At 42.5% G+C, this 58,933-nt stretch overlaps 7 protein-coding genes across 10 annotated transcripts in view; 3 read left to right on the top strand and 4 right to left on the bottom strand.

Annotated features, from left to right (window-relative positions):
* Window positions 1–1,266: 1,266 nt before the first annotated feature.
* Window positions 1,267–2,730, top strand: LOC146648448 (alpha-2-HS-glycoprotein-like). Its single transcript, XM_085389408.1, has 6 exons — window positions 1,267–1,406; window positions 1,497–1,578; window positions 1,695–1,849; window positions 1,943–2,038; window positions 2,170–2,241; window positions 2,365–2,730. Exons 1-6 carry the CDS (start codon window positions 1,320–1,322, stop codon window positions 2,728–2,730), a joined length of 858 nt encoding a protein of 285 aa, XP_085245534.1. The 5' UTR covers window positions 1,267–1,319.
* Window positions 2,731–3,216: 486 nt separating this feature from the next.
* On the bottom strand, window positions 3,217–8,732 carry LOC146648447 (uncharacterized). Its single transcript, XM_085389035.1, has 6 exons — window positions 7,298–8,732; window positions 6,967–7,134; window positions 6,765–6,886; window positions 6,523–6,688; window positions 6,088–6,203; window positions 3,217–6,016 (listed from the first exon to the last, which is right to left on the bottom strand). The coding sequence occupies exons 1-6, from the start codon at window positions 7,569–7,571 to the stop codon at window positions 3,683–3,685; spliced, it is 3,180 nt and encodes a 1,059-aa protein (XP_085245161.1). The 5' UTR covers window positions 7,572–8,732; the 3' UTR covers window positions 3,217–3,682.
* A 152-nt stretch (window positions 8,733–8,884) lies between these two features.
* Window positions 8,885–14,780, bottom strand: LOC146648446 (profilin-2-like). 2 transcript variants are annotated; one of them, XM_085389033.1, is made up of 3 exons: window positions 14,410–14,773; window positions 12,991–13,183; window positions 8,885–10,694 (listed from the first exon to the last, which is right to left on the bottom strand). In XM_085389033.1, the coding sequence occupies exons 1-3, from the start codon at window positions 14,536–14,538 to the stop codon at window positions 10,597–10,599; spliced, it is 420 nt and encodes a 139-aa protein (XP_085245159.1). In that variant the 5' UTR covers window positions 14,539–14,773; the 3' UTR covers window positions 8,885–10,596. The 2 variants fall into 2 exon arrangements, with proteins under 2 accessions (XP_085245159.1, XP_085245160.1); XM_085389034.1 differs by lacking the exon at window positions 8,885–10,694 and adding an exon at window positions 10,701–11,019 and having other exon boundaries at window positions 14,410–14,780.
* A 3,172-nt stretch (window positions 14,781–17,952) lies between these two features.
* LOC146648445 (TSC22 domain family protein 2-like) lies at window positions 17,953–40,282 on the top strand. 3 transcript variants are annotated; one of them, XM_085388699.1, is made up of 4 exons: window positions 17,953–20,504; window positions 31,819–31,893; window positions 39,059–39,110; window positions 39,264–40,282. In XM_085388699.1, the coding sequence occupies exons 1-4, from the start codon at window positions 18,646–18,648 to the stop codon at window positions 39,621–39,623; spliced, it is 2,346 nt and encodes a 781-aa protein (XP_085244825.1). In that variant the 5' UTR covers window positions 17,953–18,645; the 3' UTR covers window positions 39,624–40,282. The 3 variants fall into 3 exon arrangements, with proteins under 3 accessions (XP_085244825.1, XP_085244827.1, XP_085244826.1); XM_085388700.1 differs by lacking the exon at window positions 31,819–31,893 and having other exon boundaries at window positions 17,954–20,504; XM_085388701.1 differs by lacking the exons at window positions 31,819–31,893; window positions 39,059–39,110; window positions 39,264–40,282 and adding an exon at window positions 38,761–39,049.
* Window positions 40,283–43,315: 3,033 nt separating this feature from the next.
* LOC146648444 (UAP56-interacting factor-like) lies at window positions 43,316–48,522 on the bottom strand. The gene is made up of 9 exons (XM_085389311.1): window positions 48,303–48,522; window positions 47,999–48,136; window positions 47,722–47,885; window positions 45,281–45,429; window positions 45,069–45,141; window positions 44,899–44,954; window positions 44,660–44,734; window positions 43,971–44,097; window positions 43,316–43,883 (listed from the first exon to the last, which is right to left on the bottom strand). The coding sequence occupies exons 1-9, from the start codon at window positions 48,373–48,375 to the stop codon at window positions 43,782–43,784; spliced, it is 957 nt and encodes a 318-aa protein (XP_085245437.1). The 5' UTR covers window positions 48,376–48,522; the 3' UTR covers window positions 43,316–43,781.
* Window positions 48,523–48,550: 28 nt separating this feature from the next.
* On the top strand, window positions 48,551–53,665 carry cpdp (CPD photolyase). Its single transcript, XM_085389310.1, has 10 exons — window positions 48,551–48,758; window positions 48,939–49,255; window positions 49,369–49,517; window positions 49,830–50,012; window positions 50,247–50,405; window positions 51,009–51,207; window positions 52,354–52,506; window positions 52,649–52,770; window positions 52,855–53,014; window positions 53,106–53,665. The coding sequence occupies exons 1-10, from the start codon at window positions 48,736–48,738 to the stop codon at window positions 53,252–53,254; spliced, it is 1,614 nt and encodes a 537-aa protein (XP_085245436.1). The 5' UTR covers window positions 48,551–48,735; the 3' UTR covers window positions 53,255–53,665.
* A 3,609-nt stretch (window positions 53,666–57,274) lies between these two features.
* Window positions 57,275–58,933, bottom strand: part of LOC146648442 (neuromedin-U receptor 1-like) — a 4,293-nt gene continuing 2,634 nt past the window's right edge. The window contains exons 2-3 of the mRNA XM_085389268.1: window positions 58,521–58,754; window positions 57,275–58,286 (exon numbers count right to left, since the gene is read on the bottom strand). Of these exons, the coding sequence (XP_085245394.1) occupies window positions 57,961–58,286; window positions 58,521–58,754 (560 nt within the window). The 3' untranslated portion in view covers window positions 57,275–57,960. The remainder of the gene's footprint in view (window positions 58,287–58,520; window positions 58,755–58,933) is intronic.

The following is a 58,933-nucleotide window of genomic DNA, read 5'->3' as shown; positions in this document are numbered from 1 at the left end:
CCGTAATGAGGCATTCACAAGAGTCCAAACAGTAAGGTTGTGATGTTGGTCAGTATCCTCCGGACCCTCATTTAGTTTCCTTTAATTTATATGGAAAACCTGGAAGTTGTGGGGCAGCCACCTTGAAAGGTTTGAAGCTTGATGAGGATCAAGTGAAATAGTGGGTTTATACTCACTTTTGCTCAGTGTTACTGTTTGCCCTCTATTTCCAGAGTGTACAACCCATCCTGAACAGAAATATACATGTTTTTTCCTCTTAAAGGCAGAGAATCAAACAGATATGCACACCGTATCGTTTCCTATAGACAGGTTGAATAATGAGCAGAGATGACCACACCTTCAGGATGTCCGACTGTGCTGAAAGCACATCTGTTTGAGGCCAGAGTTCATGGCTCCCAGCTACCGCTCACTGTAAACTTCAACCTATTAAACAGTAACTTTCCACTTAATAGAATTTACTGGATTCTTAGAGTCACCCTTTTCCAAATCAAAAATCATTTAGATGCCAAAGGAAGCTTTCATACTGAAAACACATGCACTGCTCCTCAATTTCCACAGCTAATGATATAACAGCTCGTTAGACTGAATATATTCACTTTTCTTTATTGTTTATACTGAGCACTGCTGTTAACAGAGGACGACTCATTTTAATCACTGCAACATTTAAATGTTTGTAACAAATTGTGGCTCAGGCCATTGTACAAGTCTACATGAATTAAATGAGTAAATTAATTAGCTTTAAATGATGAACTGGGACAGAGTACACAGACAAGTGACACAAAACTGAAACAAACGAGTCCGATCATGAGAAAAACTTCCCTCATGAATCCTGTAACAGAAAATATGACTGAACAGAAGGTTTTGCTTCTGTCCTGCAGATGTCTTCCTGCGACACCGCTGAGGCTGGCCTTAAGACTTTTATTGCACATGTTGTGACATAAAAAAAAGAGGGACACGAGTCCTTTAATGGGAGTAAGATGTAAGGTGACATGCACAGCATAAGAGCCTAACATAACTTAGTCTTTGTAAAAGTCATGCAGAGTTTGAAAAAGGAGTTGCAGCAGAATCCAGGTAATGTTTATGTACTTAGTGCTGGTCTTAAACATGAAACAGGACTTTTTTTTTTTAATGGGGAGACGAGGGAAATTAAATTTAGCTTTAATTTTGGAGACGGGAGGTCCACTTTGCTTTTATGAGTATATACAGCAGAATTTAGTCAATTACCATCTTATGCACTACATTTTTTAAAAGTAATGTAACAATTGTGCAGTGATTTGTATATATTTTTGCTTTTTTAGCCAGACGGAGATGAATACGACATGGAAGTTGACCTGCTGGAGACAGACTGTCACGTGTTGGACCCGCTGCCTCTTGCCAACTGCACAGTCAGGCCCAAAGTACAGACGGTGAGACGCAGAAGCTCTCAGGCTTCGACTCCTGTAATTCAGTCGATATTAGTTCTGATCAACCTACTTTGATTCTTCGTTCTCTTCCAGGCGGTAGAAGGAGACTGTGATGTGGTGCTGAAGAAGGTTGGCGGTGTTCTGAAGGTCATTGCATTCAAGTGCAAATCAGAGGGTAAAGATCACAGATGCTGCTCTCATCCAAATGATTACAAAGAACAAACCACAGCAGTGTCCATACATACTGCATGTGTCAATAACCTGTATGTGACTTTCCTGCTCGACTTGTAGTATCCACAGAGGATTTGTGTTTGGGCTGTCCCAGCCTCCTTCCCCTCAATAACACCGATGCGCTGGACTTTGTTCATGCCTCTCTGACAACCTTCAACAACATGACTGTGAACACGACACATGTTCTTCTCGAGGTTGGAAGGTTGTCATCACAGGTCAGACAGTCAGGATACTTTTTACCAGATGTAACACAGCTGCATGCTTTAACCTGCAGCTGTCAGTTCATCAGTGCTGTTTAATACTCTCAGGTTGTGTCTGGTGGGCCCATCTTCATAACAGAATATGTGGTTGTTGAGGGAAACTGCACCGAGGATCCCTGCGTGCCTCTCAACGATGCCATGGCTGTGAGTACACAGTAGTAAAAGCACTCAGTTTGTTTTCAGGCCTGTTCAGCTGATCTGAGATGGAGAAATGTTCAATCAGGTCACCAGATGTTGAAAATGAACAAAACTGAGAGCTGTGCCTCTCTCTCCAGGCTCGTGGGATTTGTACAGCCAAAGGTACAATCGCCCAGCACAGTGTGGACTGCAAGATGTTCTCCACTCTGGTAAAATACTGCATCTGACTTCTAATATGTTCTGATTCATGAAGACAAAACAACATTCACCATCTAACGTTCACACAGAAAACATTAAGAACTGTTTTTCTCTCACTGATGTCATTTTTTTAGATTCCCATTGTAGATGCCAACAGCACTGCAGCTGCAGACCCCGTCCTACCACCAGTGGTTCATGTGCACACACACGGCCTGTCACACAAGCACGGCCACAGCCACCACAAACTGACTGCTCTCCACAACCCCCATCAAAACGTCCTGTTATCTGCAGAGTCAGCTGAAGTTGTACCTGTCGTCCCTGCTGCTGCTGCTCCAGCTGCAGATTATGATTCAGCTGGAGAATCTTTGACGAGTAAGGAGCCTCCTCTTTTCTTCAGGAAGAGAGATGTATCTGCTGCCATCATGGTTGATGCTCCTGCTGTTCAAACAGGACCAGTTTCTCTCGTGCCAGTCTGCCCAGGAAGAGTCAGGTTCTTCTAAGTGTTCAAGTCCCACAGACTCTATACTTGCTTTCATTTGTAGCAGAGCACCTTTGATATGTGAGCCATGTCCAGTAGTGGCAGTAGGAATAATTTGCTTTAAACTGTCGAATCAGACAATCATCTGTGTAAAACTGAATGTAATGCTGATCATTAAATCTTCAGTAAATGTGTTTATAAATCAAAACAATCGACTATGTCAGTACATTTACAGGCCTAGTGAGCACACTTATATGTACCATGATGCATTCAGTCATCCCTGCAAAGTCTATCAGAACAAGTGCAGAAGTTTACAGTGCATTCAATCCTGCTGTGAACCCGCTGACACTTCTCATACAGTCATGGAAGAAGAACACACACACACACACACACACACACGCTTTTTAAAGATTTCATTACACAGTATATTTTACTGACAAACATTGTGTGCTAAAACAAATGAGAGCAGTGGAACACTTGATTTTCAAGTTCACCACACAAGCACTCATCCACCCACCCCCAGGCAACTGTTTATGAATGGGCAAATTCCATTTATTGCATTTACAAGAACGGATCAATGCATATCATGCTAAAGCACAAACAAGCTGGACAAACAGGTTCAAAAAAGGCTGTGTACCTTCCAAGTGTAAGAAGCGGATATTATGGCCCCACTGGGTAAACTGATAGCAAAAGCAGCCAAACAGAGGTCGTCCGTCATGACCTACGTCACAGCAGATATGAATTCTATGCCCTTCTGCCCAACACACACTCCAGAAAAAAAAAAAGTTCAAAGCACACGTTTTGGGTAGTTGCACCATTTATTCACATTGCTAGAAATTGCTGCTTTCATGCTTCCAACTTCAATGCTTCTTCTGAAGGAGTTCAAGAGACATTCGTACGAGTCCAAACAACAAGGGTAAGGAGTTCAACACCTGCCTCAGCTACACACTACCACCAGCTTAGTGATCAGCTTCTCAGCCCCATCCTTGAAACATCTTTTGAGCATTATGGGGTGGAAACCTGTTGCTGGAGCCTAAAGGAGTCGAGAAGTCTTTAAAGGATTCGTGGAATTTTAGCTTTAACTGTGCTGCACCTAAAGGTGGCTTGTAGAGGGGAAATATAAGTGGAGGGCCATCCGTAGTAGGAGAAAGGAATGGCAGACCGGAATTGTTAATGTCATCATTATCCTCATTTTCATTATCATAATCATCACCATGGTTAGCATTACCAGGCGAGGGAGTGGGAATACCTTCCTCAAGCCACTTGGAGAGTTGTTCATTTCCCTGCAGGGGCTTAAAATTCAGTGGAGTCTTAAGTTTACCATTCTGCTTTTTTGCAAGATTTTGGGTCATAAAATTTAAATCAACAGTCGGATCTCTGTAAAGCTCAGAGGAATCCACGAAGCTGTTGGGCTCCCTGCCTGGTGGTTCACGCTGTAGCAGCACATAATTCCCAGAATAGAAATTTAGAGTCTGCTCATGTTTGGAGTTTGAGTCACTTATGAATGGTTTTAAATTGTTCGGGAACACAGAGTTGTTATAAGTGGATACAGGAGCGTGCTGAAGCCTATCGAAAGGAACCATAAAATTATCAAGTTCCTCTCCAGGTGATTTATTGTGTTGCTGCTGTGAATTTGGGTTGTTAGACATAAAATTAGGCCACGTTGGACGGTTCAAGTTCCCAGTCAATAGTTGACCGTTTACCTGCACTGGGGACTTAATGTTATTCAGCTGATATTGCCCTGCTGGGTCATAACCTGAAGGCAGAGGTTCTGAGGATTGGCTGTGTAGATACGGCCAGTGGGCATGCAGTGAATTAGGTGCGGGGTTCACGCGGTTCAGTGGTTCATGATTTGCAGTCCAACTTGGATCATTTCCTCGTGGTGTAGTAGGGTTGCCATCTGGTGGCTGTAAATATAATTGCTCCACATTTTGATCTGGAAAGGGGTGCAGTGAGAGGGGCACAGAGGTGTAAGATGAGGCAGATTGTGCTGCTTCAGTCGGCTGTTGAGGAAGTCTTGCAGAACCCACGCCAAACTCAAAATATGAAGCTGTAGGTGGAAATGAAAGATCTGGAAACAAGTGAGGCACATCTGCACAACTGCCAACTCTAGCTGGAGTAATATGGAGAAGCTGATAAAAAGTCATTTGTGTACAGCAGTTAGACAAGGAGCACACAGGTTGCATATATGCAGAGCTGAGCTGAGGATCTTGCGGGGCTGTATAACTATTGATAGTTAGTGGAATTGCAGATTCAGGATGTTTTTGGTCACTGGGTTTAGCAGCACCCTGTGGCTGCAAATAGGTAGCAGAGGGTAATGTCACAGGCTGTAGCAGCTGGAGCTGCTGTGGGTAATAGAGCTGGTTAAGTAGGTGATGCATCTGACCCTGTGGATATCTGAGAAGAGGTGGTGTGCTTTGGACTGGATTTTCCTCATTTGTTCCAGCTGGTGTCTCAGATATTTGACAAAGTTTGTACACTTGTCCCAAAAGACTTTCAGCTGCTGATGCCAAAGCAGCATTTGGATTTCTGGCAGGCTGATTTTCAGGGCACAAGTACATTTGCTGGTGTACCTGACGCTGAGGGGCTTCAGGCTGTGGTGGCTGAGGAACAGTGGACGGGTTTGTAGCAGGCTGTGCTTTGGGCTTTGGTTGGGGGTAGAAGTGATAGAGGTGGGAAAGTTGGTTCTGTGCTTTGGGTTCTGCTTCCTCTGGTTTTTCAGGTAATTTGTGATATGGTGGATGATCTTCAGATGCTGAAGGCTGTGAGTAAAAAGAAAATGAATATGGGGGTTTTTTGTCTTGACTCTCGGGTTGGCTTGCAGGAGGTTCCTGAAGGAGACTAGGCCGTGGGTTGATTGGGCTGGGAAGCAAATGTTCTTCAAACTGACCTGCTGGTGGTTTAGTTATTAGTGACAGTGTAGGGGCAGGTGGCTGAGAATAAAAAGGGGGAAAATGTTGCCATCTTTTCCCTGCATCAGTTTGGACAACTGGAGATGAAGCAGGTCTAGGATTCACTGCGGGTGCAGCAGGTGTATTGACCAGACTTGCAGAGTAAAAGAAAGTGGGGTGGAAAGGACGATCCGTATCTTCTGGCCACTGATTCAGCATATCTGAGTTCTGAGGAAGAACCGCTTGATGAGGATCATGAGGAAAAGTCGACGCATACACACCTTTGCTTGGCGTTTCATTCTGCCAATCGGGATCCTTTGCTGGGTTTTCTGTGAATTCAGGCTGAGCTGGTAATTGTGACGGACAGGAAATTGTTGTTTCTCCATCTCCAGCAACTTCCAGAGTATACAACCCATCCTGAACAGAAATACAAGTTATCTTTCTTCCTAAGAAAGAGAGAAAAATCAAAACAAACATGCACAACATACCTTTTTCTCTAGGCAGGGCGCATAATGAGCAGAGATGACCACACCTTCAGGATGTTCGACTGTGCTGAAGCCACATCTGTTTGAGGCCACGGTTAGTGGCTCCCATTTACCGTTCACTGCAAAATAAATGGCAGGCAGGAACTCACCTTAGGTTTCCTACTCCTAAAGTCATCTTTTGGCAAACTAAGCTATCATTTAGAAAATATAGAAAGCCACATAGAAAGCTAAAAAGTTTAGACAAAAAACAAAACACACACACTGGAGTTTGGACCATCAGTTAACCTTAAGAGAATCTAAAATACATGAAAATTAAGTGGTTGTCATAGTCACACAGGGTTTGGAAAAAGTATTTGTAGGCCAGTTTAGCCAACATGTCATGTCTTTAGTGCTGGTTTAAAAACAAAAACAGAGACATGATGAGGACCAAAAACTCACACTTAACTTTAATATTGGAGACGGGCAGGGTCCACTCCGTTTTTACGAGCATGTCCGCAGTATTGCAGGTGACCATCGGAGGATTCAGTGACAGCGAGGCCATGAAAGGGCACGACATCCTCACTGGTATGCCCCACCAAAGCAGTGGGAGAACATAAGTGTCCTCCTGAAAGCAGCAAGGAAGCTATTATACATAAGCACGTGGTTAAAATGTGCAGTGCCTTCAGATCACAGTGACCCACCTGGAGAGCGACGAAGCAACCATCATAGGGTGCGACTAGGACCAGATCTCGTCGTGTCGAGCTGATGGTGTAACCGCAGCTCGAAGGTAACTTGGACAGGGGCAAAGGAGACAAATGGCTTCCTGGGGGAGACGTTCAGCAGGAGGAGGGTGTAAAAAGCATTACATGGAACTACTACGCAGACCTTAACATAACTACTTACCCCTGTCCACGAAAAGCAGAGATCCAGGGGTAGAAGCAGCATCATGAACCTGAAGCGTCATGGAGTCTAGCGTACATTCAACCTTTGGTTCCATCTTAAGGAGTCGTTCCATTGCCTCCAGGTCGAGACCACCATATTGTCCATCTGGTTGTTTAGCTTCCTCCCAGGCTTTCAAAAGTAGGGTTTGAAATTAGTTTTAGAAGGTATGCAGTCGTTTACTAGAGGCCCTAAAACACTATGAACACAAAATCCTTTACAAGCATAAGAGACCAAATGTTGGATTTATTACTTTTAAAAGCCATGGCTCACTTTCAATTTTAACTTTACGTACCCACGTCTGCCTGGTAATCTGTTTCAACATCCCTGGTGTTGTTTGTGGTCTTGTTTCTGTTGGGTTTAGGACTTCGCAGCAGCTTTTGCCCAATTGAAAGTTTTCCATGATGCTGATGACCTTTAGCTCCACTTTGACTAAGCGTTGAGTTTCCACCTAGTTCATCCAGGGCTTTAAGCCTCGTCAGTGTTGCGCATTGACAAAGTGAAGCAGAAAACAAAAAGAGCCCAAAATACAGTGAGCCATTAACACCCCTGCTCTCTCTACACGCCATTGGAACAGAGGAAAAAGCACTGCCCCAGGACTGTACCACAAAAACTGATCAGTCCTCTTAGCATGTAGTGCTAAACCTGGTCTTAATTTTGACTAATCAAACACCTAACCACAGCAGCTGGTGCCAATGGCGCAGTTAAGAGCAGGAGGTAGTCTGTGGCTCTGACAAGACAACAAGATTTACAACAAGTTACCCTGCTGCCATTTTTCTAACAGAACTTTTTTGCTGCTCAGTTTTCCTTCGGCTGAATGATGCTATACAGATTTTATGGTAATATAATTCTTCTACAGCTTGTTTAGTGGCCAATTTTCAGACTTTTTGTTGCTTCATTTTGTGTGAAACATCTTTGAAACTTTTTTAAAAGAAAAATTGAATAAAATCTCAAATCAAAACTCCACTGCAATAATAAATCACATATGGATTGTGTTGCTGTCCGTGTCTCCTTTATTCTGGTCAAAGTGTGGGTAGTGTGGGTTTGGTGGGCAAGCAGCAGCTGTACTAAACTCAATACTAAGCAGTCAAACACTGTTTAGAACCACAAATTTTACTGAAATCTAGCGCTCGTCCCGAGTTTCCAAATTTGAGTCCCACTCTGAGGAAATGTGCCTGATATGGTGCATATCTAAAATCTAGTGTGTTTCTTTAGTGTAGCAAAAACACATGCAGCTAGTCTTTATACAAGACAATGATGTCGTGAGACTTTTTTTTTTTGCCAGTGAGAAAATGAGTAAAGACATGACTGATTTTGTCTCAGAGATTTAGAGCTGTGTAGCCAGTTTATCCTTCCTGTCTAGCATGTTTTCTTTCCTTTGGTTTGATTAGGAACTGGTCTGAAAGTAAGACAGATTATCACCCAAATCCCATTTAGATCAACACTTTATTTTATTGTTTTAACCTTAAAAGTTTGTCCTTAGCTACTGAAAATACCAAAGCAGCCCGAGCAGATCAAAGCGATTTCCCTTTGATGGCAGCCTGCAATTTATTAAAACTCTGTAATTCCTACAGATTTTAGTCATTAAACACTTCAGCAAGTTTATTTCTGGGATTTGGCAAGACTCGAGTGCATTCTCCTATTAAAGAGTGGAATGTGATAATTCACACATTAAGTGTAGCAGTAGCGTTCTCCTGTTTGATCATAAGATCTAGGTCAGTGTTTTCCCAATCAGAGTATGTACTGTTGCTAATTCAGTGTATCATTAGCACAATAAATTCAAACTGCCCCAGTTACAGCTATAATCACTAAAACTCCTGATTTACTCCATTAAACAAAGATTGAAGTGATGAGGCAACAGACTGGACATACTGGCTTTCCCTCTGGTTGGAATAATGTTTATTTGATCTGTCTGTAAACAAGACGTCTCATCGATGCATGGCATTTGAAACAGCAGATTTTGTGGCAGAAGGAAACTTCCCACTCAAAGAAAAGTGGACAAAATATTCCAAACTTTTTTCCCCCCCGTCGTTTAATTCTGTACATATTCCACAAAGTCTGGAGATTACTGATGCCAAAATATCCCTTAGGAAAAGTGCCATTAAAAGTTACTTCTTGCTGGGGCAGCAGTTTAAAAATCCAACTTGTGGTAGCAACAGATCATCAGATATTGATTTTTTTTTTTTTATGGCACAGAATACACAGTTATTCTCAGAAAAAAAAAAATTCACAAGACAACTTACAAATGTTCTTATTCCAACCAACACCATTTTCAATATGTTTAGTGTACACAGCATCTTTTTTTTTTTCTTTTAAATATACTTCTACGTACCGTACTATGACAATTTGTGAATACACCTTTGATGACTAAAGCACAAGGCAAATAATCCCAAGGCGCTGGAGCCCAGCAGCCTCAGTTTACAGTCAAAATGCATTCATACTGTAGTACAATGACATTTCAGTTTCATCGGTTAATGAACAAGAAGTTAGCGACAAATCAATTAGTGATGAGAAGTTTAAGTAGTGTTGAAGTCTAAAGAAGCAGTTACATGTTTTACAGTCATCTCAAGTAGTCGTCTTAATGATTTACAGTCAACAGGTGATGCCAACAATCATCCATCAGAATAAGCTGAAGGAGCTCTGATAACCCTTTTATATTGACAATTGGTCCAAAGGGAGGGAGACTTGTGGGGGAGAGGGGTGTGTATGCATGTAGTGATTTTACAGCAAAATTTACAGATAGCAGGAGATGACAGACGTCTCAGCTGGCACAGAGGTGGAATGTCTGCAGAGACTCCCGAAATATAGTGAAGTGAGACGACGACCTCAGTAATGGGTGACCTTACACAACAGCCCAACACCACATCGTTAACTTTTAAGACCACATTCAGGTACAACAGCAAAGAAAAGCATGTGATGGAGGGTTGAAGAAGTTGTGCGGCGAGGGCGGCGAATCGGTACACACATACAGGACTTTAGAGGAAGTTTGTCATTTCTTTAATGGAAGCAGATGAGAAGATGGTTTTGGCTGGAATACGGCGCTAGGACAGAGGAGGGAGCCGGGCTGGGATCCAAGTGTTACAGAGAGTATGCATGCAACTTTTAAATGCCAACATGCTGATTTAAAAAAAAAAAACAAAAAAAAAAAACACAGCATCTTTTAGTAATGCTCAAAAGAAGGGGAAAGAAAATGCGTAATTATGCACCTTCACCACCATCACATGTGTACTTCCTGTTCAAATACTAGCCACTTGCTGCAGTGAATGTTATAGAAGGCGAGTCCAAATTTGTTGAATGCTTTTATTACACTTTGCGATCATATTTGATGCACACTTGTGGTTAACATTTCAATGAACATGCCATTACTGTAGTGTCAGAAACATCAGAAGTACAATGTTTAAGTGGGGAACATTAAAAAAAAATAAAAATAAATAAAGAGGGTGGTGTTGGGAGGGTTAAGCAAACAAAAGGTTGTGTATAAAAGTAGACTGGATAGGAAGTAACACTGTATGCCACCTAATCCTGGAAGTAGTGTCAACACAATACGGTGAGTGGTAGTGAGCTGCTAAGGTGACGAACGGGTGGAGAGGTTGCTTAATATCCAGACTTCCTCAGGTACTCAGCCATTGCATGTGCTTTCTTGTTAAGATTTCCACCATGGACCGCCTCCTTTCCCATGACTATAACCAATACTGGAGCACACAAGGAAAAAAAGAGAAATGAACAGAATTGAAGAGTCTCCCTCCCCCTACAGGATGGATGGGGGAGGGGGGAACAAAGGTGACACAGCATCTTACCACTCTTCATTGCTATTAAAAGTTTCCAAGACATTTGACTGCTTTCAGGAGAAATCTTAACAGCAATATTTCTTTTCTCTTCTTTATGTCCCTCAAATTTTAGCTAAGTGAGCTTGAAATCATTAAAACCCTGAATCCCTCAAGTATTTTGCCATTGAGTAAGCCTTCTTATTCAATCCGCCTCCATGGACCCCTTCTTTGCCCATTACAAGAACCAAAACTGGAAAAGAGAAGAGATAGAAAAGAGACAGTTAAGAAAAAGAGGTAAGAGAAAAGCAGTAAGAGTGTTTTCCCACACACAGGTTCTACTTGGGCGGGCCGCTCAGGTATATTAACAGCTACCTAAATGTGCCTGATAAATGTTTTTGTTCAATTTTATTTTCCTCATTGAGTCAGACGTCATCTCTGATCAAGTTAACACTAGAAAAATTTCTGCACTCTTATTTTGAAAGGTCAGTTGCTGATAACCAGCAAGCACTGACCATTTCTCTTCGCACGTTTTCTCTGCTGCAGCTTTCACCTGCTGCTCAGTGGATGTGCTTTTGAAGATCCACTGTGAGCTGGAGGTTCACACCTGCCAGAACCTGCAGCAGGTGGAGAACTGGTTTATGTGGCGCTACACCGAGCTCACTGAGGCTGCAGGGAATAATAAGGGCTACCAGCTACAGTCTAAAAACTATGGAGTCATAGTTCAACTGCAGTATGAGACTCACTGAAGATACAGCTGATGACATTGCTTAAAAAAAGCAAAAAAGCAAAAACCCTTGGGTCAAAGTGCAGACCCAAGTTGCATAGAAAATGCTTATAATTTATTATTTAAGACAGCTCCTCCCACTTTTACACACACACTTATCTCCCGCCACAAGTTGAGCACAAGTATGTGGGAAACACTATTAGAAATGTGACATCTAAGGATATTCAACTGAAGTGCAGTTTTATTATTAGCATTATTCATGTTGCTACTTGACACAATACAGCCTCTACACATGTCCTGTGTCACTGAACCATTGATTCAAATCTGCCAAATTCATTAACCATAATTTCTAGTTCTGTTAAAGACAAAACAGTTACGGATGAGTGAGCAGTTTCCTGCACAGCCCTCGTCTTCAGTGCACTTTTAAATATTGGTGTGTTTTGCACTGACAAACTGCAGGAAGACCAGTGCACTTGATTAGACCCATTTTCTCAGCTTCTGCTGACCTCTGCGTTTACCAACAAACCAGATGTGATTCGCCCAAGAGATTTAGGACAGAATCGCTCCTTTTTTGAGGGTCCTGGCTCTTTCTGCTAAAGAAAGATAATACCAAAAAAGAAAGACACTAATCAAGGTGCACTGTACCTTCCATACAGTTAAGACTGTAGCACCTCCATGCATGTGCTGTTGAATCAAATGTGTGCATTATTTCTTTGACTCTTCAAGTGAGGAACAACATACAGAGAAGTAGAATAACAGGTGGAAATAGCTCGTGCTTAGGGAAAGAAGAAAAAAACCCCAAAAAGAACAATACAACTTATAGCTGAGGACAAAACAGTAAATGAAAACAGAATCTGGTTTTCATTGCAACCAGTGTTTCTCACCTTAGCACCAGGTTACAGTCATTTTTAAACAAATCATTTTCAAGTGAGAACTGATTTAAAAGTATTTAAATGTTTTGGATGTGTGCAATTAGCGCGCACGCGCACACAGGCAAATTGAAAGAAGCGGGGATATCGTGGCTTATAAAGCTGTACTAATCTTGTAATAAATGCAAACACTAGAGTAACCGTAACTTGAGTCAAAGATACTAAAACCATGTGTTTGAGGCCTACAAAAGATTTAAATCATCAAAATAACACAATTTTCTGCCAACACAAAACTTGTTTCTTCACTAATGTTAAACTATTTCAGTAGTTTTGGCCATCCTGTATCATTTGACCTTTATAGAACAAATGACTAATTAAGAATATAAACTATTAATGAAATACTGGGAAAAATATAACTTTGTGCATCCTGTAGATCTTATTCTGGCTCAGGTGTGGATTACAACCATAGCAATGAGATAAGGAAGTGATGTCATGCTGCAAGAGAATGAGCCTGACAAATCTAATTTAAGACATTGCTCATACCCATGTGTTTATGGGAAACAGTAGTGTCTTAGCCTAAGTATGCATTCTGATAGCTGCAAAAAGCTAACCCATAATACGCCTTTACCTTTGCCGGCTCTTCCCACAGAGATATTGTATGTAGGTTCTCCTCCTTGGCTCTTTGTCCTGATGTCCATTGTCCAGTCGCCCTCATCCTGGAGGCTGTCTCTGAGGACTGAACACTTCTTTGAGCCCAGAGTGAGACCGCTGGTGTAAAAGGTCTCCCTGTCCTTACCGATAAGGACGTCTATTTCCTGAGACTGAGGAGAGAGAGAGGGGCAAACAAAAAAAGAGACACACAAAGCAACAGGATTGAGGCGATATTAGTCACATGCCCAAGAAGTAGATGTGGTTCCAGTGACATGGCAAGCATAATCCCATTTCAAATAACACAGTATTATTAGGTAGATCAACTTTAATGCATGACTTTTATGCACACATGAATTCCGCACAATAATAATTGAGGGCTATTTTAAAAGAATTGCACATGTCTTGACTTTTGGGGATTCGTTTCCATCCTTGTAAACACTGTTTTATAATTCTTTTGTGAGAATTGGGTGATTTTTTTGCAAAGACATTCCAATTCTGTTCTGGGTGTCAGACAAAATGATAGAGGCCTCAATTATCTAATATTTTAGAAAGGCACAGAGAAAAACAAAAGGTATATTATTAATAGTAGCATTCTGGCACCGGTCACGTGTGACAAAACAGCGGCATTAGGAATTACAGACTAGCATCAAGGGAAAGGACCGCGTTGAAACCCATTCTCTGAATCCTAACACGCCCTGTCCCCAAACCAGGCGATAATATGATCGGGATCCTCTGCCTGCAGGGACTAGCGGAAGTAAAGCGGCGTCTATGCACCGGTCTACCGCTCAAGCAATCCCAATGAATGAACTGAAAACGCTCATTCCCTATTAAAAGACGAGCATTTATAATTGCACTCGTTTCTTGCTCGCACTGATAACACTGCGGATTTACCCCAGGCTGAACCAAACACCACACATTAGCTTTTAAAAGCACCCGGAGCCGGTAAAGCAGCAGCTTAAAGTTAGCTAATCAAAGCAAGCGTGCACACAAAAGCATGCACGCTCCCTTCAATCAGACACAGTCTACTCGCTGGTCTTAAATTAGCTAAGTGTTGTTTTACCCGGGTTCCCTCACCCCTTTATTTTGATTATTACAAGACAGCACGCCATAATCATCTATTTGTGTGTGAAAGCCATTATACGAGAAGCCTTCTCTGAACCACATGAGGTCTAATCCCAACGTTTCCTTAGCTAGAAAAAGCCGACACAGGCCACTGGTGAGCTAGCCAGCTAGCCCATAAGCTAGCTCGGCACCGTTAGCTCGTTAGTCGCTCAGATCCTGCGAGGTAACGGTTTCTGCGCTCCTCTGGCTGGTGAACGTCTGCGTGACAGATAACATTACTGCCAAACGAAACCACACTCTCACACCCCCAAACGAGCTCGTTTTGACTTCTTACCGTGATATTGTTGAATGTACCACCGGCATGTGCTGCCCAAACATATTTGGCGTCCATATAACCAACAATGGCGCTATCCTGACAGCTGCCATCGGCCATCAGGTTTTCCACGTAGCTTTGCCAAGACATTTTCAAGAAACTGATGATATAAATATATTTAATTTAAAAAACTACACCTATTTTTTAGTGTTGTCGCCAAATAAGAGGCAAGACAGAATGAAAGAAAGCCCGCAGACTAATTTAGAGTCTCCAATCTAACCCACACTTCGACGTTGAGCAACGCGAAGGCTGGGGCAGCAAAGAAAGCCAGGGCAGTGAGGCAGCGGCTGGGTGTAGTCCGTATCAGATCACTCCGCACAATGAGCTCCCTGGCGCTTTTATGGCAGCAGGCGGCGGAATAAAGAGGGACTTATCAGCTCAGCCAACAGTCAAGTCTGAGGGACTGCCGGGGTGGAGATTTACTGATTCTTCCATTAACTTCAAGTGTTTTCATGTTGTATGGATGACATGACAAAGAGCGTCAGACCAGACACCGTGTGGGCTTTTACCCGCAGTACACAAAAACAACACGCACTGAGATGCACGTGTCTGATGGATTTCGCGATTATTTTCTCACCTAACGATCCTTCATATTATTGCTACTTAAAATCTGCATTCACCGGCCACTTTGTTAGGTACACCTGTTCATCTGCAAGTAATTGCAAGTATCTTATCAGCCAATCACATAGCAGCAACTCAATGCATTGTAAATATGGTCGAGACGACATGCTGAAATTCAAACCGAGCATCAGAATGATGAAGAAAGGTGATTTAAGTGACTTTGAACGTGGCGTGGTTGTTTGTCTCTGTATTTCAGGAAAAAAATATCGGGGTTTGGGTTAGGGTGAAAATGCCTTGTTGATTTCAAAGGTCGGAGGATAATGGCTAGACTGCTTTGAGGTGATAGAAAGGGAATAATAACCCAAAAAGGCCATTCATTATGTTCATTATTCATAATTCATTATATTCTGAACACACAACACTTTGACCTTGAAGCAGATGGGCTACAGCAGCAGCCAAAGGGTGCCACTTCTGTCAGCTAAGAACAGGAAACTGAGGCTCCAGTCAACAAGATACTGGAAAATGTTTCCTGGTGAGTCTCAGTTTCTGCTCCAACATTCTGATGTAGGGTTAAAAAAAACAAAAAACAAGAAAGCATGGCTCCATCCTGCATCATATCAATGGTTCAGACTAGTAGTGGTGGTGTAATGGTGAGGGGGATGTTTTCTAGGCACACTTTAGGTCCCTTAGTACCAACTGTGCATCGTTTAAACACCACAGCCTGCCTGTTGTTGAATGTGTCCATCCTTTTTTGACTACAGTGCATTCATCTTCTGGTTGCTTCCAAGAAAGATCATCTCAAATTGCTTACTTGAACATACTAAGTTCACTGTACTCAAATAATCCCCACATCACCAGATCTTAGTCAAATCAAGCACCTTTGGATGTGCTCATGAACGTGCAGCCAACAAATCTGCAGTAACTGTGTGATGTTGTCATGTCAATATGGGCCAAAATCTCTCAGGAATGTTTTAAACACCCTATTGAATCCAAGGGATGAAGAATTAAGGCAGATCGGAAGGCAAAAAGGAAGTCCAACCTGGTACTAGCAAGTGATGACTACTGAGAGATATAAACCAGTCTCCCCTAAGAAATCTGATTATCTGAGATAAGCAACCCGTATATTTATTATCTGTGTTCTGCTTGGGGTCCTGGAGACAAACTCAGAAGCCCAAGACTGCTTAACATTATCTTATCAGCTTGGAACTTTTCATGACATCATTTTAGATTCTTTTATGTGATTAATATAAAAAAATGTGCTCAGACTCTAGCTAACACAAATATATGGAAAATTAGAATTATGTTTGGGAATTACAGTGGAACGCCTTTTGCTCATACTTATATACATTACCACATCTATTTGATCAAATATGCTGTCCCAGTTGGACAAATCATTGCACTCGCTTTAAAAAGGTTCAGGATTATGAGATTAGTACTGTTTTTACTTACACTATTTGAAGCATAGCTTTGTTTGTCTCAGACTAAAAAAAGACAATTTCTGCATTTAAAATATGCTTTTTCTTTAAAAACAAAAGTCATCATTCTTGACTACTTAAACATTAGATGATGCTCATACTGCCTTTTTTGCCTTGTCATCCTAACAGCAGCATGAATGTCACATTAACAAGTATTTAACCTTACATCCTTTTCACTGCGTCTAAATGTTTTTAAACAAGATCAACAAAACAAATAAATGTGATTATTCTACAGTCCATTGTAAAAGTGATGACCAGTAGTTCACTATGTCCATTTCAGACACCCCATCCTCCCCCTTCTTATCAAAATCAGGCCCAGATCGTTCCACTTGGTATATAAGTCACTGTGTTGGAGACAATGCAAGCTAAACCTAATCTTTTCTATTTTGGACCCAGTTAAACAGTTTTAATCACAGACATGTACACTGTTTGAAACTGCAGGGGTTTTTTTTTTTATCACACCACTGTTATTATTATAGCGGACGTAAAACAACCATTACTTGATATAAGCTAAATGAAACGGTGAAGGGTTCAAGGTTCACCCAAAATCACCAAAAAAGGAAAGGGAAGGACCTCTTTGAATTCAAAACTCATTCTTGGCCACCGGGGGCAGTGTTCTCTATGATTTGGGAAGCCTCGTGGTCTGTGAGAAAAAACATGTTTCGCTGGTTTCAGAGCACGTCTTTTTCCTTTCGGTGCTTTTGAGAGATATCCTGTAAAGTTCCTGTAAAATTGAAACAGGAAGCATTCTGGTTAATTCTTAATTAGATAGTTTCTATTTTTTTTATTTGCTCATATATGTTACAAGTATGCATATTTTGTCGTATTGCTCCATAACACATTTAAACAGAATACTGGGTGGATTTAGTTTGTTATTGCAGCTGATCATCAAATAAGGCATTTTATACCTCATGCTACCTGATATAATAGCCCAGTAACAGCTAATTAAGGCAAGGTGTAACTAAAAAAAAAGAAAGAAATAAACTTTACAGTGATAAGAAAAGAGTATTTTGCTCTGAGGGGCAGGCGGTAGCAAACAAGCAAGAGTGTTTGGGAGTGTTTTATCAAGACATCCATCTATTGTGATTTATATAAATCTGACTAATCGCATAATCAGCTAGACTGATAATGAGGAAATTATGAGCTAATTACGTTTCACAGTTTTCCAAAGTCCAAAGTAATCGGTCAAATAGATCCGTTGTCTGAATAGTGACAAATAGAATATAAAAGGTTAAATAGTCATTAGAGTAGCACTACCCCGACAACAATTTCAGGGTAGTGCTACTCTAATGAGTAGTCTAAAAACAAATGTCTAAAACATTTCTTTTTACTCTTTCTGTGCGTGCAGTTGTGAACGTATTTGTTTTTGTTTTTTTCCGAAGGCCCGTGAAGGCATCATTAGGATGGATTCTCAAAAGCCTGGTACGTAAACGTCTTTTGCGCTCACTACCTACCCACGATGCAGCGCGGTCGCACACAACATAGCCATCTTGTCAGGAGTGACTGAGTGAGGGAGGCAACTGTAGACGCTGTTTAGAATATCATTTGGGGTTTTTTTTATTAACGCGTCATATTTAAGAGCCCCTTTCTCCCTCAACCGTAGTCAGCGACGGAGTGAGTGTCGACAACGAATGACTTTGAGCTGGTGAAGCGAGAGGCTACGCAGCGCCGCTTTCAGAAGGATGTCTCACATACTTGTTCCGACGTAGGGGGAGTGTGCAGCAGCCAGTTGGCTTGAATTGTTAGCTAGCTCAGTGAGTGGAGGGCTACGGGCCCTCCTCAGCTTAAAGTAGCCCCTACAGCTGGGCAGCCCACTCTGCGACAACGGCCGCTCGACAACTGGACAACCGGGACATTAGCGGGCCGAAAGCCGCGGATCGGTCACCGCACGGGCTGTTGGTAATCGTGTCTGAAGCCCTGCTGCTGGACAAGACGACACGAAGTGTGGCATTGCGTTATGAGCTCTTGAAACGCAACAGGAGTCCGAGAGAGGAAGAGGATGGCGCAGATACATCTTGATTACAGTTAGGTAGGCTAAAAAGAAAACTAGCTCCAGGTCTGCTGCTTATTATGCTCTAAGCTTTTAAAAGCTGCAGCCAGCTCGCCCCTTTTTGACTGAGGATAAACATAGCCATACGGGACTTGGATTCAGGCTGTCAATATGTCGAAAATGCCGGCCAAGAAAAAGAGCTGCTTTCAGATCACAAGTGTGACTCAGGCCCAGGTGGCGGCTGTAGGTGCCGCCGACGACACGGAGAGTCTGGACGATCCAGACGAGTCACGGACTGAGGACGTGTCGTCGGAAATCTACGACATGCCACGGGCTGATTATGAGCCTGCGTGTGACATAAGTTCATCCGAAGAAGCTCTGAATAATGTTGTGGAGCCAGAGGCGGTCGGAGTGATGCCACCATCAAGCGTACCTCATGCCAGTCAGCTGTCAGCGCTGTCAAGCAACCCCTCTGGGGATTTCAGAAAAGTGGGAGTGTCTGGTTCGAGTCAAGGTGGTCAGCAAGCACCGGGGATTGGCGCTGGGGCTGGTTTACCCCTTATCACTCAGGCTGGGCCAGTGCAGCAGCAGCAGCCTGCTTCTGCAGCCAGCGCTGGGCCAGCGAGTGCGTCAGTGAACACATCCCAACCTGCTGCAGTGCCCAGTTCAGCTCCACCTCCTGCCACCTCCACGGTGAGTTGCTCCTCGCGGTTCAGGGTCATTAAACTTGATCATGGTACTGGAGAACCGTTTCGGCGAGGCAGGTGGACGTGCACGGAGTTTTATGAGAAGGACTCTGAGAGCTCTGTTGTTGGTCGGACTGTGGATAGCATGAGACATGCCAACACAGCACTGGACCCTGCTGCAGACAGAGACAGTGGGCTCGGGCTTACAGGAGGATCTGCCGCAACCTCAACAACGCCCTCGAGTCATGGCTTGGGCTCCATGGCGGACTCTTCTCTCTCTTCTAGTCGTGTGCACTCGGTGGAGGCGCAGCCACCGCAGCAGCAAATCCACCATCAAAACTACAGCGCCCGCCAACAAGGTGTGAGTGGGTCGGTCACGCACAGTTCTTTCTCCAGGCCTACGGCTGTTCCGGCTCAGCCAGCAGTGGCAGGTCTGCAGCCTCTTGTTCCACAGAACCTGCTGCCTGTCGAGCAAAACGGCCCACCTCAATCCGGTGTCCTCATACAGAAGTCTCCCATCATGCCTCTCTCTGTCCAACCAAGTCCTTACCCTCCTCAGCAGCAGCAGCAGCAGCAACAACAGCTTCCTGTGGGCCAGCACCTGGCCGGCCAATCACCTGGACTGATGCAGAACCAGGCAGAGTACTATCAGCAGCACCACTCTGCACCCCTGCCACCAGGGCTTGCCTCAGGCCAGCCCCACCCAGTGTCCAGCCAGGGACAAGGACCCACTTCGGTGATGCCTACAGCCTCTGGAGGGGCATCTGCGCCAAGTCAGGCTGTAGATGTTCTTGGAGCAGCAGTAGGAGGAGTACTTCTACCTGCTGGACAGCCAGCTCCAACTGTCTTGCAGCAGCAGACTGTAGGGATGGGAGCTGCTGGAGGCCCCGTATTGGTTGGTGGATCTGCTCTGAAGCAGCAGACTGTGAATCTTTATGCCACCGCTGGACAGCCTCAACCCCACGGCCACCCTCCATCCTCTGGTGTACAAAACGTGCCTGCCATTGCAGTGAGTTCCAGTGTGCCCCCCACTGTGCCCACTGTTGTGCCCATTGCCTCCAGTGCAGCAAAGCCAAATGTGACAACCCCGAGTTTGCCTCCAGGTCAGATAGCCCACAGCAACACTGCAGGGGCTTTGGGGCCACAGGGCCTCCCAGTGACTGCATTTGGTCAGGTGGAAGCTGGTGGTGGGAGGAAGTCAGATGGAATCATCAACATACAGTCTCCAGTTGTCTCTGTGAAGGAACCAGCTAAGCCCTTCATGCCTGAGAGCCTGCAGCTCACCACTCCGACTGTCAACAGCATATTTGCAATCCACATACCTGTCGACGGGGAGGAGGACAGGTAATATATTTCCAAGTCTTTATATTAATATCCCTATCCCTGTTAAGCTTCACATCATCACTGCTGATCCTCTCTAAAACTACCCGTAATGAACACCGCTCAAAAAATCACAATGACCATGCAAGGACTAAACATGCTTAATTTAGTCCACAGCAGGGGAGAAGTTTGTCACACGTTTAGCCATTTGCAGAAAGATGAAAAGCCGTAACAAACAGCAGCACTGTGTGCTTGTTAATACGGACAGGGTTTTCCCCGTAGTTTCAGGGAGGTATTGAGGAAGGGGAGTATGACGAGGAAGAGAGTAGTGGCACACAGGAAGGAAATATGTTTGCTGTTTTAATATTGGGGCCTAAAGCAGTCAGTGGAGTGTAGCACACTTCCCCAGCACAAGAAACAACTTGTTAAATACACATGGCTCCTGTATCACAGTGACTCTGTGACTCCTTGTGTGTAAGGGTGTGTGTGTACGTGTGAGTCTCCAGCTTTTACTCCAGCTATCACCCTCTAGGACAGTGTGTGAGGTGATGGCCTTGGCTGCAAACCTCACAGATGTTTTGCTGGTTGCTACTATGTGTAAGGTTAGTTCAGTGTTCAGTTAGCCAGGCTAACTGAGGCTGCACTGCACATGTACAGCAGATTTTATTAAGTCAGGTCCTGTTTTAGAAAATCCGTTCTGATACAAACATAATGAAGAGTATTTTATTTTTTAAATGTATTTTGGGGGGGCATTGCTACAGTTAGCCCCACCAGGTACTGCTCACTAAAAATGTTTAGAGAAGTTTTGGGCATTTACATTGTTAAATTTGTGATGTGGTGTCACATAAGGAGTCTCTTTGTAAGCAAATGTCATCTACAAAAGATATCACAATTGCGCATGATTTGATTTGTGAACTAAAAAATAGGAGTATGTGAAGTTTGCATCTCTTCCAGAAATGATCTTTCTCTCAGTAGTAGATGGCACACATGAGCGGAAATGATTTAAAGCCTGAAATCTCTCAGTGGTTTCCATTTACAGTCTTAGAGATGTACCAGAATGTAGACCAGACAGGATACGCAGCCTGCAGAGCACTGGCACTACTTTCTTTCTTCCTCTCGAGCTGTATGTTGAAGTGTCAGTTTGTAATGTGCACTTCAAGGAAGTTTAAAGTGCTTCGATGACTTCTGTCATTTCTGTGACTGGCTTTTATTTTGTTTTATTTTTTAAAAATCCTTTATTTGTTTACATTTTGGCACTTATAAATCATTTTTGAATTATTTATGGATGTTATTTCTAAATGGACATCGGAGATTATCTTACTAGATACTGATGAGTCTGTGTCACACAATAACATAAATACATTTGCACAGATATCACTCATGACATCGAGAACAATTTATTTTCTTGATGCAAATGATTGCAATTGGACTCAAAAAGCCTTCCAAACACTTTAGCTGCCACTATGAGAAATACATGTCAGCTTTTGACTCATATAAGCATGTCCAACCAGCAAGCCAAATCATACAACTTAAGCTTTGTTTTATCAGTTTCACGCAGTATCTCTGCAGTATGTGTCCATCCTGAAAGTCTTTCGCACCATGAGAGGGAGATGAGCTTCGCAGGTTTATATTCAGCTCTTCACTTGATCTGTTTAAGTTGTAATGACCACAAGCCAGTTATTTTGAGTGCACTTTTTTAATATCAGGTGACATTTCAAAGGTTATTAATGTCTGTGATAATGTCACTCTCTTCGGGCGCTAGATTTTTGGAGCACCTATAGTTTGCTTGTGAGAAGACCGAGCTCCCGGGGTGATAAGAGCGGGGGTCTCTTACGACAGCCAAGCACTATCAGACACTGAGCAGTAGTTTTTCCACTGTGCCCCTGTTTTGCCGATAAGAGACCTCACAAAGGGGCGTGTCAACCAACTGTGCGTTGTCACGCAATGGCCCCTTTCTTTTGCAATGCAAGTTTAGGCTAAATTACCCTGTTCTGTTTAGAGCCTTTGGACAGGAGCAAACATACATGTTTCATAGTAAGGGTTCACACTCATCTGTAAGTCATTCAAAACACCGGCTAGCGTACTGCTCTCTGTTGGTGTGGTCAGCATGCTGTCTGCCCCTCTGACTGACAGAAGAGGCATCACAGTTGCTCACGTACAGATGAAGTGTTGAATGACATTCCTTTACTGCAGCAACTGAGTTAAGCACAGAAGAGGAGGAAGAAGTTGCGTACTGAAACCTGCTGTGCCTCTCTTTAGTAGGCATTTTAGCTATGCCTGGCACACCTCCCTCCCGTAGCTTTCAAAAAAAACAACATGTTTCCATTCTTAATTTCTACATTTCTACTGCACTGTTTGTTTCTCTCCATACTCATGTGTCAAACAACAAGAAAATTCATGCTCATTAAACTTTCTCTTTTTTTCTGTAGACACAAATTAGGCTTTTTATTGCCAAATAAACAGACTGTAGCATAAGTGTGAAAAAAGTGAGACCTTTCCCGACTCTCTTGGTTGACTCACCCCGTGGAGTGCCTGCTGTATGAGGTATTTTGGACAGATTTTTGCACAAAACTCACTCCCTAGTGCCTATCCTCAGTGCTTTCTCTTCCTCTCCCAGCAGTAACAGTGAGCAGCGCTAGCTAATGGTAGCTCAGAAATGATAAGGCCACTATGGAATAAGTCATTCATTTCAACAAAAGGCAGGGTGTAACTGTCCAGTTACAGTGCCAATTCACATCAATCGCTTCTGCAATGCACTTTATTTAGTAAGATCCTACAATATTACAAAAACCCAACAATCAGACGACCCCCTGTTAGCACTTGCCGAAAGTGGGAAGTAGGGCTGTGCGATATGAACAAAATCTCATATCCCGATATAAGAATTCTATCGTCCTGATAACGATATAAATCACTAAAATGTAACATTTTCTGTAAATTCTGTGAATCTCGGGCAGCTCGACTTGCGGGAAGTGTTTCCAGCTGCGCGTCATGTAGCTGGAGTCGAGTGTTTTAACAGATGCATGAAACTCGACATTTTTAGACATAAGTTGTAACGGCCGACGTTTTCTTTGTGAGTATTTATTACACAGCGTGCTGCGGGGAAAAGCCTGTTCTAACGTTTGAGTCTAAGGTTTGTTTTTTAGCACCTGACGGCTCTTTTTTTTTTTTTTTACTTCTCATCTGTAAATAATCTGCTCTTTCACGTGATTCAGTTTATTTTGAAAAGTCTCAACAGGATCTTGTGCTTTATTGTGAAAGGTTTATGTGGAACATAAACAAGCGGACACGCGATGGCGTTACCGTCGTTGTTGCTAACCACAACGCATAAAAACAGGCGCTTGTCCTTCAATAGTGTGGTTATATTAAATATAAGAGAGAGAGAACTTTAAGAAATTAATATAGCCACTACAGTGAGCATCAAAACGATGAAAAAATATTGCCGTAAACAGTTTATTTTGCGACACCACGAAACAAACGATAGTGTAAAATGAAACGATAGACGTTTTTATATCGTCATCCGATATATATCGTTATATCGAACAGCCCTAGTGGGAAGGAAAATTTCCCTTTGAAACAGGAAGAAATCTCTGGCGAAACCAGGCTCGAGCAGGGGAAGCCATCCAGCCCAACCAGTTGAGGGTTAGGGGAAAGAAGAGCAAAACAAGACTAAGACATTCACAAGGTGGTTTTCAGTATAGTAACGTATACTTCTTTGTGACTAATGTCACACTGGGGATTGACAGCAACTATTCACCAACTGGTCATGGAGTACACACGTTCGTTTAGGTACAGGTGGTTACCAGGGGGCACTGATTGACCTCTAGGTCAGCATGACTGGGGCTTAGCAGTCAGTTTCACTGTGACTATAATCGGGGACTACACGTCTTTCCTGACCTGTAGTTACCACTGATTGTTGATCGGTTTGATTGGGGCCTTAGCCATCTTAATATATCCATTTGTACTAGATATGTGTAACATGTATACAAAAGTTCAGGGTCTTTTGTATGTATGATTTTTATGCATGCAGTTCATTAAAGGTTTTATTAGTAATGGCAGCTTTCTTTCTTATGCTGAGTGTTAATATCAAGTGTCTTAATAACACCTCCCAATAAAACATGCATTACATAGTATTTATTGCATCTTTTAAAGGGTTATAGACTTCATAGTGCAGAAACTGGAAAGACTCTTACATTTGTCCATAGCTTCCTTCCCCCATTTAGTTTTGCTCACAAGTAATTAAAATAAAACAATGGCTATATATACTCGAGACTGAAGATGCTGTTCTCATTTTTAGAATATGGTTTTCTCAGCTTAATGTTTCCCAGATGGCTTCAACAACCGAAGGCATAAAACAACATTTCTGGATTGCCATAATGTCTTTGCCGTACTCACAGAGGGGGGGATGGCTGCTATTTTGCAAACTCATCATAAATGTATTGCAACTGAAGTCTGTATGTAATTGAGCCTCATGCTGGGGGGGCATGGTTTATTGTCCTCACATAACGGGAGCTTATGTAAGATCAGACTCCTTAGGAGGTAGGAGAGAGGAGGGGAGTCCAGGTTTGCGATATAGTTACTGCCACAGTGAATTGAGAGACTGTGCTCGTGTGGGTGGATAAGAGGTGTGTCTTTAAGGGGATGGCTGGACTCCATGAGCGCTTGCGTATGTGTGCACAAGTATCCATGCTGGGGGTGGACGTGGATAAGAACTGCTTATTCATTTTTAGTCATAGTGGAAGTGGTAGCTCTGTGTGTGAGAGTGAGTGTGACACAGAGACAGCATGTACCACAGGGTCTTTCCCTCCCATCGCTGACCTCTCCTCTAACTGCTGTATCCTGTTTTCAGTCACAGTCGCTCACACTGCTCTCCACCTTCTATTCATTTAATATTCCTTAGCTGACTCCCTGCTTCCGCACTGGGGCTCCCTGGTCATATCATATGACATTTGGTGGGTACATTTTATCCACAGTGCTTCACTGAGGTACAAGTCAACACTTAAAAAAAAAAAAAAAAAAAGTGGCTTTGATTGGAATGAAAGTTTTTAATCTGCCTTTCGGCTGTAATACCCTTTGAGCTGCACAGCAGCGAGCAGTAGATCTACAAGTATCTTTATTTGCATTTAACAGCAATGTAATACTCTCTTTTTCTGGCTGTAAATATTGAAATGGAGCCTCAACCTTAGGTGTGTGTTTCTGTGTGCACTAGTCAAGTTGTTCTTCCTCTATGACCCCAGCCTAATCTCAGCCTTTGAGTTATTTTTATAAAAGAAGGGTGTATTGTTCTAGTTTGACCGGCACTATTAGTCAGTATGTCTGTAGGCTTTGCTGCAGTCATCCACCCCTCCACCCCAGGTGTAGAGGCTAGGGCTGAACGATTATGGAAAATAATCTAATTGCGATTTTTTTTTGCCCCAATATTGCGATTGCGATGCGATATGCGATTATTTTTTAAGGTCTTTGTCTTCTGTATTATTAAACAAAGACAAGCAATACATCATATAGTATGGCCAATACTATATTACATTAATTTTAAACTGTTCTTTCCTGGAAGACAGACCTCTGTTATGATGACATGAGGTGATGCATGAATTGATGACTGACATTTTTATTTAACTTCTTCAATCACAACAGTATATTTGAACATACACAATAGTTTATTTTTAGCTTACAAACATCTGAGCATAAAGTGCTGACAAGGAACCCTGGTGTAAACATTAAAATGAAAGTCAGTACAATGTGCAGATTGCAGAAATATACATAAAAAAAATCAGTGGCTTTACCACACTCAGACATCTGTGAACTACTAGACAGTCATTCAATTAAAAAATAATATTAAATAAATAAAACTAATAAATAAAAAATACACACATCTTACTGATCTCTGCAGTCAGTAACATTACACATAAAGTGCAAACATAATAGCAATTGTATAAACACACACACAAACACGCCTTTAAAGTTTAAAGGCGTGAAATTGGACGGTCTAGTTCTGATTAGCGTCACCGCTGTCTCGGTGGAGTTTAATAAACTCGGCCGTCTGCTTCTTGCTATCTAAAATATAACCAGACACTGGTGTAAATTCTCGACTGTCTCATACTTCTGTTTAATAAGTTTTCTGTTTGACGTTTAGTCAGCTGTGTGAAAACCAAGGAGGAACCCACCCGGGGGATTAATAAAGTTTTATTTTATCTAATCTAATAACTTTAATCTCAGCCAAACCGATTTACTCACGAACAAACAAAACACTGAAAAAAGCCCAACAATAACATTTTTAGGTTGTCTAAGTGACTTATATATTACGTTTAACCCGAGCAGCGAAACTCCGCGGTGATCTGAAAATGATGTGCCGGGAGTTGTGCCGTTCTCGGCCGCATCAGTAACCCTCGAGCTCCCGGCTAGCTGTCGAGCTGGTGGGTAGCAGACGCCTCTGAAAACGTCGAAGCACTTTTGCAAATATGGGATATCTTGATAAACCGAGCAGATATTTGATGTTTACACAACTACTTTCTCGCCTGAAAATATGTTAAAAGTTTATTTTGTGACCCAGAAAGATTAGTATGAGTAATTTTAAAACTTAGTAGCGGCCGCCATTGCTGGAAACTGGAGTTTGGCTGGGCCGCGCTATGAATTCTGGGATATGGTAGTAATTTGGACAGCCTTCGGCACGTCGCTGTGACGTAATCGGTCTACAAATGCGGCCTCAGGAGGATGCAGCCCATGAATTTGGACATGTCCAGAGTATAATCGCAGCCTTTGCGGTTAGAAAATTGCACTTGATCATGTTGCGATATTATCGCAAATGCGATATATCGTTCAGCCCTAGTAGAGGCTCAGAATCCATGTTGACAGGTTGTGTTTTTGTTTCTTTTTTCTTTGAGACCAGTGGGATTATCTGAAATAATGCAACGGTCTTCTTATGTCAGTCTCACCGGTGTAGAAAGAAGGCTAGCATGTGACTCGGGCGTGCAAAATGTCAGTTTTATGTGTGCAGCCATTAGAGAAGCAGGCATGTACGGATTAAAAAGAACTGATAAGATTGGAGGGGTTGTGTATTTTGGACTCAGTTTTTAATTTGCATCCCACCTGAAGCTCTTCATTTTTCTCACAAGCAGAACAGCTTCACCAAGTTGGTCCGGTGTTTAACTGGGGATGTGCTGTACTGTGTTATAGATAAGCTTAGCTCACAGTGTTCTTTTTATCTTGCTTGTGGAAAGCAAAACATTAACAAGTGACACAATAATTGAAAAAGTCTTTAAGCAGTTTTGTTCTTTGGTCAGTTAAATACCAGCTTCTTTTAGCCCAAGTCTTTTAATCTACACATATATCTATTCACTGCTGCTGTCAGTTATTTTCCACTACATGCAATTTAGTTTTCATGTTTTCCTGTGCCTGCATGGGCTTCCTCTGGGTGCTCTGTCTCTCGGCTGTGGAAGGAAACCATACTTGTTGGGTTAATTGGTGATTCTAAAGTGTGTGTAAGCTTGTCTCTCTCTATGATTGGCAACCTGTCCAGGCTGTACCCCGCCTCTCAAACCCAAGCTGAATAAGTGGTTCAGAAACTGGATACATGAACTGTACAATCCACTTTAAGATCTACGCATGTGGGATATGTTTAGATACTCCTAAGGCTCCATCTAATACCAGGAACTAGACTCTGGAACTAAAAGTTGTTTTATTTTTTAATGTGCTATTTCCTCGCATCTCTAAAAGTAGCTTGATAAAAGCAGATTTAAAAGTGTTCGGTTACTCTTGGGGAGTGCCCTAAAAGGAGCGACAAGATCAAAAAAATGCAACTACCTAGTTTTGCTATGCTAAACATGAGGTTATAAATTAGTTTGAACGCTAAAATCCAGGTTTCCAGTCTCCTCTGGTAGCTCTGCTGTAATCGTGCAGTTGCTCTGGGTCCTTCTTGCTCTCCATCTCCCTTGACTACAACCTAAAACCTGCTGAAAGAAATCTCACGAGGCCACTGAAATCTAAATAGTTTTGACCTACTTGTGCTGTGTGGCAGATATATGGATTTTTCTGAAAACCTGATTCCTCATGTGCACCAACAATGACAGCTTTCAACAGCCCCTTATAGCCTCTCCCTCTTCTTTGTGCACAACTTGCCTCCAGATTACTCTACCTGTCCAGTTAGTACCAACACTACCAGTTTGTTAGTGATCCCTCAGCCCCCTTTTTATAAACTCAAACACTCTCTATCCATCCAATGGCCATGTTTTTGATGGAGGGTAGAAAGGGGATGATTTGCACTGCAAACAGAAGAGCAAACTTCCCCACCTTTGTAAAACTCTGTAGCTCATTTGGCCCCGGTTTGAAGTTTCGGTGCTTCTGCTGTGAGGGGGACCTTGAGTGAACCATGCCGCCTCTGCAACACCTTGACTGGAGAGGAAAATATCTAGGTTGACACCTTTTTGTAGTCTTCGTGTTTCCCTCTCACACTTTTGCTCTTTGATATTTTCTCCTCCTGCACTTCTGCATGCTCTCGCTCTCCAACTCAAGCTTCCTACCCCGCTCCCACTTTGCTTCATCACTTAAGGCTGTTGTGGGTTTTTCACATGCTCAGCTACTTAGCAAGGTTATTAAGAGGTTCAACACCGTGACCTAAACCTGCAAACCACTGGTTTGCAGAAACAAGGGGGGGGGGAGAGATAAAAAATAAATAAATAAATAAAGAATGCACGTGTCATGCCCCAGCTTAATGTGTGACATCAACCAGCAAAAATGCATCCAGGAGTTATTTTCAGATTATTTTCTGCTGCCTGGTCATACATTAGCTTTAGGGTCGTCTCGAGCAAAGCCTGAGCATGTGCAACCTTCTTTTTTTCAATCAGGTAACCTTGTGGGATCTCAGAGAGTGGTTAAAAAAGAGGGGGGGTATTTTCATTGTGTGTGCACATCTGTTGGGTTATGTGTTCCCTCCTTTTGTATGACACACACATATACACACACACACTCTGGATTTTGGGGTTTATGGAGGAGGCCGCATGTTCTCAGCTGCTGAACACGGTGACTGTCTGGTTTACAAAGAGCAGCTTTCATAAAGGGATATTGACATGTTGCCTTTTAGACTGACAAAGACAGCCTTTGAGAGTCGAGAGTTTGCTACTTGAAGACAGAGAATGATGACTCTTCTGGTTCTTACCTCATTCATCAAGAGGCTACCCAACTCCAAGTCATCTGACCTTGTTGATTTCAGTCGATATAGGACTTGTGCAGAGCTTTAGCCTTGAAAAACTGAGGTTTTCCTGTGGAGGCGTGCCTGGCACACGTGTGTGGGTGTGTGTGTACAGAGATTTGCAGGCCACAAAGTAATATTAAGCAGAGCCAGAGCTAGTGAGAGTGTTAAGTCATGAGGTAATGTGACAAAGGCAGTTTGTGCCAGAAATTTCTAGGAAAAGAGCCTTGGCTGCTATAATATCCACACACATGCTGTAAATCTACACTTTACTGTGCGTGTGTGTGCACGTGCAGTCAGTGCGCATTTGTGTTAGTGTGAATGTGAGAAAGAAGCAGTCTTAAAATGCACAGACTGAGAGTGAATGAAGTATATCTGTGTGTCTGTGTGTTGGGATTGGGGGGGGGGGTACGGGGATTTCCTTTGCCTTCCCCTCATGCATGTGTTGTTAGAACACAGTGTACTTGTAGCTAGTTACCAGGAATATGGGGGGTAGAGTGAAATTGAATAATGTGATTGTATTTGACTCAAATTAACCAGGAATTGATCAGGAAAAAGATCCAGCTTCATCCTCATCAATACCAATATTTGATCATGTAAAAAAAAAAAAAAAAAAAAAAAAAAAATCAATATTCTGTCATATCAGCCGATTATTTATTTATTTATTTATTTATTTATTTATTTATTTAAAGACACAAACTGTTAACAGGTTCTTCTAAAAATTGCCCACCTCTGCTCAGTTACAGTCGTTTTTGTGGCATTTCAAACACGTCTTGACATGAGGAAATTTGTAGAGTGCCCCCTGGTGGGCTGTCTGTGCAGTATCCATACGCCTGGCATGATTGAAGGGTGTTTCTCGCATCTCTTTTTTTGCTTTTTAAATGTTCATTTATTGGCCATTGTAAATGCAGATACAGATAACATCAGCCCAGCAATAAAGCAGTTGTGCTCGTGTATTTGTGTGTCTATAAAATTTGTTGTTGTTTTTTTGTTTTTTTCTAAGGTTCTTAAAAACATTTTTTAAAGGTCTTCCCACCAGCAGAATTTGAAAACTGCTTTCTAGTGTCATTAGGCATAAATACCACTCTGTTCACTGGGAATCCCTGCCATTCTTGGAAGATGCTCACCATTCCCGTCACATCTACTCTCCTACGGCTGCATTGCTAAAGATAAATTGGCCAAACGTTTGGTGTCTGTCAATATCCTCCATTTGGAAAGATACTGGCCTGTTAGCAACTGCAAGGACATTTATCAGTGTCAGTTGCAGATTGTGTCACGTTAATTTTACACTGGATATATGTTCAAAGATAATGTGAGAAGAAGCTAAGCAACTAACAGATATTTATTTAAATTAACATTTTAGCATTTTGCACTTCCCTTATTTCTGATCTGCAGCGTAGCAAGTAGTCATGTGTTTCTTCTGTTTTTGTTTGTCAGTGGTAGTTGGCAGAAAACATTTGAGTGCATTCTGGCAATAGAAACTGCATTGTCAGATTTTTATTGGCTCAGAATAGTCTCCAGGAGATGATTATGTAAGCAAGGATAGTCTGCTTAATGTCTGTTCTGTTCTGCTTGCCTAAATGAAGCCCCGATTTAAAAAAGGCTATTTAAAAATGCTAATTTTACTAATTAAACCAAAACCTTTGTTATATATCATCAAGGAAAAGCATATATATTTTTGAACTAGAAGTAGTTGCGCAAGTCATTTGAGTTTAAAATATATGAAATATTCTTACCATCCCTCGTCTGCACATGCACAATTCTGCAGTGACGTTCAAATATCCAAGACAAATGATATTTACGTGTGTGTGTGTGTGTGTGTGTGTGTGTGTGTACAAGTTGAGGGTGAAATCAGGGAGTACAACTGAGTGATCAGCATGTTGACGGTTAAAAGCTGGAGGGAGGTCCTTAATGTGTTTGAAGCTGTCCCCACCTTTGAACATAACTTCCTGTGTTTAATTGAAGACCTCAGACCTTTGCTTTACTCTCTTTGAATCTTCCCATTAAGACTAAGAGCCTTAACTCTAGTCATGTTTACTGCTAGAGAGTTTTGAAGATGTGTGAGAAAGCATTTGTAGGAGTCAAACTTGAGTCTGTTTTCACTGTCGCAGCTCTTCACTCTGTCTCTTCTCTCTTCCCTGAATGCGGTTGACACAGGAATCCCTCCAAGGCTTTCTACCAGGCCTTCCAGTCTGGCAGCAGATTAAGAGACTCAAAGGCGCACATTGATAGGTACAGTACTGGATTGGTCCGGGCAGGCCTGCAAGAGTGTAACATTGTGTGTGCAGTGTTCAGTAGCAGCGAGCTTTGCTTTTTCCACGTGCATGGATTGAGTTTGGAAACGAAGCCTGGCTGCAAGGGCAGGATTAGCCAGTAGATTTCTCAACCGGCATCTCTTCGCTCTGTTATTTATTTATTTTTCCCACTGCTTCTCACTAGCAAATTAACGCAGTCTCTTTTTAAGATGTCATATATTGTGTGTGTGTGTCACTTAAAAATGTGGTTTGTTTACTGCCTGGGTGTTATTTTCATAGGTTTGGCCACCAACAATAATATATAATAATGGAACAGAGTCCAATAGGGCAGGCGAGCGATCGGTTAATCGGATTATAAACAAGTTTAACTCGTTGATTAAAAAAAATATTGTTAAACTATCTGACCAGTATTTTCAGTGCTACACTGATGAATTGTTTGATTATAAATCTGTTGACCAATAAAAGGTCTTCATGGGGAACGTTGAAATTTTTCAGTCGGCCACTATTAATCCAACAGCTGACTGTGTTTCGTAGTGCAAACTCTAGGATAGTCTGGTAGTGTACACAGTAGTTGATCACAGGAATGGAGATGTCCACACTGTAGCCTTCTTCTGTAATGCTAAAGAGCAATATTGTGCTCTCAAACATCAAATACATCTAACAGCGCTTGACACTTCTAAATGTCATTCTGGTTTAAGTATTGTGAAGTGACAACAAAGAACATGAAACAACTCGATCAGAGCAGTTCTGCAGACTGATAGGACTTTTAAGCTGATGTTCATGGTTTAAACATGCATACAGTTCCGTGTAAAGCAGTAAACTGGTCTGGTGGCTCAGAGATGACTCGAAGTTCAGCGAAGTTTATTTTATTTTTTTTTAATTCTTAGAAAGTGCCTCAAACTATGAAAACAATCCATTGAAAATACTTTAAACTTGTTGTTTCAGCTTTAAAGTGGCTAAAAGAGGCGTGAAGAGTGTGTGCATGCTCTCTGCAACACTGGAGTTAAATATGAGTAAAGCCAGGTTTCTAGTGCGCTCTTTCTGCACTCTTTCCTGCCAAATGGTTTTTATTCACGGTTACATTTTAAATTCATCATGAAATGATTCATTTCCTACATGACAGCGAGGTAAGTAGATGGCGTAGCGAGACAATCGGAGGGGCGAACATTTTTCTGATGCCATTTACAAAAATGAAAAGAGAAGCACATGAAACCATATCTCAGTGACAGGAAATGAAACTGTTTTAGAGAAATATACAGCTGACACACAACCAGCCGCTGAGGAACTACTCGCTCACACACATGTACGCACACACACACTTTCATGCACGTGCATATACAGTAATGTCAGCCCTTTTGGCGCCTTAGCTGCTTTGATTTAAATTTGAAAAGATAGATCAGCGTTGTGGTGGTGTTATCCAGAGTGTGACGCTGCGTGGCGTGCACGTGATTTCTACTCTTGGCTGAAGGCAGCAGCAGTGTAAGATGGCACAAATGTTTCGCCCCATGCATTCTTTTTTTTTTTTTTTTTTTTTTTTTTCTTTCTTCTTTTGGAGCGCCGTTGTTGTGGGTACATTGTCCCATCAAGGACTGCTTTTGTTTCCTTGGATGCAAAGATAACCAAAGTTTTGTTTGATAGATTTGGGCGATGGCCGTTTGACACGTGATCCGACTCTTTTATACGGTTGGTTTGGGATGATGTGTGAGGCGACCAGATGAAGGCGGAGAAAGTGAAAAATTAATATCCTGAAGGTCTTTTTTTTTTCTTTCTTCACCCGTGTGTTGGAAATGATGTTCCAGATGACACCCATCCGCTGGAATAAGACCACATGGGCTGCTATATCATAGCATCATTCCTGCATTTCTTTTTGTATAGAAGTGAAACCATCAGTTTCATGTTTGTTTACAGAGAACTGTGCCTCATCTATACTTCCCTAACATATGCAACCCTACCATAACTCTGCTTTGTACTTTAAAGGGCCGTTTACATATGAAGCACTCAGGCCAAAGACAGTCAGCAACATAATTTAGGAGGGTTCAGAGTAAACTTCTTAACTTCTTGGCAAGTGATTGACGTGACTACCAATGACCGCGATTGACATATGAGGGGGTGGTAGAGGGTTACCCAGCCAACCAGAGCCTTTTGTCAGCTACTGACCAGTCGTAAGGGCGATGGTGGAAATGCTTCCTGTGTGGAGGCCTGTTTAACCTGAAAAACCTCCTCAAAGTAGATCTACATCAGTTGTATAGGAAATTCACCCATTTGATCATCTCCATGGGTCACATGTTCCCAACAGAAGAACGCATGTAGGGTCGCCTCTGTCTCCTGCCAGGTTTTTCATTTTGTTTACTTTTTTCTTTAATATATTTTTATATTTCCAGAAGAATCTGTTTTAGAAGAGCTTAAAGGCATGGCACCTATTGACCCCTGTCAGACCTGTGGGTGTATTATACAGATATTAGGGTAAACACACTGATACATTTGACAATATCAGCCTTGTTGAGTTATCAGCAAATAGAACGACATTTACAGATAAAGAGAGCAACAAAAACTTGATGTCTTAAAAAGGAAAACGTCTCGTCAGCTGTCAATTTTTTTTTTATTTTTTTTTTTTTAAATATCAGACCTGGTTCAGAATATTTACAGTTCCTGGTATCATTATCCATTCATGACCCAATATGTGTTCATTTATTTTTGCATGCTGCCAAAATCGATCAACACATTTAAAAATGTCGTTAACCACCAAGTCAAATAAAGCCCGTCAGCTTTCTTGGGTAATAAATATATACTGCTGCTTCATAATTACACCAAAGCCACGCTCGAGTTTTGAGGCTTGCTGTTTGGTTATAATTATAGCACTTCCTCATTTTGTTCTCTGTGGCGGACTGCCTTCCTACAGACACAGCTGTCTAATGTAACTGTGGAAGTTCACAGGTCTGTGATAAAAATGAAAGTAAATATTTGTGTGGTTGCAGTACCAAGCTGCTTAGAAAGAGAACACAGATTTCCCCCTTTAAATTGGGGGCGTCTTGGGGGCATGACACGAGAATATTGTCCCGTGCACCTGTTGTCCTTGGGCACATGATCAGCCTCGCCTTCACCTCCCAAGCTCTAAACTTGTATCATCATGTCTCTTTTTTTTTTCTTTTTTTTTTGCTAATGTTGCTGAAGGAAACTTAGTGGTCTTAAATATGGCAGCAGTTCTTTCAGGGAGAAGGAATGACAACTATTTGATGTGCAGATGACTTATGCATGCCCGCCGCTCCACTTGCCCTGGTACTAGTGTAAACCTCTCTAGCGCTAATGGACTTTTTATTGGCATTCCTGTTTTACAGCTAGCACTGTAAGGGAAGCTGCAAACTTCTGCCGGGAGCTTATAAACTTCAGTCCTGTTGGTGTAGAAGGTGAAGTTTATAGGAGCGATCGGTTGTATAATCAGCGGCAGAGTAAGTTCAGACCCTCATCTGAGCCCAGCCTTTAGGCCTCCGGGATTTGACCCCACATACATCAGCGGTCGTACAGTGCTCGCTTTGTAATGCTGTCAAAACGGAGGAGGCGGCTCCGCCGAGCATTTAACGTGATTTGGTTCAAAGTCAGGCGCTCAGACTAGTTCTTGGCTTTCACAGGAGCTCTAGAGACTTAAACAAGATCATGTGTATCAGCAGAGCTCGTACCAGTGCTCCAAAACACTACTGATGGTGCAGTTCCCAAAAACCAAAAATCCCCTCCCTCCCTCAGTGCCAGTTGTTCTTGGAAGTTTTACTTCGAATACCAGATGGTCTCCTAATATGGTTTTGACTTGTTGTGAGTGTTTTGTTTTTTTTTTGTTTAGTTTTTATACATGCCTGCTTCAGTCTGTATGTCCAGTCATAGTCGAGAGGAGCTGCCCAAACCATCATGACTTAATAGAATCATATTTACCCACTTGTTCTGACAGACTCTTAATAAAGGTTGATTGTATTATTGTTTTCCAGTCTCCATAGTTACAGTTTGCTGGCTTGTCACATGCTTCCCCTGACAGTGCACATGTGGTTTTTTAGAGTTTTCCCGGCCGTTTTATTCTCTGATTTGATTACAATAGTCTCAACCCAGCTCTCTGAAACCAGCTGGAGGAAACCCCAGGAGAAAATGCTTCATACCCCCCTGCTTTAATTACAATGAGGTCATTTAAAGGCACTACAGAGGAGTATCACATTTAACCTTGGATGACAGTAGAGCTGAAACCAGGCTGGAAGTTAATCTGCAGCAGTTTTGATAGAATTTGCACAATATGGCTCCCTCCATTAACAATTGTTCTGCCATGTGAGTTGTCACATGAGGGTTGGACCCAGGTTTCCACCCTAACTGTAGATTTATCCAGAAAATATGGAAATTTACTGTATCCTGTATAATCCACAAAGCGTCTGGCCTTAGCTGTGAACATCTGTCATCGTTTTCCTGTCTCATCCCCGTCACATTTACAGTTTTTTCACATCAGTTTTATCAACTTGACTTGCTTTTCTTTTAAGAGATTATATCGGCTCTTCTTATTTTGTCTTTGGCTGGTCCAATTGAAATCCTGCCGTTCGTCTTTCTCAAAAGTAGAACTTCATGCGTGGGTATAAGCAAACTTTGGGCTCTAACAGATTCAAACAAGCTTGTATTTATACATGTGCAGCTGCAGAGTGTGATCCTGTTATTAGCAGAGCATGTTTTTGTTTGCTGTACTATCTGAAAACCACTGGTGAAGCAACAAGGGTGTAACCCAGCGAGTCCATTAAGGCTCAGTATTTTATAGACTGAGAGATTCCTCTAGGCACAGGCCTATTGAAAACTCCTGTTAGGGAGGAAAGCTATAGGAGGTCCTGAGTGCGGCACCACGTCTAAATTAAAGACACGTTTGGTACTGGGTGAAGCTGATGTTATTTTCCTTGTTTAAAGTGTTTTGCTTGTATAAGCACTCATGGTGGGGGTCACATAATGTCTGAGGGAACGACATAAAGAGACGTTAATGAGCGAGTGCTGAATTTTATTTCGTGAAGTGATGGGCGTGATCTGCGCCTCTAGCCATGATTGCACCATGTGCATCTTGTTCATAACATCTGCATTTTTTTATTTATTTTTTTCCCCCGTCATTGTGTGACATGCTGGCTTGGAAGTGGTGTTTGACATTATCATATCTGGCAGTGACCAGAGGTAGGAGTGGAGGACAGGGGTGTGAGTGACGGTGTTTCCCAGCAGCAGGAGTATGGGGAACATTCCTTCCACAGTTCAGCCTGCTGATAAAGATCATCCGAGTCTTTCTGCCGGCCTCTCACACCCACACTAGTTACATGTAGAGGAACAGAACAACAGTAGGAGTCTACATGTATTTGAAGGCACCTTAGTACCGCGTGGTGGCAATGATTTTTTTCATAGCTTTTTGTTGCAGGTGTAAATCTGCATCTTATTACAGCTGAACTGATCCTTTTGTTTGTTTATGAGATCAGGAATCTTACTAAGACACTAAGTGATAATTAAAAATGAAAACACTGCTATAATAAGATTTTTCACCAAAGTACAGAGTTAGAAGATATGCAGCTGGACAGCTAAGCTCATCATGTCCCCCTGGTGGAGAAAGTATGTAATAACATCTTACTGATTTCTTAAAGTGCTAATTTCTACTTTCTGTATTTATATTGTTTGACTCAGCTAGAGCAGGTTTGCATGTTTTAGTTTCACCATTTTCAGCTCCTCTTAAGGATGAGGCCAACTTTGATTGGTTCCCTCCCACAAACAGCCAGACCTGTTTATGCCTCTGACATGGCACAAAGCTCACCTCATTATTAGAAACTTTAAACATCATTAACTGAATATATAAGAAATAGAAATAAATTCCTTATTTGGTTATTCTTATCACTGATCACCGGGATAACTTCAGTGATAGTAATGTCTGTAAATCAATCCACAGTTAAATAATTCAGCGATATTTCGAATGTTCTCAATAAACCAGTATATATGTTTACTCCCATGAGCAAGATGGAAGATATTAAACAAAGTTAATGGAACAAATGTGGATGGGGGAGGTGAATCCCAGAGGAAAACTGGGTTATTGTGCAGCTGTTGCACATATTCTGCAGACACAGCATATGCCTGCTTATAGCTGCCTCTGTAACATTTGGATGTAACAGTGGGGGATAATTGGTTTGATCAGCAAGTATAGCTTGCAGTGGATCAAAATTATATTTTAAAGCACGTTCCACCTCGGCCATTTAACTTGCACTTGTAGCCCTGCCGAGCACAGTCGCTGCACTTATCAGTCACTATGAAGTCATCAGAGCCAGAAATAATTTCAGACATGTGTCCCCACCTCCTTCAGCTCCTCGCACTTCTCCTCCCATCGGCTCGTGTTTCATTATTCTAAATGCGGTCACAGTTGCCCAGCTAAACCGCCTCCGGTAGGCACCGATGACCTTCTGTGCGCTGCTACCGGTGGAGCTCCAGCAGCGCCATGCCGTGCACGTTTTCCTACAAACCACCGGGCTGCCCTGGGGACCCGACCCGGCTCGCGAGCTGCGATCCGCTGCCCTCCTACCGCACACGCCGCACGTAAGAGTGCCGCTCCTCCTCCCCGCGTGGTTGTAGCTGTGTCTTCACGTTGTAATGGATTTACAGGAGTCAGACCAAATAGCGCTTAATCATAGCTACACATTGATGTGAATCTGGGTGCATGAATATTTGTTTCCAGCGGTGGGGTTAGCTGGCAGCTGCCTTTGGAGATTTATCCGCACGGTCCAGTCATCATGGCTGTTAAACAAACGGATGCATCATTCAAACAAACTTGAGCCTGTTGCCGGGGCCCGGTCTCGTGTCATTTCTCCTGTAGGAGGCCAGGCGTAGATGTGAGAGTGGTGACTGGTGCTTTTGTGTGATCTGACCTAGATGCCTGAGGCGCCTTGTTTGACTGGTCGACCACCAATGTGTCATCTGGTTTCGCTTTTTATCTGGGGTTCTGCTTTATTTCAAGTTGGATTAGTATTTTTGTCCATTTCAATAGAAGTCAGTATTTTCCATGTTTCCGATGTGTTTGGGAACACAAAAGCAGGAAGAAGTCAAATATAGAAAGTAATCATGATGCGATTGTTTGTGTAACTGTACTTTATCTGTCTTTTCTTTTTTTGCAGTGCCTCTGGAACCAATGTTGTTGCCATTGATAATAAAATTGAACAGGCTATGGTGAGTATTCATTTTACCACTAATCATATATGCGTCTCTTTTAAATGAAAAGCTTAGGAATGAGTTCAATGTAGAGAGTGTATACATGTAATAAGACAATGGCTCCTACCACTGGTTAGTTCCCACTTCATGTTTCCCTCTGCTCTCCTTCAGGACCTGGTGAAAAGCCATCTGATGTATGCAGTGCGCGAAGAGGTGGAGGTCTTAAAGGAGCAGATCAAGGAGCTGTACGAGAGGAACTCTGTGTTGGAGAGGGAGAACGCCGTGCTGAAATCTCTGGCCAACAGCGAGCAGCTATCTCAGCTGTCCACCCAGTCGACCAGCAGCTCGGGCGCCGCGGCTTCCCAACCAGGACTCAGCCAGCCTCAGCAGCAAGCCCAGCCGCCGCTTCAAGTTCAGCCTCCATCGCAGTCGCACCCCCAGCTTCAGCACCACCCCCAACCCCAGCAGCTCCAGACTCAGCCGCAGCTCGATCCCAGCCAACAACTGCAACCCAACGTCACCTCTGCTTGAAAGCGCATCAAAAACCAACAAAAGAAAAGCAGAACAGCATCTTCTCTACAATTTATTACAATTAGTGTATGTGAACTTCTTAGCCACCAGCTTGACCACAAAGAGTACAGTGCTTCTGTGCGAGTGTGTGTGTGTGTGTGTGTCCGAGTGAGGAAGCAAGACTGTGAATTGGTGTTAGAATGTGTGCGTGTATGCATCTGTACTGTGGGCCTTTCCAGTGTTAATGCAATCATCAAGAGTGCAACAGACGGACTGAGACAAAGTGTTCAGAGTAGAGTTGGGGAAGGTTGAGGGTTTTTTGTTTTGTCTTTTTGGTTCTTTTGTTTTTTCCATTTTGGCTGTATTCCCAGATTGGTTAACAGCTGGGCTTGTAGAGAGGATGTCTTTTCTTGGACCGGGCCCGAGCCAAACCAACCTGTGACCTGACCCGAAACCAGTAGTTGTTGTTGTGGAAAGCGAGGGGTTTGCCGGACAGACGGGGAGTGATTGTCAAAAAGAGAGCGATTATTTTTTTTAAATGAGATAATTGAAGGGGAGGGGTATTTTTAGCCTTGCCGTTTCATGTTGTAAAGAAAAAACTGGGAGTGTTTTGTTTTTGTTTTTTTTTTGTTTTTTTGTTTTTTGTTTTTGTTTGTTTTTTTTATTTGTTTTTTTTATTTGTCTCCTCCTCCTACTCCTTCTTCCTCGGAGCGCCACGCCGCTGCCGTTACTAAGTCCAACTCTTGCATCACTCTTTTGAGTTCTACTGTTAAGTGTTTTTATTTATTACAGGGCTGCTATTTTTCATAAATGAACAATTTAAACAACAAAACCTATTTAACAGGAGCCCAACGACTTGTTTCCTCTCTTGCTTTTTTTCCCCAGTGTTTGAACAGATTGGCCACACATCCCAGACAACAGCTTTATATATTTGTGAAATGCCGACAAACAGAGAAAAATTCTGACAAATGTTTAACACTAACCCAGATTTTTAAGGCTGCAACTGCCAGTTCGTAGCTCAGTCCAGATCCAGTTTGAGTGTATATTTTTGTATAGCATGATGGACTTTTACCCACCGATATCAAATCTTAAGGCCTCCGGTGAAAATTTGATAGGCAAAGGTGAATTAGTATTGCCACGTCCCCTCACTCACTCACATTTTAGTTCTCCATTGGTTTTCCTGAAACGGGGTAGGTGGGTGGGGGCACGGGCACGGTGGCAGTAGTGAAAACATGTACTTTGTAACCAAAGATCCAAAGCTGTGTAAATGTATTTTGAAATGCACACACACCTTTTTCTTTTCTTTTTTTTTTTTCTTTTTTCCCTTGGTTCTCATTTGTTCCTTCACAGAATATTTTTGTTGCTGTTCAGCATGTTCTGCATGATCTGTAATCTTCAAACCACTTTCTTACCTCATTTTTATTCAGCACTCTTATTGTAAGATAGTCTGTGAACAGTGTAAATGGGGACGTGGGGGGGGGGGGGGTAATGATGCGCAACAGCGAGCGGAGTAAAATAACCTAGTGTTACCGACACTAGTCACAGCAAAATGAAGTGAGCCATGTTTTGTTCGTTTAAATGGTGTTTGAATTTCATATGCCAATAGTTTTGTTACATTGCAAAATTTTAATGTATTTAAATAAAAGCAATATTCAGATTCCAAACGTGTCTCACCTTTTTGTTCAAAAGTTTAGTGTTTCTGTGTTTGTATGAATAAACAATCTTTTGAATGTGTCCCCAAGTGCAGTCACAAAAACCATCAAGCGCTACGATGAAACTGGCTCACACTAGGACCTACCAGGAGAGGAAGACCAAGAATCACCTCTGCTGCTGAGGATGCATTCATCTGGGTCACCAGCCTCACAAATCGCAAGTTAACAGCACAGATTAGAGCCCAGATAAATGCCACACAGAGTTCTAGTAGCAGACACATCTGTACAGCAGCTGTTCAGCAGAGACTGAGTGAATCAGGCCTTTATTCAATTCAATTTTATTTATATAGCACCAAATCACAACAGTTGCCTCAAGGCGCTTTCTATTTTACAGTAGATCGTACAATAATAGATTCAGAAAAAACCCAACAATCATATGACCCCCTATGAGAAAGCACTTTGGCGACAGTGGGAAGGAAAAACTCCCTTTTAACAGGAAGAAACCTCCGGCAGAACCAGGCTCAGGGAGGGGCGGCCATCTGCTGCGACCGGTTGGGATGAGAGAAGGAAGACAGGATAAAGCCATGCTGTGGAAGAGAGACAGATTAATAACAGGTATGATTCAATGCAGAGAGGTCTGTTAACACATGAGTTATAAAGGTGACTGGAAAGGAAAAACTCAATGCATCATGGGAATCCCCCTGCAGCCTACGTCTATTGCAGCATAACTAAGGGAGGATTCAGGGTCACCTGGTCCAGCCCTAACTATATGCTTTAGCAAAAAGGAAAGTTTTAAGCCTAATCTTAAAAGTAGAGATAGTGTCTGTCTCCAGAATCCAAACTGGAAGCTGGTTCCACAGAAGAGGGGCCTGAAAACTGAAGGCTCTGCCTCCCATTCTACTGTTAAATACTCTAGGAACAACAAGTAGGCCTGCAGAGCGAGAGCGAAGTGCTCTAATAGGGTGATATGGTACTACAAGGTCATTAAGATAGGATGGGGCCTGATTATTTAAGACCTTGTATGTGAGGAGCAGGATTTTGAATTCAATTCTGGATTTAACAGGAAGCCAATGAAGGGAAGCCAAAACAGGAGAAATATGCTCTCTCTTTCTAGTCCCTGTCAGGACTCTTGCTGCAGCATTTTGGATTAGCTGAAGAATTTTCAGTGAGTTTTTTGGACATCCTGATAATAATGAATTACAGTCGTCCAGCCTGGAAGTAATAAATGCATGAACTAGTTTTTCAGCGTCACTCTGAGACAGGATATTTCTAACTTTAGAGATGTTGCACAAATGGAAGAAAGCAGTCTTACATATTTAATATGTGCATTGAAGGACATATCCTGGTCAAAAATGACTCCAAGGTTCCTCACAGTGTTACTGGGGGCCAAGGTAATGCCATCCAGAGTAAGAATCTGGTTGGATACCATACCAAAGAAATAAAAACAAAGCAAAAACCTGTCACATGCACAACTTGACAAAATACCTTAACCCAAAGTTAGAATGTGAGTGGTAAAGGTCTGAGGTGTTTTCTTCCCACTCATCCACCAACTGGACACGGCAGATGGCTGCAGCTTCACGAGCCTGGTTCTGCCGGAGGTTTCCTTTCTGGTAAAAGTGAATTCTTCCTTCCTTCCTGTCAACATGTACTTACTCACCTGGTTGTTAGGGTTTCTGCTGCTATTGTACCATCTTGAAGTATTTGCAGTATACAAATAAAATTGGGAACTGCACTGTAATAGTTCCCAAACCTGTCCAAATGTGAGCAGGTTCACTAATGACCTCCACCAGCATCATGTTGGCGAAAGAGTTAAATAAATCAGGACTTTAACTCATATATGTCATATGATGGTCCAGTTCTCTGCTTTATGCTACCTCACCGACTTCCTTATGCATTTAAGCAACGGCTTCAACTTCACTGGTCAGTTGTAGATATGAGTTAGATATGAGTAGTTATGGCAACAACAGCTACAATTTCTGAAGCAAGAACACCAACACAATGATATCAGGGAGTCTTGTCGGGCATTAGTGTGCTACCCACCAATCAGAAGCTGTAATAGTCTTTAAAGAGAAACCCATTTATTTAAAGAAACATTACAAAACAACTCTCAAAAATGTCAAAAAAGGTGAAGAGAACATACGTGCCATTCTAGCAAATGCATAGAGGTCCATTCTGAAAAGAAATACTCTGAAGCCAACTTTGATTAGTGTCAAATGTCCCAAGACCAAATGGGGGGGGGGGGGGCTCAGTCATTTCCAGTACAGAACATCCACAACACAAACAGCTGAGGACAATGATATGAACAATGATTGGGGGCTTCTTTTACAACAAACTCTTTCATACTCAAGTCCTCACAGTTGTGCACATCATCCTTGTTTGTCCTGTGGCTTTTTGCCTTCCCTCCAATTAGCAGAGCGAGGCATTGGGGTCTGCACTGTCCGCTCCATCAGAGAGGTGGGGTTCGCCGTGTGAGTCTGAGCAGGACAGAGGAGCGTTTGAGTATCATCTGTGTCTTCCTTCCGGTCAGCTAACCAACAGTGACGAATCTGCTGCCTTTACTGCTCTGAGCTGTGGCAGAGCGTCGGTCTTTTAGGATGCGGAATCGCTCGTTCAGAGTCATCGACGTTTGCTGTGGGGAGAAAGGTCCGAGGTTACAACACTGGAATGAAAACTGTCCTATATCTGTGGATTAGACGACACTCAAGCACACTCTCACCGGTTTTCCAACACTGTTGATGTCAAACTGCAGAGGCACTCCTTTTGGTATCTTCTTCTCCACAGTTTCCATCTTCACGGGGGCAACACTGGCAGCAGGGGGATGCAGGGTCCAAGCTGTTGGGGGCCTAAGTACAAGGCACAAAGACAGTCAGACAAAAGGAAGAACTACCTTCTGTCGACAGGAGGACATCCTTCAGCAAGGGGAAAGACACAAACAAATAGTGCAAACTAGATACTACAGGAGAGTGGGTGACATTTAATAATGGCATAGAGACATATAGGAAGAGAAAAGAGGTGGAGTTGAGGAGAAAAGCTCAGTGCATCATGGAAAGTCGCCCAGAGGCACCTGATCCAGCCCTATAGGCTTTACCAAAAAGGCAAGTTTAAACTTAAAGTACTGTCTGGCTCCTAAATCCAAACTGGGAGCTGGTTCCACAGCAGAGGTGATAGCTGAAGGCTCTGCCTCCTATTCTACTTTTGGAAACCATGAGCAAGCCTAAAGGGAAGGATTTGAAACTCAGTCATGGATTAAACCAGAGCCAATAGAGCGAAGCTATTCCCCATTAATACTCTTGCTGCAGCGTTTTGGATCGTCTGAAGTTCTTCCACAGCAAGCGAAAACCCTCATTTCATTCACAGCGAGGTCTAAAATCAGTGTGTACTGCAGAGATCCTGCTGAGTACTCACTCAGGCTGTGTCCTGGCTGTGGGGTTGTCTATTGAAACAGTCAGGATTCCACTGCTGGCTGTCGATGTGCGCCACCTGTTGGACAAATGGAAAAGGTGCCTCGTGTTACACAAACAGACACAGACCCCAAAAACGGACAACAACGGTGCCCTTTCCCTTCTAAATGATTCACATCCTCAGTGCGAGTTCCTCTTCCTCACATATGAACATACAACGCAGGTTGTCAGAAGTATACTCACTGCCGTGTTCTGACTGGAGGTGTGCGGGGAGTTGGCTTCTGCACTTGGGCTTGTACCTGTTAAAACACATGAAGCACAAGCAGAATGAGAAGAGTCCACATGGCCACGAAGACCAGCTTCACTGCTGGTTTGATTTAGACAACAAACACACTACGTAACCTCTCAGATACCTTGAGTCCCCTGCGAAAAAGAAACGTGGCCTGTCGTGCTTCCCTCTGAGTCTGCTGGACAGGCGGCAGCGGTCTGGCATTAACAGAGCACAAATAAAATAAAAAAAAATCTAGCTGTGTAAACTATGTAGGTGAATCAAAGCTGAATAACATCGGTCTCTCCTCCTCTAGAGCTGAAATCATAATGAGTGATAAAAAGCAAACATTCTCACCGTCGCCGCAGTTGAAAAGGCCTCCTGACTGACGGGGCGTTTGGGCCTCTCTGTTGATCTGGCTGCCTGTACAGCCGCCTCTGTACCTCTGGCTTCCTGTACTGGGTTTCAGTGCGCTGAAAGAAGGGCCTTGTTTTCTGTCTTGTTTTCTGAAAAAAGACGTGAACGGCATGAACTTTCAAGTACAGCAGACTTACTCAAAGGAGGAATTATTTACAGCGAGACACTAGTTGTTAGTAAGCGATTCTGTGTAACATCAGGTGGAAAAAGTTCGCTAAAATATGGGACTGCTTTTTCACTTCAGAAGATGATACTATCCTGAAAATAGTTTTTTATTAAGGGGAAAAGCTATCCAAACCTTCCTGCCCTTGTGTGAAAAAGTAATGGGCTTTCAGGGACCAAAATATCACGTGGAAGGTTTTAGTCTAAAAAACTAACACAGTATTTCATTAAGAACATCATACTAACAGTCAAACATGGCGGTGGTAGTGTGACCGTCTCGGACTGCTTTGCTACTTTAGTGCATGGATGACTTAATGCAACTGATGGAACCAGGAATTCTGCTTTCAATTAGGTCAGGGGTGGGCAACTCTAGGCCTCAAATGCCTGTATCCTGCAGGTTTTAGATATCACCCTGGGTCATCATACCCAAATCAAATGATTAGTTCATCACCAGGCCTCTGTAGAACTGCAAGACATGTTGAGGAGGTAATTTAGCCATTAAAATTAGCTGTGTTAAATCAAGGACACGTCTAAAACCTACAGGACACTGGTCCTCGAGGCCTGGAGCTGCCTACCCCTGACTTAGGTTCTGCAGCAGGACAGTGATCGGAAAGATACCAGAAAGTTCCACCTCTGAATGGCTCGAAAAATCATTCTCAGTGTACTGGCATCCTCAAATCTGGACTGAAATCAGACTGAGAAGCTCTGGCACGACCTTAAATGGGCTGTTCTGGCTCAAAGACCCTCCAATGTGGTTAAATATAAAAAAACGTAAAAACCTACAAAGAGCCACAGCGATGTGAAAGACTCATTACCAGTGATCACAAACATTTGATTGTAGATTTTGCTTCCAATGGTGGCACAACCAGTTATTAGGTTTAAGGGCCAATTACTTTTTCCACACACGAGCCAGTTAGTTTTTTTTCCCTTAACAAATAATCATCATTTTAAAGCTGCATTTTGTATTCACTCAGGTTATCTGTCTAATATTAAAATGTGTTTGATTATCTAATTTAAGTGTAACAAAAATGGGGAGGGGGGGGGGAATCAGGAAGGGTGCCAATACTTTGTCTGTGCATGTCAAATGAGGTGTTTATTTGTTGAATTTCACTATGAAAGAGATCAGATTTGGATGTATTTTTTCACCAGGATTTTGGTAATTAATTGTGACTCAAAAAGAATATTTCTTTCTCCATTTGATCTTAATATACGTGCTCTGTTTGTAAACTTTCTGTTTGACAAAAGCATAATATAAGAAAGATTGTTAACTTTAACCTTCCATATTTTCATTATCGGGAACCAAATTATATCCTTGATTCATGTCTGCACTCCCAGAGCTCCAACATAAAGTGTCTGGTCTCACACATGGGGACACTTTGTGAAAAGTAGGCAGTTTCCTTCACATTTAGGTTTTTGGCCCACACTGGGGACCACACAGCATCCTGATTTCATGGAGGTTGTGGTAGAAAGTAGTAGTACTTAGCAGAAATTTAATTTTGCATGTGTACATATTGTAAAGCGATGCTAACGCAGGAACTTCTCTGACTTTTGTATACCTTAAAACAGGCAAAATGATTTCTACCAATCGATGCAGCGATCATGTGAAATAACTAAAATGAACTAAAACATTTCTGAACTTTCAAAGTGTGCTACCTCCTGAGCACGATATCCCTCTTGAGAAACACTCTGGAACAGCATTTAAACAGGTCAAACAACCACAGGGGACACGGCTAACGAAGAAAGTTTGACGTTCCTGGACAACATGCAAGAGATGCTGATGTCTGTTGCCAGGCGACAAGATTGGGAAAAATAGCTACCTCTGGTTGTGATGAAAGTGGGCCTACTGGTACATTCAACAAGCTATACTGACTTTAGGAAAACATAATAAATGGAACCAAATTTTAAGAGATTTATATATTTTTGTCCACTTTAGAAGTACTTTGAATATGATTTACAACTAATACTAGCAGGACTTAAGTTGATGAATTATTCCAACATTGCTTTATGAAGGTGTAGCGTCATTTTCCAGCATGGCTCCATTAAAGCTGTATGTGTTCCAGGTCTGGTTTCTCAGTGTTTTGCCCCCTAATAAGGCCTCAAAAGCTGGAGTGATTCCCACGCTTTAATAAAACCACAATAGGTCTGCGCTTGCCAGTTAAGATGGCAGGGCAGTATTATGGACTATAGCTCATGTCTCCTCCAGTGCAGTCCTCCAGTACCTGGTTGAATGCTGATCTGTTCAGTGTGCCGGCTCGCTTCAGCAGAGCCGCTGGTCTCCTGGCCGCCAGTCCCGTGATGACCCCCTGACCCCGTCTCCGAGCCACTATTGGTGGGACCTTTCTGTTTCTCAATTTGGGACCTCCTCCTCGGGGAATGCCACCTCCTGGTAAGTATTGGAATAGCGACATTAGATAAACACACTTGTTTCAACTGGGGTGAAAAAGAGAAGCATACCTATGAAGCTAATAATAACTGAGAAAACGTAAGCGAACACACCTCTCTGGGCTGGTCCTGCAGTCCTCTGTGAAACTCCCTTTCCTTGGATTAAGCGGCCTTTCTTCTTCACTGGTCGGAGGTTCACATTGGCCTGTCTCCTTAACTGTTGCTCTTTTTTGTTCAGCCGAATAATGTCATCTGTTAAAATCATCACACGAGCAGTGATCAACATCTGCGAGCCCTCTGACAAGTGCTGCCTGTCTAGCCTAGCTAGCTACTGGCGACCTCCCAGTAGTTAGGTGCTAGTAATATTAGCTTGCAATCTATTTTAGTAACGTTGCTCATAGCTGTGTGAGGGCCTTACCCAAGGACATGTCGACTTTATCCGGTATAGGTGTCCTTTTCCCTCGGTCTGCTGTGAAATCCCCCATGCTCATACTTCAAACCACAGCGAACAACCCAAGTGGACACAGAAATGTAGTTAGCAGCCGTGCTAGCTATCCGCTCCTTTCCTGTATACGCTAGAACAGACACAAACCGCCTCTGCCGCGCATGCCCCGTGAAGACGTGACAGACATGCACTGTGGGAAGTGTATTTCAATTAAATGAAAACACAGCGTTACAAAACCCGGACCAGCGCGCTCATGTAAGTGGTTGTGTAAGAGAAAACGCCGCGGGTTTCAGACGCCTGGCTGCTGCTGTCACGACGGCTACTCAGTCTGTTGTTTATTCGTTTAATTTCACGTTTTGTTGTCCACTCGAGCGGAGCCTGCATCAGTTGAAGCTTCCCACCCTGTATGCTGCACTGTGTTTGGAGGAGGTATGTGTCCGTAGAAGGAATCACTATAAACACGTTTAATTGAGCTTCCCCGTTGACTCAGTTCTTGTAGTTTGCAGTGTCGCTTTGTTCATAGAAAGTTTTCCAGTCTGTAACTGTTTTGCTCACATCTGCAAAAACTCTGAATTTTGAGTTTCGCTGTTTCTATTCGATTTCCTGCAGGCCCAGCAGCCCCGCACTCTTCTTCCTGACCAGTTTCTTCAGCTGCCAGCCCACCATGTCAGGCACGAAACGCAAGGCATCTTCTGCAACGGCTGGAAAGGATCACCGTGCCAAGCAGCAGAAGCTGGCTCCCGTCAAGCAGGAGAAGAAGGAGAAAGTTGGGGGCTGGCTGCAAAGTCTTGTGCAGCTGCAGAGATCAGAAAAGAAAGACGTGAAGTTCAACAAAAAGCGCCTGCGTTTTCTATCTGATACTGAAAAGATAAAGCAGGGCTCTGAGGGTGTCCTCTACTGGATGTTAAGAGATCAGAGAGTACAAGGTGACCCATCAAAGCAGAGCCAGCAGTGCAGCAATGGCGCAGCCTCTGTTTGGTTTGCATTTTCTCACTGTCTCTTCTCATGACGTATGTGCGCATTCCCTCTGTGTGTTTAGATAACTGGGCACTGATCCATGCCCAGCGGCTCGCTGTGAAGGAGAACCTCCCTCTGCATGTCTGTTTCTGTTTGGTAGTGCCCAAATCAGAGCTGTCTACTCTGAGACATTACAGCTTCATGCTGAAGGGGCTGGAAGAAGTTGCAAAGGTACAAACATCAAAATGAACATATAGTGAATATAATACTATTCTTTTAAAGTAAATACTGCACGGGTGGGAGCTCTCTGAGTGCTTCTTGTTTTACATGTGTAATTTAAAATGCATTGTTTTATAAACAGAGCTTAATAAAAGGATCTTTGTGATAGAAACTTGTATCTATTGTTATATGAGAAATATTTCGTATATTAGTTGTGCAGTACTACACCAGACCAGAGGAATCGCTCTTGTTTGAGTCTAGTTGTAGTTGCAGGTACATCATCAGTGAACCAGCCTCACTCTTGCTCTTCTGCCCATATAACAGGAATGTGAACAGTTAAACGTCCAGTTCCACTTGCTGCACGGCGCTCCGGAGAAAGTTCTCCCCGGCTTTGTGTCCGACCACAGCTTTGGGGCCGTGGTGACAGACTTCTCTCCTATCAGAGAGCCGCTGCAGTGGTTGGAGGACGTCAAAAAGAAACTTTCCAAAGACATTCCCTTCATACAGGTATGAAAAAAAACCCTCACTTTCTGAAATCCAATTTGCAGGAGGTGTGTGCTGATAGGATGCTCTGTATCCTGCTTATTGTCTGTCCCCAGGCTGTTTTCTCTCTTTATTTGTTCCCCTGATTCCAAAGTAATAGGTATGAAAACTGATGCAGCAGACCTCATTCTCATTTCATGCGTATTGACTTTGTTTTTCCTGTCATTATTTCTTGAACACTCTATTTTCCTTTTATAGGTTGATGCCCACAATATTGTTCCCTGCTGGGTAGCTTCACCTAAACAGGAGTACTCCGCTCGGACGATCAGAGGAAAAATTACCAATCTGTTACCAGAGTTCCTCACTGATTTTCCCCTGGTAGACGCACACCCACACACTGCTACGAGAACCGCCAAAGTAAGCGCTCGAGAAACAGTGAAGTGAATAAATGTTGAATGTACTGAGAATAAAAGCGGCGTATATAATTTATAGTGAGTTCAAAGACTTTTGGATCAGTTGGTAAACAATTACAATTTATCTTCTAGAGGTCATGAAATTATTCATTGCTTTGGGGTTGTTGTTCTAAAATCAATTGCGAGGCAAGTAAGCTGTCAGGGAGGCTCATCGACCGGGAGCCTGGAAGTCGAGCTGCTGCCAGAAAGCACACACTTTTACCCTTCAACTCTATCCTCACTTCCACACATTATTTATTGATGACTCGGTATAAACTGGAATTTTTTTTAACTGTCCAAAAGTTAAAGCTCTCTTTCCCCTTGTAGTAGTTATTAAAGCTGCAGGGGTATGTGCTTTTGCTCCAGGGTTGAGATTGATATGCTACACACAGTTTGACTCCCCCCCCCCACTTGATATTTTTCTAGCTGGATAAAAAAAAAAAAAAAGAAGAATTTTCTCCTTTGCTTTTGAAGTTGTCAGATCTCTGTAGCACCACTGTATATGTTTAAACTCATCCCTCTCAGCTGCGACTGATCTTTTCTCCTTTCTCGCTTCTTTACCTCACAGGGAGTAGACTGGGACAAAACCCTAGCCTCCCTGGATGTTGACAGAAATGTAAAAGAGCCAGAATGGGCCGAGCCGGGCACCAAAGCAGGGATGGACATGCTGGAGTCCTTCATTGATGTACGACTTAAACTGTTTGGCAGCCAACGCAACGACCCAAACGCTCCCGCCCTGAGCCAGCTTTCCCCCTGGCTCCGCTTTGGTCAGTATTCTGTGTAAAACTCTGAATTTAAAAAAAGAGTTTTCTTAAGGACATGACTCTCTAATATTATTCATATGCTCTAGTTGATTAGTCCTGCCAATTCTGCTTTTGTCCTGCACTTGTCCAGTTTCTTCAAAATGTCTTAAGGACACACTGCACAAGATATGACTAGTTTGGAGCTAAAAGCTTTTTAGGAATCATGTTGCTGGTGCAAAAATACTATTTTTTTTATGCCTGTCAAACAATGACAGAATTGGCATATTTTTTGTAGATTTAACAAAATAAATGGGAACAAATGTGTTTTCTGACAGGCTGCTAGTTGCAAAGTGCCTAAAGATACAATTTAAAGTTGGTTCCTTACTAAGTTGTCTGTTATGCGCAGACCAAACACTGGTTCATCCCTTGAGTTAGGAGGCTTTTTTATTCTTGAGTGAGTCACAGTCAGTGTTAAGTGGCTTAACAAAGCAGTCCTCAGGACTAAAAACGAGTAAGATAAAAAGAAAAGAGAAACTTTGAAAGAACTTCAGAAAACTTAGAGAACTTTTGCACAGGACCACTTTAAAAATAACAAGAAAGTCTGGCTACTTGGAAGCAAAATATGAATACATGACAGGTGGCTTAAGACTTTAGTGCAGTACATCTGGAGAAGAATCCTTAATAGCATCTTGGTGTTCTGTTCAGTCTGTTCATTGCGCAATAACTGCTGTAATCCTCTTCAAGAAAAACTTGACTGCCTTCTTTGTAGATCTCCTTGAGACTTTTGATAATGTGGGTGAGTTCAGAGTGTTGCTTTTATAGATGGTTTAAAATTATGTCCCTAAATGATAAAAGTGTCCTACACACTTCCCATATGACCTCCCCCTTGAGTTCATTGCTTAAGACAGCAGTTATACTCACAACTTTTATTGGTCCGGTTATCTCGGACATCCAGAAGGCATCAGCACGCCTGTGTTTTGAATATTAATGCCTTTCCTTCACGGCTCCGCAGACACTGAACATCTTTACAAGTTCAAAGAGAGCAACCGTGGCACCACATCACAGAACAGTTTAGCTCTGAAAGATTGCCGCACGTTCTCTGAACCGGGAAAGACATTTTAATTGCTTCTCCTCTCCATATCTGCCTTTTTGTCTTCCTGGTCCTTTTAGGCCAGATTTCGGCCCAGCGTGTGGCTTGGCAGGTTCAGCGCAACGGGAAGAATGCAAGTCAGTCCGTACCGGCCTTCATCGAAGAGCTGGTGGTGCGTCGAGAGCTGACTGACAACTTCTGTTTCTACAACAAGAAATACGACAGCGTGGAGGGTCAGTGGAGACCTCATTAAAATTGCATCCTGTCGATTGCTGTGACGTCAGTCGGATGGATCGCAAGCAAATTTCGTTGAATAGAAGTTATTCAGCTTCACATATGTTTTTGTTTAAATATATTTGTGTCTGCGTCTCATAGGTGCGTATGAGTGGGCTCAGAAGACCTTAAAAGACCATGCCAAAGACGAGAGGCCGTATCTCTACACGCGTGAGCAGCTGGAGAAAGCAAAGACTCATGACAAGCTGTGGAACGCAGCTCAGGTACAACGTTCAGTCTAAAATGAAATGTTTGAACACATTCGGTCCATGTTGTGCTTTTTCTAACTGCTGCATCACCACCATTAGTACCAGATGGTTACAGAGGGGAAGATGCATGGTTTCTTGAGGATGTACTGGGCCAAAAAGATCCTGGAGTGGACTTCTTCCCCAGAGGAGGCGCTCTCCATCGCTCTGTACCTAAACGATCGCTACGAGCTGGATGGTCAAGACCCTAACGGCTTTGTCGGTAAGAACGGATTTATTTTGACTTATTTGATCAAATATGCATTCGTTTTCTCCCACACTCTCACACACTCTGCTGCATTTTGGTCTCGTAGGTTGTATGTGGTCTATTTGCGGCATCCATGACCAGGGCTGGGCGGAGAGAGCCGTATTCGGGAAGATCCGCTACATGAACTACAAAGGCTGCCTTCGGAAGTTTAACGTGGCTCAGTTTGAGAGAAAGTACTGTCCTAAAAGTCTTTGAAGCACGATATGTTTGGAAGGATGCGTTAAAAGCGCTCGACAGCGTGGATCTCTTACACCTTGGCCTCAGGGACATTTTTTTCTTGTTACAGCCTTTCTGGTTTTTTTGTTCTGTTCTTCACAGCTTGTTTTGTTCAAAACATTCGCTCTATTCTTGCTTGCGTCGACACTTTTACTAAATATTCAGACGTGTTCATGCATAATAAAACTGTAGGCTGTTTGTGGCATTTTAAAGTGAGCTTTAGAGAAAGCACTTTGGGCTTTGTTAATATAAAAGCACCATAAAAACAATCACATTACTACCGTCGTTCGGTTTTTAATACAAGTTTGAAGTCATTTTCTGTCCACTTGTATCATTTCCAACTCTCTCACTGTTATTTCTTTAAACTTGAAATAAAGCGTGTTTCTTTAACAGACTGAACTGCTCTTTACTCAAAAGCATACTCCCACCCACAGTGACTGAGACGTAATTTAATTTGAATCCAACTCTTTCACCATTTAGCCAAGGTTTTCAGTAATGCTGCCTACAGCTATGTTTGATGAGAGGCTTTCCCCATAATCTAATCAAACCGGTCAATATGTGTTTTGTTTTTGGGGTTTTTTGTAAACACATCTAGCATAAACTGTCAGCAAACAGATGGAAAAATAATGCTCTAGACTAGAGAACCTCACATGATCCAAAGTGAATCTAAATGAAAAGTGTTAATATTCTCATGTTTGCAGCCACTGGGTTTCATCACAGCCCTAAATGTGCTTTTATTGAGCTCAGATGTAATTAAACAGAACCAAAACCCATTCTATCCAGCCTAATTAACTGCACTCCTCAGTAGTGGATAAAAACAGCCCACATAGGTAATGACGTGCTTAACACCAAGTCACAAATTGGCATATGAAAGCTCGTCCTTGCGATGGCCTCTTTTGTTGTGCTCAGTTCATTTCAGGGGAGAGAGATACTTCACCTGTTTTTCCTCATTTAATTAAAATGAGCTCAGAGAAGTAGACTTTTACAGGTTACAGTCATAAAGGATATACTCTCACTGCTAAACTTTATAAGGCATGCCTATTCTGCTGCTTGCTTGTAGTGCAAACATCCAATCAGCCAATCGCATGGCAGTAACTCAACACGTTTAAGTATGTAGACATGGTTAAGATGACCTGCTGAGCATCAGATTGGGGAAAAAAATGGTGATTTAAAAGAGGCACAGTCGTTGGCGTCAGCAGTTTTACTCGGGGATATGATGAAACAGGTTTCCATTATGGATACGCAGCTGACAAATCTGCAGCAAATGTGTGATGCTGTCATGTCGACATGAAGCAGAATCTCAGAGGAATGTTTCCCGTGTCTTGCTGAATCCATGGCGCAAACAATTATGGAAGTTCGGAAGGTAAAAGGGGGTCCAATCAGATACTAGCAAAGTGTACCTAATGAAGTGGCTAGTGATAGTGTGGTTATATGACAGCGAGTAGGGCTGTGAGTCACGTTAACAGCTGCAGAGATGGGAGTTATTTTCCTAGAGTAAATGGCTTGATTGATCTAAACAATTTCATTGGTATCTAATTATCTCCTGAATGACTGACCTTGTCTAAACTTCTGGCAGGATTATCACTGCTGATATTTGATATATAAATATGCTGCTGACTATCACAGAATTATAAGGAAACATTTTCAAAACATTTAACCACACACATTTTTTGTGCTAGTGCTGCTCTAGTGACCTTCAGTAGCGTTTTCACACGATCGCCTCAAAAAAAGGCTAACGAGGCTGACAAGCCCTTTTAGCCTCATAATAAGATTAACAGACAGCCCACATGGACACCTCAGCATGGATTCTCCAAGTCTGTACTGATCTCCACTGAAGCTCTAAATCTAAAACCTTCTCTAGGTGTTCATTTGAGCGAGGTCATACGTCATCACATAAAGATCGGATAGCAAATGTGCCCTCTTGATGATCACCAGGTGGGTCAATCCCTGGTCTAGCCAACTAGTCAACCCGGTGAATTGTTGCTGATAAGCCTCAGCCTTAAAAAACTGCATTGCTATCCAAAGAGATCCTAGCATGATTACAAGTATTAATACACAGTGATGGGCGAATAGTGTTGGTCATTTGGACAGATGGAGTGTTTGCAAATGGCTCAGTCAGTCACGGTTGTTCGACTGATAGAAGCCTGCTGGAAAGTCTTTGCAACTGGATTAAGTACCTTAAACCTGACAGCTATCTTGCTTCATTCTACTGCTTAGTAAATGCAAATCCTCCTTGAGCTGACCCCGGCGCTGGCGTACTAAGGTGTCGCTTCATTGTGCTCTGGCCTCTCCTCAACACATCAGGTCAATGACACTTGGAGTAACGTTTTTCTCAACTGTTATTAATGTAAGAGAGACCTTTGAGTTTGAGACAGCCCATCTGTGTCAGTCCCCATTCTCACAATATACTTAACCTCATCTCATTATGAAGCACTTCACATCATCCTCTTGGCAGGAAATCATATCTCCACTTCCATATCCTTCTTGTCTCTGATACTGCTCTGCGCCTTGACATTATCTCCTGTCCTAGTACATTTCCAATTATCACTTTGCTATTAAAAGAGGACTGAGTGGCACTGTAGCCTTTAAGTTTCCATCTCTCCTCATCTTCTACTGTAATAGAAGTGGCCTTTAAGTTTACCGTTGTTGCAGAGCCAATTAGATTTCTAAGCTCAAACTCGTAACTCACTACCGTTTGTTATTTTGGGAGCTCTTGTCGTGTCAGGATGATGGATATAAATTACCTTTTCAAAGTTCCGTGTCTGTTGAGTTTGATCGGATGATTAGTGTCCCTCACCAGTCTTCCTTCCCAGAACTCCCACTGAGCATCGCATGAACTTTCTATTGTTTCCAATTCTTGGGCCTCGTGACTTTCATCGTGAGGATGATTCCATATTTCTGTGAGTGAAAATGAAACACATTGAATTTCTAATTTCTGTGATCTGTCCTTTAATGTCTTAATTTAAAAAAAATCTTTCAAAGGTAAATGATGTTGCCTGCCTCGAAGTGTCACATTAAAGTCCCACAGGAGTCAATCATTACCCCGGTCTTGAGTGTCTGTAATTATTTGGGCGACGCTGTGATGTACCCTTTTTTTAATGGGCCAATTTGCATAGCCAGTGCGTAAACGCTGCATTTTGTTATGTTGATGGAAGCTGTGGGTAGAGGGCCCTTCATCTGTGCTGGTGTGGCACACTGATAACGCTGTTTCATTCCAAAGCGATTTGTCAGTATTGAACAGATGGCTCATCTTTGTCTGCTTTCACATCCTGCTTCATCTAATCATTCATTAATTCTTTGTTCCATATTATTGACCCGGTGACATCATCTTTCCTCCTAGCTTCTACCCCTCATCATCATCTTCTCCATGTATACAAATGAGTTTTTTCCTCCACGCTGTGCGTCACCTAAAGTTGAGATGAGACATCCTGTCGGAAGGTTCTCGTGGCTTTCGGCACGCCTCGTTATTGTTCACCCCGACACTTTTACTGCGATGTATACACAGAAGACCTTTGCCTCCCGGGGCCGGTTGCACTATAGGAATCCAAAGAAGACAAGACTCGGTGTGATCTTTTCTTTCTGAGTGGGCCTGCTGACACATCTTACAAGCAGCACTGATATTCAAAATCAGGTCTGTTTTAATGGTGCACACGATAAAAAGATATTGTAAACATGTCATATGTACACATTGTGCATCAAAAAGTAATTAAAGCAATAGGTAAACAATAGCACCGCTTACCAGCAAAGCAGAAAATGAATGGGACTGAGCAATAACCATATGTCAAATTATGCTGCAGTGAAAACTTAAGCAATATGTAGAGTTACTAGTCATGTACATTGTATACAAGTCCATAATATACGTATCAATATATGAGGAACCTCTGTGGCAACTGCTACATAATATCAATGATTCTTTAGTATTTTCAGAATATAATGTAAATACTTGTGTCATGATTAGCGTCCGTAGTGGTTATAAATATCAAACCGTTTCATGTACACTTCGTTGGCTTTCATTCACAGACAAATGTATTCAGTGTTACTGCTGCTAGGAGTGTGTTAATGGGCTGTAGAGCAGCATGTAGGCAAGCCTGGAAATATTATTCATTGCATTACACAGTATGTATGTAATAAATACATTCACATCCATTTCCAATAGAAAACGTTTACTTTTGATGCATTTGATGGGATGCCAATGCATAAAAATGCTGCTGCATCATCTATGTGGCAGTGCAGTAACCTCAGTGTGCGGTCTTGTTGGTCTTCACTCTGAATGTAATTTCAGTCATTGTTCTTTTTACACTCTGGGACTTGTTGATAAAAATGATTATAGAGTAAAAGCATGCAGGAGGGAAATATGCTTGTTTTCTCTTAAGGTGAGGCGCCTCAGGAACCACCTTTTAGCTCATTTGGCTGAAGGACCGTCTATTTCTGTCCATCCACAGTTCACAAGACCTGCTGCTCCCCCTACAGTATTTGTCAGATTTTAGTGTAATATTTGTAGTTTTTTGGGCAATAGCCTGTGAATTGTGTTCATTGTGAGTCATATCAGCTGCTAAGACACAGATTCTGGTTGTGTTCGAGATCTATATGAATGCAGGAACATCGTTTTCCATAATGTTAGTGGTGCTTGGTGCAGAACTCTTGTTTATTCAGTTTTTCCTTTACTTCCTTTGTCTCCTAAAGGCTCAAAAGGCTCCAGAAGTCATTTTGTTACTTTGGGATGTTTTTTCACGCAGGGTGCTGCGTTGAGTCATCTGGAAGCTCCTCGAGTGTTCTCTCCAGCTGTTACAGTAGCAGGTAATGTGGCTAAACATTTCTCTGAACCTGGTGGACATGAGGTTGTAGAGGATGGGGTTGACGGCGGAGCTCAGGTAGAAGAGAACTCCAGAGATGACGTGGACATGCTCGAAGATCCTGCGGTGCTGCTCGTATGATATGTTGATGTAGCTCCACATCAAGCGATCGATGTGGAAGGGAGCCCAACACAGGCCAAAGACAACCACCAGCACACCTAGAGCAGATGGAACAATGGATGTGATTCATGGGGCACATAAATTTTGTTTTGGGACACCAGTAAAGTCTTTAATGGCAGATGACTAGTTAAACAAAATATTGTAAATAATCTTAAAATAATGAATTTAAACACAAACATTTCAGAAATGTTGACTATGAGGTCTTGATTTTTGTAGGGTTAGGGTTGTTGCCAATTTAATTTAGAATAAAAATATAGTAAAATAACACCTACATAGCATTTTGGTTACTTGCACATTTCGTTTGCTCAGCCTCTGATTGTGGGAGCTGGAGATACTTTCAGAACCGAAGCCACAGTTAGTATCCACCGTGGTCAGCACCCTCTCCCTGCGCAGCCTCAAGCCAATGAGCAGGTAGAGAACGCTAATGATCAGCATGGGGAGCAGGAAGAAGACCAGCGTGGAGATCAGGATGATTAAGTTGTACATCCAGATGGGTTTGACCAGATCTGAGGATATATATAAGATAGGATAGCAAGAGAAACAGAATAAATCTGAGCAGTGCAAATAAAAATGTCTAACGCAGACTTTAACCTGGCAGCTGTCTTCAAGGTTTCTCATGTGACATCACGTACACAGTACTTGTTGCTAGAGAAAAATATTTGTTTCCCGACTAGTTGGAAGTGTT

The sequence above is a fragment of the Rhamphochromis longiceps genome, linkage group LG18 (assembly GCF_057381845.1).
Source record: "Rhamphochromis longiceps isolate RC_006_pf linkage group LG18, R_longiceps_female_GT1.1, whole genome shotgun sequence".
NCBI classification, from domain to species: Eukaryota; Metazoa; Chordata; class Actinopteri; order Cichliformes; family Cichlidae; genus Rhamphochromis; species Rhamphochromis longiceps.
Note: the sequence above shows the minus strand (reverse complement) of the source record. Positions and strands in the feature narration are given on the sequence as shown.

What these genes read in the sequence shown, in the direction of transcription:
- LOC146648444 (XM_085389311.1), bottom strand. Translation starts at nt 48,375, where the DNA reads ATGAGCATGGGGGATTTCACAGCAGACCGAGGGAAAAGGACACCTATA. An exon ending in CCTCCAGTCAGAACACGGCA is followed by an intron (nt 44,735 to 44,898) that starts GTGAGTATACTT and finishes TTTGTCCAACAG; the next exon opens with GTGGCGCACATCGACAGCCA. An exon ending in ACAGCCAGGACACAGCCTGA is followed by an intron (nt 44,098 to 44,659) that starts GTGAGTACTCAG and finishes CCTTGTACTTAG; the next exon opens with GCCCCCAACAGCTTGGACCC.
- LOC146648447 (XM_085389035.1), bottom strand. Translation starts at nt 7,571, where the DNA reads ATGGCGTGTAGAGAGAGCAGGGGTGTTAATGGCTCACTGTATTTTGGG. An exon ending in TCTGCTTTTCGTGGACAGGG is followed by an intron (nt 6,887 to 6,966) that starts GTAAGTAGTTAT and finishes CGTCTCCCCCAG; the next exon opens with GAAGCCATTTGTCTCCTTTG. An exon ending in CTCCAATATTAAAGTTAAGT is followed by an intron (nt 6,204 to 6,522) that starts GTGAGTTTTTGG and finishes TTTATTTTGCAG; the next exon opens with TGAACGGTAAATGGGAGCCA.
- LOC146648448 (XM_085389408.1), top strand. Translation starts at nt 1,320, where the DNA reads ATGGAAGTTGACCTGCTGGAGACAGACTGTCACGTGTTGGACCCGCTG. An exon ending in TTGGAAGGTTGTCATCACAG is followed by an intron (nt 1,850 to 1,942) that starts GTCAGACAGTCA and finishes TAATACTCTCAG; the next exon opens with GTTGTGTCTGGTGGGCCCAT. An exon ending in GCAAGATGTTCTCCACTCTG is followed by an intron (nt 2,242 to 2,364) that starts GTAAAATACTGC and finishes TCATTTTTTTAG; the next exon opens with ATTCCCATTGTAGATGCCAA.
- cpdp (XM_085389310.1), top strand. Translation starts at nt 48,736, where the DNA reads ATGCTGCACTGTGTTTGGAGGAG. An exon ending in CTGCACTGTGTTTGGAGGAG is followed by an intron (nt 48,759 to 48,938) that starts GTATGTGTCCGT and finishes GATTTCCTGCAG; the next exon opens with GCCCAGCAGCCCCGCACTCT. An exon ending in CTGCTACGAGAACCGCCAAA is followed by an intron (nt 50,406 to 51,008) that starts GTAAGCGCTCGA and finishes TTTACCTCACAG; the next exon opens with GGAGTAGACTGGGACAAAAC.
- LOC146648445 (XM_085388699.1), top strand. Translation starts at nt 18,646, where the DNA reads ATGTCGAAAATGCCGGCCAAGAAAAAGAGCTGCTTTCAGATCACAAGT. An exon ending in GTCGACGGGGAGGAGGACAG is followed by an intron (nt 20,505 to 31,818) that starts GTAATATATTTC and finishes CGGTTGACACAG; the next exon opens with GAATCCCTCCAAGGCTTTCT. An exon ending in TCAAAGGCGCACATTGATAG is followed by an intron (nt 31,894 to 39,058) that starts GTACAGTACTGG and finishes CTTTTTTTGCAG; the next exon opens with TGCCTCTGGAACCAATGTTG.
- LOC146648446 (XM_085389034.1), bottom strand. Translation starts at nt 14,538, where the DNA reads ATGTCTTGGCAAAGCTACGTGGAAAACCTGATGGCCGATGGCAGCTGT. An exon ending in GTACATTCAACAATATCACG is followed by an intron (nt 13,184 to 14,409) that starts GTAAGAAGTCAA and finishes CTCTCTCCTCAG; the next exon opens with TCTCAGGAAATAGACGTCCT. An exon ending in TGTGGGAAGAGCCGGCAAAG is followed by an intron (nt 11,020 to 12,990) that starts GTAAAGGCGTAT and finishes TCTCTTTTCCAG; the next exon opens with TTTTGGTTCTTGTAATGGGC.